This window comes from Puntigrus tetrazona, unplaced genomic scaffold, assembly GCF_018831695.1.
Source record: "Puntigrus tetrazona isolate hp1 unplaced genomic scaffold, ASM1883169v1 S000000905, whole genome shotgun sequence".
In the NCBI taxonomy this organism is placed as follows: Eukaryota; Metazoa; Chordata; class Actinopteri; order Cypriniformes; family Cyprinidae; genus Puntigrus; species Puntigrus tetrazona.
In genome coordinates this window covers 104,124-176,212 of record NW_025048505.1, presented here as the reverse complement: position 1 = coordinate 176,212, position 72,089 = coordinate 104,124, and the positions used below count along the sequence as shown (strand labels likewise).

General features: G+C 39.6%; 1 protein-coding gene and 1 pseudogene across 1 annotated transcript in view; both read right to left on the bottom strand.

The window, feature by feature from the left end:
• LOC122335880 overlaps positions 1-3,291 on the bottom strand; it is a 6,721-nt gene extending 3,430 nt beyond the window's left edge. Inside the window, exons 1-6 of the mRNA XM_043233648.1 lie at positions 3,132-3,291; positions 2,870-2,980; positions 2,624-2,778; positions 2,105-2,261; positions 1,565-1,681; positions 1,287-1,358 (exon numbers count right to left, since the gene is read on the bottom strand). Of these exons, the coding sequence (XP_043089583.1) occupies positions 1,287-1,358; positions 1,565-1,681; positions 2,105-2,261; positions 2,624-2,778; positions 2,870-2,980; positions 3,132-3,287 (768 nt within the window). The 5' untranslated portion in view covers positions 3,288-3,291. The remainder of the gene's footprint in view (positions 1-1,286; positions 1,359-1,564; positions 1,682-2,104; positions 2,262-2,623; positions 2,779-2,869; positions 2,981-3,131) is intronic.
• A 38,954-nt stretch (positions 3,292-42,245) lies between these two features.
• LOC122335879 lies at positions 42,246-59,292 on the bottom strand (annotated as a pseudogene).
• Between the last annotated feature and the right edge of the window lie 12,797 nt (positions 59,293-72,089).

Sequence of the window (72,089 nt, the reverse complement as noted above, 5' to 3'; positions counted from 1 at the left end):
CTTGGTCCTGTCACATTAACACCCTGGTGAAGAAGGCCCGGCAGCGTCTATACCATCTGAGGCGCTTTAAGGGACTTCAGACTCCCATCTCAGGTGCTCAGGAACTTTTACACCTGCACCATCGAGAGTGTCCTGACGGGAAACATCACCTCCTGGTTTGGAAACAGCACCATGCAGGACAGGCGAGCCCTTCAGAAGGTGGTGCGGTCAGCTGAGCGCACCATCCGCACTGAGCTCCCTGTGCTGCAGCACATCTACAACAAGCGGTGCTGTACCAGAGCCAGGAAGATCGTGGAAGACCTCAGCCATCCCAACAATGGACTCTTTTTTCTGCTGCGTTCAGGAAAGCGCTTTGTTCCCTGAAGGCAAACACAGAGAGAATGAGGAGGAGCTTCTTCCCGCAGGCCATTCGGAGTCTGAACCAGAGAACACCCAGCACCTAATTACCGGGATTCCCATGTTCACCCCTCTTTCCCAGATACTCGCCACTTACTTTGGACAATTGCACTAGCCACTTTGCACTGGACACTTGCACAGCCACTTACATTTTACACTTATTTTTTTTTTTTTTTTTACACTACACTTATTTACATTTTATTTTTAAACTTTGCACACTTTTTATACATATTTTTATACATTATTTTATATTTATATATATTTAAATTCTGTTTTTCTGTTTTCTATTTTGATGCTGGACAGTTGTAAAAAGCATTTCACTGCATGTCGTACCATGTATGTATGTGTATGTGACAAATAAAATTTGAATTTGAATTTGAATTTGATTTTGAAGTCTCCCAGTCATTGACTAAAGCGGCGTAATAAACAATCCTGTTGTTAGATCTTCTTTAGATAAAACCAGATCAAAACACAAGGTATTTATAACCTATAAGCTCCACGTGGGATATAATCATGAAATCAAAACAAACTGTATTTATTTGATTTGCTCACGTTGAAATTTTGGGGTGAGAAATCTTCAAAATATTACTTTGCCTTCGTAAAGCTTTCATCCAAATCTGAAAATGCTCCTCTCCTCTGAAACATGATCTTTACTTAATATTGGGCTGATTTTGAGCTGATTTCTGACAATCCTAGGTTATTTCCCGATCATCTCGTGGTTGTGAGGATTATCTGGTCAGATTTTCCTGCGGTGTGTTAAGAGTGACTGAATCTGCTCAGAAGAACATCAGAGGAACCTCGAAAGTGAATAATGCTTTCTAAAATTCAAGTCATGCTTTTTTTGATTTCAATTAAAAGTCTAATTAAAGCGGTGCTCCAGCGTCTCTTACCTCAGATCTGTTCAGATCCTGGAAACGAACCACATCAGACGACTGTGGAGGTAAAACCTGAGCAAACTGCACCTTTGGAAGAAATACAGTAGTGTTTTATGCCTTTTACTGTGAGATGCCATACACTGCTTTCAGTAGTTCAGCTTTAGAAAGCTCACTGTAGCAGAAGACTCGCTTTTAGGAGGAATTTAAGGAAGGAAAAGCAAGATTGTAAATACTGTATTGTAACGTAGCGTTTGAGCTGGAGAGGGGAAGTCCTGATTTGACTCACGACTCACCTGAGGAGGACAGCAGCAGGCGTCGGCTTTACAGGCGAACGCTGACAGACAGATGGAGATGATGAACTCAAGCACGGAGAATATCAGCAACACACCTCTGATTCCCTTTAAGAGAGTCTGAGAGGAAAATCAACATTAAACCCTCTTAAATATAGCTAAATATGGTAAATTACCATTTTTAACATCCATGATCTTCATAAAACTTTGCATGCTTGTTAACAAATCATCAAATGTGATATCCTAGTAGGACCTATAAGGGCCAGATTTAGAGTTCGAATGAACATATACGGCCCTATTTTAATCTAAATGAGATTAATCTAAACCACTTTTGCTCTTTGAACAGCAGGAAAGCAGCCCTGGCACGTAGTCGAGATGTGATGTCCCTATTCTCTTAAATAATAGGGGATTTTGGATATAAAGTGCAATAAACCAATCAGATTCTCCTCTCCCATTCCCTTCAAGACTTTATTTTCAGCTCCTCAAAATAGCGACGCACTTTAACATTAAATGTAAAACAATTAATGTAAGTTGATGACATACCTCATACTTGATGTTCAAATAACAGTCATAATCACCGCAGTAATTCAACGCTGCTATAACCAAATCTATTAAAAGTAAAATGATGGCAATGCCGGTTATAGCGCTGAAGATGTTCATTCCAAGGAAGCCCTCACCTACAGGCGTAAAAACAACAGAACTTTAAAACAGCGTGATAACCAGGTAATGCACATACAAAAGTATAAGAAGTTCGATTAAATACACACTTAATAATTAGTAGAGGTCGACCGATTTGACCGATTATCGTCAATTTGATTACGGAAACCGTCTGCATTTAATAAAAAAATAAGTGTTTAATCTCGTCGTTATACACCACCATCACTCCATTCTCTTATTTTATTCTGTATGGTTAAAAACGATATATAAATAAAAGTGATTTCATCCACAGAGCTCAGCTTCTCCAGCAATGGATGCAGCACAGAACACTATAGATAACCAATAGTTTAACAATCAGCTATCGGTGCGATTAATCAGCAAAACCCTACATTAATTTTTCTAAACGCTTCCAGAAGAGCCGTTAAACCTCTTTCTGTACTTCCCGCACGGTTCTTCGTACCCTTAAAAGTAAAGTGTTGTGCAGCACATACCAAACACAAACCGGAGCGGGAATTCATTTTGTTTTCGGCGGCGATGCAGAGCGAACCCGCGCTGATGTACTGAGAAGAGAAAGGTTCAGAAAGCTCGGGTTGGAACATGTAACTTTATTTCGTGAAAGACAGAACACTTAATGGTGTAGTAGTTTCTTACGATGAGAGATCCCCAGTACGAAAGACCACTGTAGATAAAGATGGGTTCTGCGTGAACTGAAGACACGATGCCAAACAGAAAAGTCATCACGCCGATCATTACCTGGACCGTCTGTGAGGGACACGGACGACAGAAGAGTCTCTCGCGAAGCGAACAATAGAAAACATACAGATTTACCACAACTGTAGACTTGATCGTGCTGGAAAAACATCTAAAAAAACAAAAGAATCATTGCATGAATGTCACTGTGCTTGCAGATCACCCCGAGGGCTTTGGGTTGTCCTTTCAGAAACGCTTGAAGGCCCTGAAGAGGAGCAGCAGGAGCGGCGGTGAGCGTCGGGACAGCGGTGGTGTGCGTCGCCGGCTGCAGCTGGATGACGAGGGTTGAAGACGCCACGGGTATGACCGTCTGAGACATCCTCCTACGGACTTGAACAGAACCAAAAACATGGAGGCGGTCACCCCCGAGGAGATACTGAAGCCCGGGTTCATGTGGTAGCGGCCTCAACGTTCGGGTCGCTATTAAAAACATAACAGTTCATAAATAAAAGGAGAAGGAATATCACAAGAGTTTTTATTTTTAAGATTTATTTTGACAATATTAATGCGACCTGCTGAGGAAATGGGCAAATGATCCGATTTTTGTCTGATAATGAGGTTTTACTTCTATCATTTCTAGTTTTAATGAATATAATAATAATAATAATAATAATAATAATAATAATAATAATAATAAATATTTTTCATTTAATCAAAGAATCCTGAAAAAACGTATATTAAACGCATTCCTGTAGGACAGTGTAAAGAAGCTTTTCCAAATAATAATTTTGTCTTTATTTTGATCATAAACTCAACGTAAATGCTTCCAAATGTCCTTCGTTTTTAAGATGGCAGACTTTTAAAAGCCTACAAACGATTTAACAGATGTAAGACGCTTTTAAACGAGAAGAAATCTCTCAAACTGGTTGTTCATGAATACTTTTAACATAACCTACTTACAAATGTTGTTAAATGATGGTCACGATGGACATATGATTCATTTATTAGGCTTTCTGTTCTACTGAAAAACTAAAACTGTTTGGAAAATGCGTCTGCCTACTTGTGAAAAATGGGCTTCACAGGTCTTTTTGTTTATGATTAAAACCATATATTAATAAAATAATATGACAAACACCAGTGTAAAAGGAACCGTTTTGTATAGCGTTACTAGAAAAAGAAGCCGCCCAGTCTAACGGGAAAAACAAGACCGCGTTCACTTCAGGAAATATCATAATAACGCTAATTGTTTGAGAATTGAGCTTCATCTCATTTTTAAGCGTCTAATTTTTAATTCATAATGGATTCGAATTCGCAGAAATTTAATAGGAATATATTTTATTAAAAACCCGTTAGCTATTTATTAGCGAACCCTCGTAATAAACTTGATTAAAGTTGCAAAACACACACACACACACACACACACACACTCCATCCCGACCCTAATCGACTGTGATTGGTCCAACCCGACCCTAATAGACTGGGATTAGATATTTGCATGCACCTTTAGGAGAAAAACAACAGAAAACAGATTAAAACATTTGCAAGAACTTTGTGTTAACATTAATGTAGAAAAGTATGATAAAACTACACATAAATGCATAAAACATCTCATTAAGCATCGTGGGATATTTTCTATCCTTTATGAATTATTATTATTGATGTTTTATTTTTACAATTATACAAACGGTTTGCATTAATTCACAGTTTATTATGAGCATTATAATCAGCTATGGCATTTAAATACAAAGTAGCAAATATATTTTTAAGCAGCATGGTGTTTGTGCAAGCAATATATTGTTAGTTCAACAGGGAACTGTCAGCTAACGTCCCTTGCCTATGTCTGAGTGCAGAGGAGTGATAAGCAAGCTGCATGCTTGAGAGTTGAGAGGGTCAGGGTCATGTATGTCTCTCTTCAGGTTCTATAGGTCACAGATGGAATGAGGAGGTCAGCTTTCCTGAAAAGAGGATACAACACCGAATGAGGCGATGGAGTCAGATAACTATAGGGGGTGTGAACTGAAGAGAGACGACGATAAATATTGAGAACTGCTGGAGTGTGAGCGCACTTTTCCTGTGTGAATGAACTCAGCAGCTGATGTTTGTATCATATGCATCTGTTGAATAAATGATAAGGAATATAAATTTGTGTCTCCTCTTCGATAAAAGAATGCGCATGGACTGCAGAAAATAGTAAGTCCAACAGCATCAATCATCAGGGTCCAAGCACCAGTGGCTCGTTTTAAAAGGAAACAATTCAAATTTGTCCAGTCAATCTTCTCAGATTTCGTTTAGCTTACAGCAAATACACTGGTGTAAATGTCATTTTAATGGCACTAAACCTAATCAAAAGAGATATTAATCATTTTGCAAAACATAGTTTTAAGCTTAGATAGGGAGGATGTAATTGTACCTAAGGAGCTCTTCAGAGAAGTTGAGATGGTGTTTCCTATCTGTCAGTCACTACGAGTTACGTATGTTGTGACGATAGACTGGGGTCTTGCTTTAAGCCCTGATTTGCTCTGAGAGAAGTGTTAACTCATCCTTGGGGGCCAAGCGTCTGCATGTTTCCCACTCAAAGCTTATTTCTGCACAGAAACGAAGAGGAGAAGCTGGAAACTGAAGCTTGCTCTGGATGGCGTCAAGAAACAGCCGGTCGCTTCCTATCCTCTGTTGACAGCCACGTTCTGGTCTGGTCTGGGCTGAAGCTGTGTTTGTGGATGGTTTATGCATCTGTTGATGAATGAGCATGTCGCCATAGCAGCGCCTCTCTCTCCTCCTCACGGGGATGGGAGGAGCTCCCTTTGTCACTAACCAGGCTGGCTTTTTCTGCTAGTCCCTGCAGATCTTTGAGTCCTCCTGCAGCTCCTGTTTTGTCTGGCTCGCGGTGATTTTGCTGTGTCATCTTTCCACTGCTCTTAGTCCCAGTCCTGAGCCCTTGCAGTGAGATGATTGGTTCCTCTGCGTGGGCTGTGGTTCACGACCATGCCTGCCCTGGTTCTTTCCTGTTCCCCGGAGCTGATCAGCTTGACCTGAAGGACTCTGTACTTCCATGTCTCGATTCTTCCTTGACACAGACCTTTTCTTCAATTTGCGTTTAAGGGTCGAGCATGGCAGCATGAAGTCCTCCTCTTTGTGCACCCCTGTGTCTTTACAATGGTTGTAGAGGACGCCCTTGCCCTGTTAAAGGAAGTGTAAGTCAACTATCTTGATGCCCAGTCGCTCCAGAACCTAATCACAGATTATAAACTACGCCCTGGACTATATGACCCAATTTTCTCTGGATATTGTCATCTGAACAAGCATATATCGAAAGCATAGAAAAACTAAAATCGCTGCATTGTGTTTGCAGATGTGCAAGATTGGATTTCTTCATGCTTTTGATGGTTTTTAACTCCTACAACATTCTTCTGTGTGACTGATTTACTGTAAAGTTTACTATTTATTCTTTAAATGATAAACCTGATCTCATACCGATGCGTTTCCTGCATCTTCACGAAAAAAAAAATTACATTCTTCAAATAAAATCGTGTAAGCTTCATCAATGCGCGCCGTTCCTCGTTTATTCCACCATTTATTTGCTTATCCTCAGCGATATACACACAGAAAAGTGTTTATGAGACAATCAGCATCTCAAGGGCTTTGGGTTGTCCTTTCAGAAATGCCTGAAGTCCTTGAAGAGGTGATGCAGGAGCAAAACAAACAAAAACTGAAATATTTAAAGAGAATCCGTGTGTCATTCGTTCTTTTCATATTAAGGACTCAATAAAGGCCTCCTGTAGCGAATCCATCTATTTCCGTAAGATAAAATACATATTTCAAACATTTCTTTCACTTCTGCTGACTGTGGAATCCAGAAACCGATGTGGCGGATGACATACCACGTATAGGTCAGGCGCATGCTTGAAAACCAGCCTCCTCTTGGCTTATATCAGAATCATTTGAGATTTTCCCTTAGAAATGTTTTGTGCTTTTAATTATTGAACAGAGCTGAGCGTCTCTCTAAGTCGTGCCATGCGGACGTGGTACATCATCTTCCAGATTCCACAGTCAGTAGTTATTAAATCATCCACAACGCTCATCTTTGAAACTTTAATATTTTTAGGGTTTTTTAAAAACTGATCGAGTTCACACGCTTGGAGTGTCTAACCTAAAATGTTAGCTCCAGGAGAAAAGAGAGGCAATGAATCCAAAACAGCAGGCAGGAGAAAGGTCTAGTGAAGAGCAGACAGGGCTGAGTGGAAAAACAAGACAAAGTTCAGATCCAGAGAGACCATCCAAGGTGAGCGAGCACTGAAGGCGAACCGAGCAAAATACGGTTTCTAAGACTAAACAGGAGAAGCTGGAACGAACAAAAGCTGGGATCGCCAGTTCAAAAACACACTGACAACAAAAACAACCAGAAAGACATAGGAGAGGAATGATTGGACAGCAGGATACAGGTGCGCCAAACAAGCAGATGAAGAGAAAGCCAGAAAAAATGAATTAATAATTAAGAGTGAGAATATAAAAACTAGAAATATAAATTAGCAACTGTGTATAACTCTGACTTTATAACTCACAATTCTGAGAAAACACGTCCAAACAGCAACAGTAATAATTATAATGTGTTTTATTTAAAGGTGCCTTTCATCAGCACCAGAGGGCACTTTTGCCTGAGTATGCTGACTACATTTCCCACGAGTCCTAGGACTAATTACTGCCCAGGTGTCCCTCATCATCTCCCCTATTTAACTGAGATCACAGCTCCACTACAGCATTTATATCTGAAACACAAGATGAGGGATTTGTACATGAAGAAATGCAGAAACACAGATTCACGTTGTGCAGCGATATTAACCGGATGATTCAGACTCATACTAGTATACTCCTGTATCGTGTGTTCTGTGTCTCTGATGGTACATGAAGATCCTGTGATCCCCACACTGATCAATCTTCCAGCCCTTTGTCTGTGTGTCGCCAAAGGGGTGTTTTATGAAGAGCTACAACGCAATATGTTCTACATATCCTGCCATCAGTTGTGATTCTGTGAACTTTTAAACCATTAAATCTACATCTAGGGCAGGGATGTCAAACTCAATAAACATTTATTTAACAACTAAATGTTTTGGAACATGAATATGAATAAAAACAGAAAGGAATATTACAAGGCGGGCTATGAGTTTGACACATGTGTCCTAATGCAATAAAAAGAGTTCAGGCATACAATTAAAGAAGAATATGCAAGGATGGATATGAATAAACGAGAGCAGAAGTGCAGCACGTATCTCTCGCCACGAGCTGGCGCATGAAATCAAATAAAATATATTTATATATTTACTTTGCATGCCTGAGTCTTACTATACATTAGAAAAAATACATATTCAGTAATATATATAAAGAAATTATGGTAACTTTCTATGAAGCCTGTATTTATAATGCATTATAAGGGCATTCTTAATGCATTATAATACATGCATAATGTCTTTTAAACAACATTATAATGTGTCGTATCATCTGATAAATAATCATAAAAACAGTTACAATGCATCATAATACTTACCTATTTGTGCCTATAAATATTTAGTGTAACGAAAGAGTGTGATGACTTATAACACACAATGAACATATTATGAGTGGTCTTTAACTGCTTAAAGTAAAGGGATGAAAACAAAGTCTTCTTTTAAACATCTAAAAGGCTTTATAACGTGGTATTAATATTTATAAGAGGTCCTTGTCTGCTTTAAGTAAAGTGAGAAATGTTTTTCTGACTCTCTGATTTGTCTTATGAGAATATGCAAAGTCACAAAATGCTTAGCTAAGCAAAAGACATGAGTGAAGCCAAACAAATGAACAGGCCACTCTAAGGACATAACCCAGGCAGCCCTGTTCACATCTCCTAAAGGAACAGGACAGTTTAAGTTTACAAATATCTCCATCTGCTTTCATTTGAGTCCTTTTTCTTTCATTTCAGTGGTCAGTGCAGAATGACATTTCCCAATAAATGTGCTCAGTGTCTCTGTTTTGTCGTTCCACTGGCCCATGGTCTTCAAAACATCAGGTGCAGCCAGATGCAGTTCTTGCAATTGTGTTTCTGTCCACTCCAATAGCATCAAATGCAGCTTTCATGGATTTCACCTTCTTGAAGGCTTCTAGAGCGTCAAGGTATCTGCGAATGATGCCTCTGGTGTTCCTCACTGAATAAAGAGAAATATTATTATATATTGTTACGCTACCAGTTACTTGTCAAAGGCAATTTCCTATCATTCTCAAATTCTCTGCAATATTGGTTAATCTTTATCACAAAACCTAATCTTTTTAGGTATAAGTTTAATCTTCAACAGCTCTTTTCGCTGCATTTTATTTATTACTTGATTATATGGTACTGTATCCATATAATATATATATATATAAAGTCCCAAAATGTGCACACAAACACACACACACACACACACACACAAAAACCATCATATAATGTAAATAAGTTGTCACAGAATAAGTTTATGTGAATAATGTAATTTTGACGAAAATGTCAGATAGAACCTTATAATTGCAAATGATTGGTTAATGAATGGTCATTTATCCACAATGTAACTTACTGCGACACGGTTGTGTCCAATAGCATCAGCTAGAGGTAGTGCTATTTTTTTGTGCTTGTGTTTTCTCTTCTTCACCTTGACCTCTTCAAGGGAGGAGTCTGAAAGGCTTGAAGACTCGTCAGAATCAATGACCTCCTCTGAACTAGAAATGGCAATCCGTGGAGATTTCTTTGATGCTTTTAGGCCTGTGTAAAATAAGTTACGTGTTACATTATATTTGCATCCATGCATGTATATATTTCCCTGCTTAGCCAGCTACTATTCAAATTTTAAGTCATTTCAACTCAAATAATTTTGTCTGATTCACTAATAATTGAGAACTTCTCATGAAAAATCTCACAACATGTCACAACAACAACAACAAAAACGTATGTATATCCATGCCTAAATCTATATGGATAAAAACCTTTTAGCTATTTTACAAACATTATTTGGATTACTCCCACTTTATATGGGCCTAGTGAGCGATTTCTACAAATACTAACATTTAACCTTTACTTGTATTATGGTGCTTATCTATTGTGTTTAAAGAAACTCACTTAATCAGTCACGATGTTGGATGATTGTCCAGATTTGTCTCGTAAGTATGACGGGTAATGCGCTGCGCGCGTGATTGTGACGTGCCTGCGTCATTCTTCCGGGTTTTGGAGTCTTCAATTTCCAATCGACTCTGATTCTTTCATGTTTTCAAGGAGCCGATTCAGGTTTAATTTTCTCAATTCTTCAGAAACAACGAGACGCAAGTTAATAGTGTAACTATTGGAAGTGTCAATTATTGAAAGTATGCATGAAAACACATCATTGTCATGCATGCCAATGGAATGAATTGCCATCATCTTTGGAGTGGTCTTGTGATTCCAAGCGGAAAGCCGATTCTTTTTGAACGGATTTGGAGTGAGCCTGCACCCATGAGTTTCTGGTTGAATTCAAATGTCCAGATTAGTGCAGGAACTTTTGTGTTTAATTGAAAACCTAACACCCTTTCGCACAAACGAAAGATTGTGTTGTGGATGCAGAAGAAGGGTCTTTTGCACGGAGAATGCGATGCAAATGCAAAAAAAATGAAACTTGAAAAACAGCCACGTCGAGATGGATATCATTGGTAAGTTACATGTTTTTCAAATTGCTAAAATATGTATGCAGACTAGTACTTTTTGGGATTTGTTAGTATGATTCTGATTTTCACCAGGGTTTGCAGAAGATGCCGAGGAGTTACGACAGTTCGTAAGAATACAATTTTCTACCAGTCCCGCAGATCATTGCAGAACCATCTAGAATTCATCTACAGGTGCGTAACTTTCTGCAGTGTGAATTTGCTTTTAAATTGTAAGCGTATTTCGATATCACGTTAGCATGTGCAGGGTTACGATGCATTAGCCAACATGTTAATACTGGAAATGAATAGAAATATTTGATCATTTAGTTGTTATAGCATAAAATGACAAATATTGGGGTAAGATGGCCCTTATTGGGGTATGTTAGCCCCCTACTTGGGACAAGAAACTAAATGACTTTTGATTTGATTTTTAATTATTATTAATATTTATGTATTTAAAAGGTGTCTTTTAATGTTAAAACAAACAGTCATCGGAAAGGTCAAATTATTATGCACTATGCTAGGTTTCTTTTCATTTCTTTTTAACAGATAGTAGTACAAATGACTTTTTTCCACCTAGAGGTAAAACATACTATACATACTATATGTAATTAAAATGTCTAAAATCTAAAATCTGTAGTACATACATACTCAGAATATATCTGATTTAGTTGACAGATAAACAAGAGGAAAAAAAAAGTAACATAAGTAGCCTATATATGCTGAGTTTCAGTTAAGGGGTCATATGATGCAGTTTACAATTTTTCTTTTCCAATCAGAGGACACCTCGCATTTTTAGAAAGATGAGCTTCGTAAAAATCTACCCGTTTCTGAAAGGTGGGGCTTAGTATGAGGAAACTAATTTATTTGTTTTTTGAACCTTAAACCACATAAGCACATTGCATTACACCAAATACACAAAATAATGTTCTATTTAGCAATGTCATATGACACCTTACATTTTGTGACATACTTAATTTGTTCACAGAAAGGACACTCAAATGTCTAAATTTCTCTGTCAAAAAATAACCAGCAAATATGGAATCTTGAGATTCAGACCTTTCTGACAATATGTATTTTGTCAACATTCTGAAGACATTTTGATTCTAAAAGACTGTAATACATTTTGCTGGGGGGTGTTCAGGGCCCCCTTTCCCTTGTTGGGCCCTTAGAATCGTCCTAACCTTCCCCCCGTTACTGTGCTCCTTGGGTACGAATATATGCATCCTTACACTCCTTACACTCCCTATATATATATTTACCTTTTTTACATTTATTTTCCTCAGTTGTGTAGTTTTCACATTGAAAAACTTACATCAGCAAAACATAATTTTAACATTTCTTTTGGTTTTCCTCAGGTTTTCCCAAGGTCTAAGAATGAGACAGATAGACCTGATGGAGGATGGTGTGGCTTCAAGCAGCAGAACTCTATCTCCAATGACTGCAGTAGTAAGAAAGGTACTGTATAAAGGAATAATGAATTGGTCTTGAATTATGATGGTAACAATTAAAATGAAATGCTAGTTTGCCACAAATACCTAGGTTTGTTGAAGGCTTTAAATAGAAAGTATGGTCTATCCCAAAACCTAGTGAGCTGCACTGCTTCCACCTACCAACATGCTTTATGACACCGTGTCTACACCAGACGCCATCGTTGTCTCATAGCATCACACTGCACCGCAACAGATAAAATAGATAAACAGTCCAGTGTAGACAATATTACAGATTAGAATGGGTCCTATTGTCTTTTGAAGTGTTATTAAAGGTCCAGAGGACCTCTTTTTTAAATGAAAGGTTTAAATCATAAAGGAATAACACTAAAAATATAGTATACCAGATAAAAATATCACTTTATTTACTCATTTATTTACTTATATACTGAACTGAAAATAGCAAAACTAATATGGAAATATGCTTTTGCAAACATAACTTGTATCTCAGTAACTACCCTTATTTGATTCTCTACATACTGTGTGCATGTTGCTAGATGTCAGTTTATGTCCAGCTCAAAATCACTGACTATAAAGTTATATAAAGTTTTGTTCACAGTGCATTCTGGGATTGCCTACCTTTTTACTAAGGTCTGCATACGGGCAGTAAAGAAACTTGGGCACCTAGGACAAATGAAAGTTGGAGGTCATCACTGCTTTGTCCTCATAGATGAGAGCAAATTTTCACATAAGAAAGGTGCTGCAAATTCATCAGCAATCAATAAGTCTGTTGTAGTGGCAATTTGCAAGAATATTTAGAGGATTTAGGTTGCAGCAATTTCACAGTTGTACATTTGGACAATGTGTTAAACAATTAGTGTGATCTGACTCAATGAAGATTAGATGTATGTGTGATAAAACTGTGTAGTACTGATTTCTACCATTTGTTTTACAGTACAACCGTGGCAGATTTGGTTCTGCTTGGCGACGCAACAAAAAATGGGTTTTAGGCATACTAGAAGTTGAGCAGACAAGAAGAAAACCCATTCTCAAAGTGGTAAGAAGACGGTCAAAAATGAACTCTTGTCAAATATTTTGAAGCATGTCGGAGGCTCCAGTATAATTACTGATGAATGGCAGAGCTTATCGCAGGGCTTTGACACAGGCAGGCTATGACCATCACACAGTGTGCCACAAGAGGAATTTTGTTGATCCAGTAACAAGAGCACATACACAACATTTGGAGCGTGCCTGGAAGGCGTACAAAATGGATATATGGCGCCACCGTGGCAACAGGACAACTAAACTTTTGAAAAGAGCACCTCAAGGTCATTGAATGGGAATACTGGCTTGCAGGAACCATCCCTCACACATTCTTGGCCGCCTTATACATGACATTAGAAAATACAACTTACATGAATGTAGTTAACCAGCCTGTAAAGAAACAGAATTTTGTGCACCGCCAACTGTTTATAACTCTTTATATTAGTTAATTAAATGTATGTGGTAAAACTTAGTAATTTTACAGTTTTAATGAATAAAACATGATTTGCATTGAAATATATTGTTTCTTTGTACTTTTCACATTACTTTGACGTTACCTTCTTATAATGACTTCATGATATCTCATGGATGTTTATAAGAATACCCAACTTTTCTCACTTTACTTAAAGCAGACAAGGACCTCTTATAAATATTAATACCACATTATAAAGCTTTTTAGATGTTTAAAAGAAGACTTTGTTTTCATCCCTTTACTTTAAGCAGTTAAAGACCACTCATAATATGTTCATTGTGTGTTATAAGTCATCACACTCTTCGTTACACTAAATATTTATAGGCACAAATAGGTAAGTATTATAATGTATTGTAACTGTTTTTATGATTATTTATCAGATGATACGACACATTATAATGTTGTTTATAAGGCATTATGCATGTATTATAATGCATTAAGAATGCCCTTATAATGCATTATAAATACAGGCTTCATAGAAAGTGTGGGCAGGTTTTTGACAGATATTCGACTTAACTCTGCCAAAATCTGAAAGAAAAAGAAAAGATAAGTGACATTAAGCAGTCACTTTTCACTGAAATTAACATGCACAAACTAAATGACCTGAAAAGTAGTTTAAGTAAATGTTAAGTAACGAAATTGAAAATCACGTTTTTCAGCTCCTCCACCATCTCTATCTGTCACGAATGAAGGGTCTGAGGCGTGCGGATCCATATGCAGGCTTTTATTAAATGAAGGCATGGTCAAAACAGGCAGGCGTCAAACAGGGCAAACAGATATATAGGAGGCGAGGCAATAACAAAATCCAGAAACAGGCGAAGGTCAGGTCAGGCAGCAAACAATCACAGTATCCAAAGACAGGCAGGGTCAAAACCAGGGAAACAAGAACTCCAGAAAATACAAGGAAACTCAGAAACAACGAAACAGGCGAACAATGCAACCTGCAGGTGAGGGCCTACAACAGTCTTTATAGTCCTGGGACAGGAAGTAGCAGCAGAGGAAGTGATTACCGATCACCCAGGGTAAGAGCTCCCTCTGCTGGCTTGGTGACACTATCCTTTTGGACTCCATGCAGTGACTAAAAAAAAGAAGTTACAAATAATCTGATCACATTATTTCAATTTCAGTTTTTATACACAATAAACGACGACGTACGGGTGAGAATGTGCTTCAAGTAACGTTAGTCCACCAACACCTTACCTGTGCATCCAGAAAACGGGATTTTCACTACAGAAACTCAGACCAAAAAACATTTAGAAATGACCTAAAAACTATTGTGAAGCATGTGCTGAATTGTTGTTTTTAACATCTTTTAGGCAATGACGCTTCGGTACTGAAACTACGTCTGACTTTAGTGTATGCTCAATATAGCAACGACAGTGTTCACGGAAAAGTAGGCTTATAAAATAATCCTCAACATACCTATTTGTGCTGCCACATCTCAAACACTGCCGCTCTTCTTCAAACAGGTCTGCATTGAGCATGTGCCAGACCAAAATAATCCCTTGAAGAAATTATTATTATTAGTCTTTTGTAACTTAATTCTCTTTTTCCCTATATCCTCCTGACTCATAGAAAAATAATAACTTTTATTAAGTATTTTTTCATGTCATTATTTAAGGCATAAGAAAGAAAAAATTAAATTAACATTTTATTCATATTTTATGTCCTCTGTAGAGGACACCAGGACTATCTTTATAAAAAATTAAAATGGCATGAATAGACATCAAGAAGGCAAAATCAATGTGATTTTTATTTATTTATTTTTTTAGATGTTTTATGCCAAACTATTATATTAAGGCTGATTTTCAACTATGTTATGTTTAACAACATTTTTTGATTCACGTTTTTTGTTTAATGCAATATGTATCCACAAATTTCCCTGAACTTTATTTTATATATATTTCTATAAATTATATGTATTGTATATTATATCTTCATATAGTAGGCTATTACCAGCTTTTTCTAATCACATTAACTATGAAAGTGTCTTTGCGTCAGATATTTGTATGAACAGACGTTTAGTCAGTAGGCTACACTACATTCTGTTAAGTAGAGTGTACTGAAGACGTTTAGTTTAACAACTGGCTCCACTTGAAAGTTCACGTAACATAGCCTAACCAAGAAAAATGAACAAACTTGCCTAAATCAGTCCAGTTTACTAACATTTCTTTAGTAGATTCAATGATTACTTTTACGGTGTACAGCATTTGTCACAGTATTTTCACGAGATTCTTTATGAGTTTGATAACATAAATCTGATCTACAATATCTCAAACAATCGGCACATTGTTGTAATGTGAGTTCTGCTCTTTAAATCCATGATAACAGTATTCAAAAACATAGTAATGATCCTCGTGTAGGTATAAATAGATCGTTTTGTAATGTGTTTCCTCCAATTTATCTCAACAGCTTCTGTGAAACACCACTATTTTTTACGTCTAACGCGATTCAGATCTAGAAATCTGATGTAATGCAATTTTGTCTTGAGGGTCATACCCCGTATCTCTATGTGTGCTTGCTGCTATTTTGACCAATTCCTGGTCAGGCTTTTGTGGGTTTAAAAAATGATGCATCTTCTTTTTTTAATAACTTCGCTGTGTTTCTACATACAGCACCCTGTCTGTCTCGTGCTACAGACACACAGAGGTGAAGATCAGAATCTACGGCAGATCTATATTACTTTGAACAGCTCGTTCATGTGATCAGTTAGGTGTAGCGACACTGTGATTATTATCAGGCGTTAGCATGACGTTAATAGATGTGGGAAGACCCTCACCATGTAGAGAGATGTTACCCCCATCAATCGAGAAAATGACACAATCTCGTCAGTTAATAAAGGATATTATCTGTAGATATCTTTCTGAAGAAAGTGGTAACCTAATATCTGGGCCGATGTTAAACTCTAAAGAGTGTTAATGTGCGATAGGCGCTTTTTTTCTGTCGGTTCACAGTTCAGTTTTAACATTACCTTTTAATTTAGCTGTTTATGTAATTTCGTAGAATGTAACATTATTGTCGTTGACAGCTTTTAAAACAAACCAAGAAATATCTTTATTTGTGTTTTTCATGATGAACTGTCTTATGGGTTTTAGGGTAAATAATGAAGAGTTGATGAAGCAGTCATAACCAATTTGTACATTACTTTCTCTGTGTCAGACTATTTGTTTAACATAATTGATAGTTATTTAATGAGTGATGTCTTGAATGTGTTCTGTTGTTAGGACTCTGCTGATGATCACTTGTTCCACCACCTTGATCTTTTAATTCTCCTTGTTGAGCATGAAGGTGCTGTGACTCCTTCTTCTCTGAATCTCTGTCCAGCCTCATTTAAGATTGTCATTGAGGTAGAAGTTGTGATGGAAAGCATTAAAGACTTGCCAAAAGCTATCTAAAACTTCTCATGTTGGGCCACACTGACTTAAAGCCCAAGTTACAAACATTAAAAACCAGCTTGCAATTTAATTTTGACAGGAATGGCTGTTGTTCTTGTATTGTTCTTGAGTTGCTCAATTAATCTCTGAAGAGATTGTCTTGTTCAAAATGTCCTGTGATTGCAGTAAGTGATGTAAAGTTTAACAGTGTTTTGTGGTAAAAGTGTTTAAAATTCACAGTGGTCATCTTTAAGTTTTAGAGACTTGACTCGAGTTTTAATGCATATCCAGTCTAGTCACTCAGAAGGATATGACATATTGTTGAATACTATGTGTTCCTGTTCCTGTAAGCAATTTGCACAGGTGTTAAGAAACAAACAAAAAGATTTGCATGTAAACAAAAGTTCATTCATTGATGAATACATTGTGCGGTAACACTTTAAAATACTGATCCTTCATTAATCAATAACTACATAGGAACAAATCAGGTGCTTTAACATTTTAACTAATTCACAAGACTGTTCCATTATCAGTAACCTAATAAAAGACTTGTACCTGATGTCCTATTTCTGTTTATATGGGACACGCGATATAAAATCTGAAAATATTTTCTGTGTGCATATGACAAGCATTTTTGTGTATATCAGTTGGTGGGTCAGTATCTTGCTCAAGGATCTCACCTCAGTTGTATCGAGAGATGAAACAGAATGTTGGTCATTCATTCATCCTCGTAAAATACTGCTTGTACCGAGACTAGAACCTGGAGCTTTGGGTTACAAGTCCATATCTAACCATTAGACTGTGACTTCCCCTATATATGTGTGTGTGTATCTTGTGAAGGGTTAGAAGATTCTAGGATTACCTTTTCATTAATAACTACTATAAGACTAACCTGCTAATAATTACTCAAGCGTTACTACATCCTTCTGAAGGAGTTATCTAAAATATTATAGAATTCAGCAAAAACATCAAAAGCTTTAAATCATTTTAGTGTTTGGTTTCACATGATATTTATTCATCATAACTAGAAAACAGCTAAAGTAAACAGTGTGTATAGACACACGGCCATATTTATGATGACTGAATGTAAACAAGATGTATGGAAGAAGTAAAAGTTAGAGTGGTTGTGTGTGTAGTTACACACACTAGAGCATGCATTGGAATGGTGTTTATCATACAAAAGAACACACACACACACACACACACACACACATATACGCAGGTTCTATGGGTTACTTTTTGTCTCTCGCAAAGTCAATAAGCATGCCAGCTTTCTTTTTCTTCAATGGTGCTTTGCCGTGGCTCCTGTCTGCATAACTCTCTGCACCGCTCTGCAAAATCAGAGAGTTTCTGTCCTCTTTGTAATGTGGCAGGCAGATGTTTGTGTGCCTCATTGTCACATGCTTCGAGCTCTGAGACTGCAGCAGTATCCACAATTGTCTTTCTATCCACACCGCATTTGAAGTACGCCTTTCAAATAGCCCAAGACCTTCTTGTATCTGTTCATGGCTTGCTCTGGAAAAAGACTAACAAAGAACAGACAATAAAAGATTAGTATGTTATAAATAAATTGAAGTCTGATGTAGTATTATACCCTTTTATTAATTATGATAATTATGAATTATCACTTGAATTAGCTCTTAATTCAAGTTTGGGGAATTGAATCTTAAAAGATTCACGTTAGTATGCAATTCCAATATACCTTTAAATCACCTAATACGTCCAGCGTTTTAGGGCAATTTAAATTTATGTTACCAATATGAATTTACTCTGTGATCAGCAAAATAAATCAATTGGACTTCACTCATTTATCTGATTTTAGCTTTACCTCGAGCAGGTAGCAAGCGGATCTGGGCATGAGTTTAACTTTCCAGTCACATAACACACAAACGAGAATTCATAATAATGAAACAAATTTTATTAAACAGTACCTAATAATTGACAAGACTACACTGAGAAGACTAACAACATACACACACACACACACACACACACACACACATACACATACATTCATACACACATTCACGGGATGGAAGGGAAGATGGATAATTTTCTGTCCAAAGTCTGTTAGCTAGTTCTGAGATCGCACTAAGAGCACCAACAAAGAAAAGTTAGGGTTCAGCTTTGCTTATATGTGTCTGCGCCGATTCAGTAAAGAGATGAAAAGGTAGTTTTACCACACGGCTTGTCTGGGAAATCCGGCTTGCTGATTGGTCAGGCTCGTCCGTGGGATGATGCGATCGGGCTTTCCGGGCCGTTTGAATGGAGTCTCTCTAGCTTGGTGGTTCGCTTTGGATGAACCGAGTTAGTTCTGGAAAGGTAAGTGAATGTCCGTGGAGTGATGTAACGGAGCGGACGGAGTCGAGGGTATCGGGTCGTTCGTTCAGAGTCTTCTAACTTCTCCAAGTTCGAAGTTCCTCCATTTCCTTGGCAATTCCTGCAGCGACCGAATTCCCCTGCAACTCCTGGTGGTTCCGAAAACTTTCGACTCTATGAGGGAGTTCTGTTCCTGCGTTTTGAGGTGCAAGTTTTGGGGACGTGCCCTGGGCAGTTGTCCAATCCGAGGTCGAAGGGGCGTGTCCACGCCTGCTTTCGACTCCGGTTTCGTGCATTCTTTATCCCAGTTAGAACTGACATTCTGCACTTCTGTTTCTTATCGAAAGTTTATAAATAGAATACACTGTTGTGCATTTTAACAAACACACCTATTCATTCACCACGATATTGGAAACATCATCAGCTTCAACTTGACACCAAACATGCATTATCTAGCGCTTATGGAGGCGCTATCTGTTAGCGGATTATTTGAAGATTATATAGCGGTTCCTACATACATCCCAAAACATTTATTAAACAAATGAACCTATATTTGTTTGAAAGGAAGGCATTTAGATTGTTCGTTTAGTAGTTTTATGTGTGTCCTGGCAGTTCCTTTGTTGTAGCGAAAAGGAAAAGGCGCTTTTAAGGAATGTATGTTGGGACAGAGCGAACCTCCTGGGGTTGAAAGTGTAAGGTTGTCCTGAACACACGTTTATTCATGGCGGGAGTCTCATCACCTTTTGACTTGGTGGCTTGGTAGAACTGGTCCCAGGTCAGTGCGCCGAACGGGTTATCGGGCTGTCGACCAGATGTTGCATTTCAATCATCCCAATCTTGACGTGGGTACGTTCGGATTGGCCGAGCTCACTGCAGCGACAGTCTCTGGAAAACGTTTGGCAGACTTTGTGGCGCTCTGCATTGCTCTGCGGACCAAATTGATTGCCTTTATGGTCCGGGGTGCGGAGGATGCGCGGTTTTACGACCTGGTTCTAGAGCGATTCCCCCTTATGGTTCGTGTCTGTTCATCAAGGCCTCACAGATCCCCCTTTTGCGCGATGAGGTTCCCGTTGCGAACGTCATCAGGCACTGGAACAGTGGACAGAGAGAACAGACATCCACAAACAACATTTCCATCGCTAACTGAACTGTGGTGCAGAGATTTGGAATTTAGACAGATCGGGTGAGAAACTTGATACGACATTTGTGCTCAATCTATAGACTTGGTGCGGGGAGTCAATCTCATTGTCAGGATCTGATGTGAGGGAATGCTTAAGGGTGTTCCTGTAAAAGGGCCTAGAGGGGAAAAGGGAAACAGAGAGAGAAAGAGAAGGGAAAAACAACACAGAAGGGACACAAAGACATTGAGTGAGGTTAGGACAACAAACAATGGTCACATGTGTGGGGAAACTCCTTGTTACTAGAGTGTTGGTTCTAGCAGTGTGGTGAAGGAGCGTGTAGGTGTTGTGTTTGAAAACCTGGCTATGTGTTTCCCTACTGTGTGAGGAATTGCATCAGTGAGGTGCAATAGTCGGTCGGTGTCAGTGGGCTTGGTCTTCCCCCCTTTTCTTGTCTCTTGGAGCCCTGGTGCCTCTTTATCTGGTTCCGGTGTACCCATCGCAGGGCTGGCTCACTGCGCCCTGTCGAATCTTGATTCGGTAGGCAACAGGTGACAGTTTATCTATGATTTCGTGGGGTCCCGTCCAGTGAGGTAGGAACTTTGACAATCGATGAGGGGTGTTCGGCCGTGGTTGGGCGAAACTGTAATACCACACTTTGTCTCCGACCTCAAGTTCCTGATATGAGGCCTTCCTGTCGTAGTAAGCCTTACGACCTTCCGTGCGCTTCCGACATTAGTGTGATGTCAGCTCCTGTGTCCAGAAGGGCTTCGACCTGATGTGGCGTTCGATGATGACGAACAGGTAAAACTTTGTTGCTATACCTCTCTCCATGAGATCACCCAGGAGTTGAGGGACTGGAGTTTGGGATGAGATGGGGAGGATATCAGGGCTGATCTGCAGTTCTTCGGACGAGTGGCAGACGACCAGGATAGCACTTTCAGGAACCAGAGTGGTTTCAGCGGCAGGTGTTTGTTGGATGATGCCGTGGTTTGAAGCATCATGTGGTGAGTTAGGGGCTAACTCGATTGCTGGGGTTTCAGGTAGGATTTCTTGTCCATCTGAAGTTATGGTTGTTATGGTTCTCTATGTGTGCGGGGTGGAAGTGCTATTCTCTGTGTCTGGTTGGGTCGGGTGGTCACTGCCGTCTCGTCCGGCTGCCAGTCAGGCTGAATCCGGCTTCTCTTTCTTTTCCCACTTTCAATCTTCCTTCATTTGCTGGAAAAACTCTTTCATCATACTCTTCATCAGTTCTTGGGAGTTAAAAGACGGTGATGTATTTTGCTCTTGTGTGGATTCAGTTTGAGCTCTGTCAGTTTGGAATCTTTGAGAGTTCTTTCGTTGATTCCTCTGGCTGGTTGCTCCAGGGTGTGTTTGTGCTCTTCCCGTGGAGGTTCCATTGCCATCCCAGGAGCTCTTCCCCTTTGGTTTCTAAAGGAGGTTGACTGATTCCACGATCTCTCCCGCTGAGCTTCCTGCGGTCTTGAACTGTCCCATGACTTTTCCCAGTGGCGTCTAGGCGAGCACTGTCGTTCACGTGATCCATCCCAGCAGCCGTTTCTCTGCTTGGGTCTGGAAGTCTTGCTCTCGGTTGGACACGTTCCACTCTTTTCTTGACGGCTTGAAGCTGTCTTGATGTTGGGCGCCCTCTAGAGGCAGTCCGTGACTTTGTGTGTTGAAGTCGAGGACCGTCGGAGCTTTAGCGCCTTTCTCTGCAGCCATCTTCTGTTTGCTGTAGTGCTTTGCAGCTGCTGAATGGTCATTGTGCGTGGACATGCAAGCACGCCTAGATGGTGGCTTACCCCAGGATGTAGGTTCCTGAGGAAGAGAGTCTTAAAGTTCATGTCTTGTTCCATTTCGGGCTCGTTGCGAGTTCCGAAGTATGCTCTCCTGAGTTGGCTGTAGTAGGCTTGTGGAGATTCATGACGGCCTTGTCTGATCTCCAGGGCGGCTACTATTCCTTGTTCTGACTCGGGGTCAGAAAATTCCTTGATGACAGCCTCTCGGAGCAGGTGGTAATCAGCCTTTGTCTGGGCTGGTTGCGGTCCAGGAAGCTGCGTACATCAGGGCTTGAAGAACTAATAATAATAATAATAATAATAATAATAATAATAATTTTAACGTGCCTCTATTATGCTATTTCAATAGCTATTCATTTGTTTTGGGGTTAGATTTACATGCAGTTGAGGTTAAGGTCACTCTTTTCATTGCAGGATCATTCGTCTTCTCTCAGAAGATTCTGACCAGACCTCCTTTCTGAATTTCAAAAAATAATGACTTGCACAAATTGTAAATAAGATCTATAAACAGTGTTTGCATTTTAATGCATTCTATTTTCAGTGCTTGCATTTTAGGGTTTGAAGCTCAATGTGGCTGTTTATTGAAAGGGTTCATTTGATGCAGTTTCAGTCTTTCTTTTCTCTTTGGAGTGTTACAAGCTCTTGGTGCATAATGATTTCATCTAGATATGTATATCTGAGACGTCTTATAATCAAATAAATGTTACATTTTTAAACATTTTAATGAATACATTTTAGACTTTAGGATCCATGGGAACCCAGTTAGTTTGTTGTCTGGTATTGTCTAAGTGAAGTGGTTGTATTCTCATGTGATCTCCTTTGTTTTCTTTAGGAGTATTTAATGAAGACTGTTGTGCACTTCATCACTTCATCATTTGTGACAATTCTTAACTAAAAAAGTTTGTTTAGTCAAACATCAAAATGTTTCCACATTTTTCTTATTTATCTACTTTTTATTTTAAAAGTTTATTTCAAAAAAAGTATCAGCCTCTCCCATTTCATTCCAATGCGTTCTTCAATAAAGAAAGAAATAAAATGAAACATAAATGTATGGACTTTTAAAGGACATACCTCTTGTGCATTTTTCCTTTTGTTCACTTTCCTTTTCTTGTCTTTATCCTTATGTTTGCTGGATTTTCGGGGTGCAGGGGATGAAGAGGACTGAGTTGAGAGATTGATTCAGATGAGGATGATGAGTCAACTTTGTGATGTTTCTTTTTCCTCTCAATTTGTCGTCTACTCATTGTCTTCTTTTTATGTTCTGTATGACATTCGTCTTCTGTACTGGAAGACTTTGACTCAGCATGAAGCTCCCATGTCTTTCTTTGCTGAAAGGGCTGATAAGGAATACAAACCAAATCATATTTACAGCACATTTAATTTCTTCCATTTTTGCCAACTTCCCATCTAAAGTTATTGTTAAATGTTAACACTTTATTACCTTTGTTAAGGAACACCACAAAATATAATTTAAAACAACGACAGACTCAGACTGGAGTACACTGCTCCATTATATACCAGGGTATGTTATAATGTGGACTATGTCCATTTCCTGAAGTAAAACATTCATTTATAACTATTTGTACTGTAGGACACATGATAAGCATACCATATAACTGCTTGTAAAGTATAGTTGATTTTAGAGATAAAACAGCTTACCGTTAGTCAGGCTCCTACGCAGAAAATCTCTCTCGCTTTCGATGTCCTTGGATTTATCTTCTAAGAATTTAATTTTAGCTTTTATAAAAGCATTTTCCTCCTTCAGTTTCTGAACAGACACCCGTTGAGTCGGTGCTGTTGCTGATCCTGATGGAATCTAAAAAACACTGTAAACACTGTTGTACTGTAACTCTCCATCTATCTAAATATCTATACTGAAACAACAATACAGTCCTCAATAGCTTCAACTTTGTCACAGATCAAGTATATTTCAATATTTCATCAATTTTATTAAATCAACCAAGTTTTTTTTGGTCCTTACAATGTAGGTTAAACCAAAGCACGCACACAATGTGTGTGTCAAAACACTAACAACACTAACATTAACAAAAATAATTCAATATTTAATGACTGTGTTTTGGTGCTGGTTTAGGTTAGTCATAGGTACATAAACATGACACTAAAACAACCAGTAGATGGCAGCACGTGTCTGTTCAAATGAATCAAACTATTATTTCAAAATGGCTGATTCATTTAGGATCAAATCAATAAATCACAAACGGCTCACTAGGTTCGATCAAAAACGGATTGATTCAAAAAACAAAACACAGAAGTGTTGCTCCGAGATGCTCATCAGCTCTGCTCTGGCTTTGTTTTAATCCATTTCATTAGTAAACCAGAAAAAAAGACCATGTAACTCACTCAATAAACTTGTGTTGAACTGCTATATAAAATGAACATTTACGATCACGCGCACGTTTGATTCAACTAGATACAAAAATAAATAAAACATGGGACTTCATCGTTTGTTATTTGAATTATTGTATTCTAACAGGGTTCATGCAATTTATGCAACGAATGCTTTTGGACTCAAGACGTGTAAAGCTCTAATACTGAGCTCTGATTGGCCATCATTGTTATTTGGTTTAAAAACTATTATATGTACAGAATATTACTATTTAATTTGCAATAAAGGTTTCTGCGACACACAACATTATTCATGTAAAAGGGGCGGGAAGAGGGATGGTGGTTTTACTGAGGGGATATGTTGTTGTTGTTGTTGTTTTATTATAAAGGTACATTTTATAACAAATCATGTGAGAAAAGACGTCTTCTGAAGGGTTCGTTGGTTTCTTCTGAGTCGTAATGCGTTTTAGGAGAAACAGTCCAACAATGACACTTACAAGCTATTTTGCGCTTTGTCAGAACGAGGACGTAAAAGAAACAGAAAAAAACAGGCTAATATTCAACAAAGAAATGCGGAATATGTGAGGAGGAAGGCGCAAAGCAAAGATGGATACCAATGATAAATATACACACCCTTAAGACACCCTTTTTTAAATCAAACTGGAAGCCTGATTCAAATCAAAATGATATGTGTTGCTGTACTTTTTATTTAAGTCATTAATTTATTTATTTGTTTTTGGTACTTTGGTAGGATATGTCAGCAAAGAGCACACAATGAAAAAGTGACAAGATCATGCAGGTCAGGATCAATATTTTACAAGACCAAGACACATTTACAAAATCGGATGACTTTTATATACAGGTAGGTGTAATAAAACACAATTCATGTCATTTCAAATCATTTTAAAATGTTTTCACATAAATCTTTCAATATCGCAGATTCAGTCAAGGATTACGTTTACGTCAAGTGGACATGGTCCAGGATGGCATTGCTGGAAGCTCTGGCCAGGAAACTGAGATTTGTCTGCAGGAAAGCCTTGAAGATGTTCAAAAGCAAGACAGGACAACGGATTGGTGGAAGAAGGGAATTCATTGTGAAAGATGAAAGCAACATCCGCCATAAAAGGAAGGTGGGATATCCTTTCTGTAACTGTTTTATAAGTGAAAACCACTGAAATGCAGTATCCATATGAATTATTCTTTTAAATTGGTTCATTTTATAGGAGAAGCAGTTGATCGGCATTAGTCTGCAGGAACGTCGCCAGGTAAAAACATTTAAGCAGAACTCTTAGTCCATTCGGCAGGAGAAGCAGTTGATCGGCATTAGTCTGCAGGAGCGTGTAAAGTGTATTTGTTTGTAGTCTAGTCTTATTGTAGCGCCAGCCTCGTTGCTAGATTTCGCTGTATTGTTTACCTCGTGTCACGTGATTATTGTCGTGTCACGTGATTATTGCCGTGAAGTGTCGTGCGAGTTTCGGACCTTTTGTTGGTGCTAATTGAGAGGCGTGTCCAGCGCCAGGTAAAAACATTTAAGCAGAACTCTTAGTCCATTCGGCGGGAGAAGCAGTTGATCGGCATTAGTCTGCAGGAACGTGTAAGTGTATTTGTTTGTAGTCTAGTCTTATTGTAGCGCAGCCTCGTTGCTAGATTTCGCTGTATTGTTTACCTGCGTGTCACGTGATTATTGCCGTGTCACGTGATTATTGCCGTGAAGTGTCGTATGCGTGCGTTTCGGACCTTTTGTTGGTGCTAATTGAGAGGCGTGTCCTGCTTTACTCAGCCACGCAATTCAGATAGTTTAAAAGTAGTGTGCACACGCGCAGCGTGGCTCGCGCAATTCCCGCGGTCAGACCTCATCGCGTGAAGACCGACGAGTGTAAAGACCAGCGACTCTACCTGTGCGACTCCACCGAGCAAAGACACGGCTTAACACTTATGTATACCTAGTATTTATTTTTCGTTTCTATCTTATATTTTCCACCCTTCTCATACAATGTCTTTCAACATCCCTAGCCTCATTACCACTGCGCACTTCTTGTATCCGGCGTCATCGGAGGCGCAACTACAATAATATGCATACTATTCCCACATCGGTCACCACATCACACTTTCTCCATCGGCCTTTGGAATTGCCAGTCTGCTGTAAAAAGACTGACTTCATCACAGCCATCACAGAACATTCCAATCTAAGTATTCTAGCACTTACGAAACCTGGATTAAACCAGAGGACACTGTTACTCCAGCTGCCCTCGCTGCCAACCATACTTTCACTCATTCCCCCGCACTTCTGGGAGGGGTGGAGTACTGGCCTGCTCATATCAAAGACTTGGAAGCACAGCCAAATACAGACCCTCAATACAAACTCCTCTTTTGAATCACACGCCATTACTGTCACCCACCCTTTTAAAATTCACCTGATTGTTCTGTATCGCCCCAGGGCACCTCAGTAACCGTTAATGACTTGGATGTGCTGCTCTCTGCTTTTCCAGAGGATGGCACTCCTCTGGTACTGCTAGGTGATTTCAACATCCATGTAGATAAGAGTCTGGCCTGCGACTTCCACAGCCTATTGGCGTCTTTTGATCTCAGCCGTGTATCCACCACTGCCACGCACAAATCAGGTAATCAGTTGGACCTCATCTACACTCGAAACTGCTCTACTCATCATGCCCAGGTAACACCACTGCACACATCTGACCACTTCCTGATTACATTCAACACCACCTAACCTCTTCCAACATAACACCAAACCCTCCTCTGGTCACTTTTCGCGTCACTTACGCACTCTCGTCAACCTGTCTTTCCTCTGCGGTGTCACTGTCACTCCCTCCTCCTAACCGGTTCTCTTTACTAGATGTTAACACTGCTACCAATACCCTCTGCTCCACGCTAACATCCTGCCTGGACTCTTTCTGTCCTCTAACAACCAAACCTGCCCGGCCAACTCCTCTGCCCCTGGTTATCTGAAGTTCTCCATGAACATCGCTCCAAACTCAGAGCTGCGGAAAGAAAATGGCGTAAAACCAAGGATCCATCGGATCTCTGTTTTATCAGTCTCTTCTCTCCTCATTTTCTAATAATGTCTCCACTGCTAAACGTAACTATTACCAAACAAAGATTAACAACTCCTCTGACTCACGAAGCCTCTTTAAAACATTCTCTGCTCTTTCTGCCCACCTGTCCCCACACCATCGTCATCCTTAACCTCTGATGATTTTGCTTGTTTTTCATTAACAAAACCACTAAGATCAGCAATCAATTTCCCGCTGCTCCTCGCTTTACGCACATCAACCCACAGCACCCGACACATTCTCCACTTTTCCCTCCTCTGAAACGGAGGTTTCAAAAATCGTCCTTGCCACGAATGCCACAACCTGCCCTTTAGATCCCATCCCTACTAACATCTTTCAGGCTATCGCTCCATCCGTCCTCCCTGCACTCACCCACATTATCAACAACTCTATCTCCACTGGTACATTTCCCTCAGCTTTTAAGGAGGCTCGTGTTGCCCTCTCCTTAAAAACCCACACTTGACCCTGAGCTCATTAGAAATTACAGACCTGTATCTCTCCTCCCATTCATGGCTAAGACACTAGAGCGTGTTGTCTTTAACCAAATCTCCTCCCATCTCTCACAAAACAATCTCCTGGACAGCAACCAATCAGGTTTCAAGCGGCCACTCCACAGAAACTGCACTTCTATCGGTCATTGAGGCACTGAGACGGTCAAGAGCACAATCAAAATCTTCAGTGCTTATCCTGTTGGACCTGTCTGCTGCTTTTGACACTGTAAACCATAACATTCTTCTATCAACCCTCAGACAGATGGGTGTCTCTGGAACAGCCCTTCAGTGGTTTGAGTCCTACCTCTCTGGTAGGTCTTTCAGGGTATCATGGAGGGTGATGTCTCAGAGTCTCATCACCTCAATACTGGAGTGCCTCAGGGCTCAGTACTTGGGCCACTGCTTTTTCCATCTACATGACATCACTGGGTTCTGTCATTTCTGAAGCATGGCTTCTCATATCACTGCTATGCTGACGACACTCAACTCCATCTCTCCTTTCAACCAGGCAGACGATCCCACTGTTTCTGCGTATTTCTGCGTGCCTAAATGACATCTCAGTCTGGATGAAGGATCATCACCTGCAGTTAAACCTCACAAAAACAGAGCTCCTCGTTTTTCCGCCAATCCCAACATACAGCACAAACTATCTTTTCAGCTAGGCTCAAGCTACTGTATCATCGTCTAGGTCAGCTAGGAACCTTGGAGTGACCATTGACGACCAGCTAACTTTCACTGAACACATTTCAAAACTGCTCGATCTTGTAGGTTTTGTGCTGTACAACATCAGGAAAATCAGACCATACTTATCAGAACACGCTACACAGATCCTCGTCCAGGCACTAGTCCTGAGCAGACTGGATTACTGCAACGCCCTCCTTGCTGGCCTCCCAGCCTCTACAACCAGACCTCTTCAGATGGTCCAGAATGCAGCGGCTAGGGTGGTCTTCAACGAACCAAGGAGGGCCCACGTCCACCACCCCTCTTCATTAGTTTACACTGGCTTCCTATAGATGCCCGCATCAAATTCAAATCCCTGATGCTGGCCTACAGGACAATCACAGGCTCCGCTCCTCGTACTTACACTCACTAATTGAATCATATGTTCCCTCCAGGTGCCTACGCTCTCTGCAAGCGAAAGGCGTCTTGCAGTGCCTTCACAAAAAAGGTGCAAAATCACTCTTGCGCACCTTCACCTGGTCTGTTCTCGCTGGTGGGGCGATCTGCCCATTGCCACTAGGGCAGCAGAGTCACTAGCAGTCTTCAAAACCAACTCAAAACTCATCTTTTCGTTTGCACTTGACCCAACATTGATAGCACTCTCTTCTTCTTCTTCTTCTTCTCTTCTTCTTCTTCTCCTGCTCCTTCCTATCCTTTTCTTGTTTTAAAAAAAAAAAAAAAAAAAAGCCTTGTGTCTGCATGTTAGGTAAGACAAGACCCCACTCAAGAGCACTTATGCACTACTGCCCTTTTGCTGATATTAATTTGCTTCTATATGCCTACCTCATTTGTCATGTCGCTTTGGATAAAGGCGTCTGCTAAATGACTAAATGTAAATGTAAATGTAAATGTATTAAAACGGATGAACCCGTGCACTAAACTGCATCGTCTGAAAATGTTTGCATCTCATGTAAACACTATTCCACTATTGGCTTTTCAACCAAAACTCACTTTTTGTGACGTGACAGTGATTCCAACTCAAAATCAAATCTCTCATAGTCTGTGATTCCAAGCCTGGGTCTCTTCTAGCAGGACTCCAGTTACTATGATAGTTCATACTTCATATTAGAATACATTTAGGCTGTGCTTTACTTTAAAATTCATATTTAAAACTAATATGAAACATATTATATTGATACATTAGTGAATTTATAAATAATTGACAAAACTTTTAAATAATTAATGTAGCCCACATTAAATTAGCCATGGGATGATTTTTTAGTAACTACACAAAAGGAAAACAAGTTTATTATATTTTACCCAGTTGGCATAAAAATGCAAAATAAAAATAGTAATAATAAAATAAAGAGCAGGTGTTTTCTTGTTTAGTTGATTGTTTCTGTTTTCAAGTGCGCTACTCGAGTGTGTCTAACTCGTTCAGATCCAGCATTTAGCTGACAGTGTTGTTTAGAGCTAACTGTCCTTTTCTTGGGGAAAAGAGAACAGGTTAGTAGGTCAATGACGACACACACTTCTCTCGTAGTTATTCACTGTTAGACACACCAGGTAAGGAGTGACAGCCTTTTTGTACTTTAGTTTTTGTCCTAGTGAGAGTAGGCTAGTTCTGGCTGTACCTTACGAGATGAAAGCGTTCGGTTTGTTTTCTCATTTTTCTTTGGTTAGTTTACAGGGTTATTGGGTTATTAACTTAGTTTGGGGATTTGTTATATTTATTTCTTTACTTTGGCGCTTCTCTCAGTTCTTTTTTCCCCTTCTTTTTTCTACATTTGTAAATAGTTCACACTGTTTATTAGTGGCTTATAATAAACCACTAAAACAGACTTTGTCTTTGTTCCTGGTCATTCTTACAATCCACCCCAGCATTAATTTTAATAAAACTCTAGACCTTTTAAAGTTGGTAACAGACATTAAGATATTGTTTCCGTGTAAAACTCTTTCCACACTGAGGGCATATTGAAGGTTTGTATTGTGTTTCTACACTTTGTCCTGTTTAAGATAGAATTAATAAATATAAGCAAGAATTAACAGAAAGAAAAACTACAAACCTTTAGAAGGTAAATGTAAAGAATATAAAGTATGTGATGAACCACAGAGCAACTAAAAGACTAAAATATTAATAGAGATGAGCTTTATATCTAGTCTGTGAAGAGAACTGTGTTTTCATTTCATGATAAACTTGTGATATTTGTCATATTTTCAATCAGAGACAAACTCAGGTATGATGATTCTTGAAATGACAGAATTATAAAGATTTTTCAAACTCATAAAGAATTTGTAGATCGAATCAAAATGGTTTAAATTTAACAATTTGATTTATTCAATTGAATCCTATTTTAGTTCATCTCAGTTTCTTCTATGAATATAAAGATAATAAACATATTTCAGCTTCATTTGTTCAGATTTTTACTTTGACTGTAAGTTTAAGATAATAATTCAATAATATGTGATTGTCACCAAGCCAGCAGAGGGAGCCCTAACAAGATTGATAGCCACAGCAGAAATCACGCCAAACCTGTGTAAATCTATCATAAAACTATCAATCCGCTTAATAGAGTACCTGCAGAGCTCCATGATCGATTGACGCTGCTCAATAATTAAAACAATATTTAGAATTTCAACAGCTGGAAACGCGTCATTGGCTTTAAAGGTAAAAGGTACAAGAAAATATAGGTGAAGCAATTCAATTCAATTCAATTCAAGTTTATTTGTATAGCGCTTTTTACAATGGCTATTGTTCCAAAGCAGCTTCACAAAAGCAAATTATTACAAGACAAAAGCAAATCATTCAACAGACATAAGCAAGTCACCACACAACAGGATGCGTTACAAAACAGCTGGATGAATTACAATGTAGAAAGTCCAAGATAGATTTAGTCCAGACAGAAGGTTGAGTTTTCCTCGACGTCATCGCAGGAAGGTCATCTCCTCACTGGGTCCACTGAGAGGCTCGGTAACTAGATGCCTCGGGATGTACATCCCGAGGTGGAGACAAAAGGATAATTAGAGTAGCGGCCATTCATACTATTGGGAATCACGATGTACTGTAGCATAGGTTTCTGTTAATCTTTACGAGTATGCTTTGCTAAAAAGATATGTCTTTAGCCTAGACTTAAACTGAGAGTGTGTCTGATCCCCGAACATTAGCAGGAAGGTTATTCCAAAGTTTAGGTGCCAAATGTGAAAACGCTCGACCACCTTTAGTAGACTTTTGCTACTGTCGAGGAACTACCAGGAGCCCTGAGTTTTGAGATCTTAGAGAGCGTGACGGGTTGTAGCGAGACAGAAGGCTGGTCAGATAAATGGGGGCTAAACCATTTAGAGCCTTGTAGGTCAGTAACAGTACTTTGTAATCAATCCGGAAATGAACAGGCAGCCAGTGCAGGGAGGATAAAACTGGGGTTATGTGATCATATTTCCTTGTCCTGGTAAGAACTCGAGCGGCTGCGTTCTGCACTAACTGAAGCTTGTTTATTGAAGATGCTGGACAACCAGCGAGCAGGGCATTACAGTAATCCAGTCTAGATGTCATGAACGCATGAACTAGCTTTTCTGCATCTGAGAGAGAGCATGTCTGAGTTTAGCAATATTTCTAAGATGAAAGTAGGCAGATTTTGTAACATGAGTGATATGGTGTTGAAGGACAGGTTGCTGTCCAATATCACACCAAGTCTTTAACTGTCGGAGTAACGTTTATATCACATCCATCTAATTGTAGTTTGAGCTCAGAAATTTGCTGTAAACATGAATTCGGTCCGATAAGAAGCACCTCTGTTTTATTAGAGTTTAATAGAAGAAAATTTCTAGTCATCCAGTCTTTGATGTCTTTAACACACTCTGTTAATTTAGACATTTCTGATAACTCATCAGGCTTAGATGAAATGTATAGCTGTGTGTCATCTGCATAACAGTGAAATTAACCCTGTGCTTTCTAATAATGTTCCCCAGGGGCAGCATGTATATCGAGAACAGTAAGGGGCCTAGAACTGATCCTTGAGGCACACCACACTTTACGGGCATTGTAGTAGAGCGGTCTACGTTTATATCTACAAATTGATAACGGTCTGATAGGTATGATTTAAACCAATTTAGCGCCTGTCCCTGTACACCAGCGGTGTTTAAACGCCCAGGAGAATATTATGATCTATGGTGTCAAATGCAGCAGTGAGATCCAATAAAACGAGTAGCGAGGCGCGCAGCCTCCGTCGGAGGATAAGAGCAGGTCATTAGTGATTTTAACTAATGCGGTTTCTGTGCTATGGTGCGGTCTAAAACCTGACTGAAACTCCTCATAGACATCATTCATCTTTAAGAAGGAGCATAGCTGCGCTGACACAACTTTTTCTAATATTTTTGATATAAATGGGAGATTTGATATCGGTCTGTAATTAGATAGTTCATTAGGATCAAGTTGTGGTTTTTGATCATAGGCTTAATAATTGCTAATTTGAATGGGTTGGAGTACGTGACCTAACGATAGGGAGGAGTTAATAATATTTAGAAGAGGTTCACCAGCTGCTGGTAATATATCTTTTAGAAATTTAGTTGGAATAGGATCTAATACACATGTGGCAGATTTAGACTTAGTGATTAGTTTATTTAACTCTTCCTGTCCTATGGTTGCAAAACACACTGTAACTGAATTTGCTGGGTACTGAGTGAGGCTGGACTAAAGGACGAAGTTAAGGGTTGATTTTCTGTTATTTTAAGTCTGATATTATCTATTTTATTAGTGAAGAATTGTATGGAAGTCATTGCTACTTAACTGAGAGGTGTGCAGCGTTCTGTTGCTGACCGGTCATTTGTTAATCTAGCCACTGTGCTAAATAAAATCTCGGATTGTTTTGGTTGCTTTCAATGAGTTTACGGAGGTGCTCGGCTCTGGCTGCTTTTAGTGACTGTCTATAAGTGCACATAATGTCCTTGTAGGCAATTCTAAAAACCTCTAGCTTAGTCTTTCTCCACTTACGTTCTAGTGATGAGCAGTAGCTGTTTTTAGAGAGTGTGTATGACTATTGTACCATGGTACACTTTTATTCTCTCTAATCTGTTTTAACTTGATGGGAGCGACAGTATCTAATGTGCGAGTGAAGATACTGCACATACTGCTGGTCATTTGCTCAAGATCATCTGCATTCTCAGGTTTATGGAGCAGGTCAGATAGATCTGGTAGGTTATTTGTGAATTTATCTACAGTGGTTGGGATAATGGTTCTACCCAGTTGGTAATGAGGTGCGGCTCGGTTAATCTCACTTACAGAGAGTTTATAGGATATGAGGAAATGATCAGTGATATCGTCACTTAGAGGTAAGATATCTAGGTCTAAAACATCGATGCCATGCGAAATAATTAAATCTAATGTATGCTTACAGCAGTGAGTTGGGCGATTACATTTTGCTTTAGCCCAAAAGATGTTAATAAATTTGTGAAAGTAGCTCCTACTGTATTATTTGGGTCGTCAACATGAATGTTGAAATCACCGATAATAAGTGCTCTGTCTTTATTAATTATTAAGTCTGAAATAAAAACAGCAAATTCCTTAAGAAAATCTACATAAGGTCCTGGTGGTCTATACACAGAGATAAGAGAAAGAGATAACAGAGATTTCTTTGTAGCATCCATAAGCGTAACATTAAGATCAAGCAGTTCAAAAGAGTTATAGCTAATTCCAGTTCTCTGAGTAACATTTAGCTCCTGACGATATATAGCTCCAACACCTCCACCTCGACCTGACCGGCGGGCTCGTGCTTATATAAGTACCTGATGGAGTTGACTCATTTAAACTGATGTAATCATTAGGTTTCAGCCATGTTTCAGTCAGGCAGAGCGCGTCAAAACTTTTGTCTGTAATTAATTCATGTACTATGAGAGATTTCGGTGCCAGTGATCGGATGTTTAGGAGACCAAACTTTAAATATTGCTTCTGTTGACCGGTTTAACTGTTGTTTTGATCGTGACTAGGTTATTTCTAAGGCCTGTGCAGCGGGATTTCCTGATATATCTGATTTTTCGCAGGACAGACACAGTTTCTATGTGGGTAATCATACTCTCGGGTCTAACATTTACATTACATGTCATATTGTCAAAGCTGCTGTTGTGTGATTCGTTACTTACTAGTCAAATGGAGTGTAGTGGTGGAGATGTTGTCCGAGAGACGCTTTGCTCCGCACGGTTGGGATGCAGACCATCCGCACGGAAGAACCTAGGGCGCTTCCCAGAAAGAATCCCAATTATCAACAAAGAGCAGTTTCTGTTCTTTACAATATGAAGACAGCCATTCATTGAAACCAAAAGTCTACTGAACCTTTCTATTCCATGACGGAGCGTAGAAGCGGTCCGACATGATGATCTGCGCCTCGGCGCGGCGCTGCGGATTCCCTCCACCAGGCTCCTCACGTCCCCTCTTCAGAACCTCAGACTGCCGCTGCCGGATGTCGTTCACCCTCGCGTGCACGCACCACAGCGCCGTGAGCTCGGTCACGATCTCCGGCACCTGTGCAGACATCCTTAACACGAGCGCCTGGAAAACAGTGTGTTCGAACCTTATACTTAACCGCGGTGGCGCGGCGGACGTGTCGGACGATGGAGTCACCGATGATGACAGCCTCAGGATCCTTCTCGCAGAGGGTGGCGGCGGTTCTCGCGCCGAGATCTCGAAGGCAGGCGGAGGAGGCTCTGGCTCGGGCTCGGGCTCGCGCGGTCGCCGCGGCTGCAACCAGGAGGATCCGGTGCCCGGGCATCGGGTGAACGACACCCGAGCGTCCGGGACCTGGTTGCAGTGAGCCTGGACAGAGAAGCACACGGAGTCGAGGTGATGGGGAGGTGTTAGTGTCGCGCCGCGGACTAACCTTGGGAGCACGGGCCTCAGAGCGGGAAGTTTCAAGCAAAGCTATCCGCTTCCTGAGCTGGGCCTGCTTCAGCTGGAGAACGCCGATCTGCCTCTATCTGTGATACGACTCCGTCTCCATCTTCACGAAGAATCTGGTACTCTGGGACATCTTCTTGTTCATCCTCTTGTAGATCGCCGTCTTCTTGTTCTGCAACGCATTCCAAGCGTTCAGCATCAATTTCAGGTGCAAAAGCACCCCAAGCATTCTCAGCTGGTCCTTCCCGCTGCAGCTGTTCACATGCTTCATCAAATTTTTTGCTGTGCTTTTCGAACTTTGTTTCTTGTGCTTTAACTATGCCACAGACAGGCATCAGGAGACCAGGATGTGCCGGGAGTTCCACATATGCACTTTTGTAAAACTCCTGATACGTTGGATAGCGCTGAGGTTTCAGTTTCGTGTTGATGTGGCACGTAAAGTTTTACCAAAGTTCCGTGAAACTTTTCTGGTTGCTTCTCCTTCGAAAAGCGAGCATACCTTATAATTGCAGCCTTACCAACAGTCCGGTTCTGAATGAATCCCATATTGTTGAGGAGTGGGTGGACATTCTTTCCTTTAGTTTGCTGACCATACACAACACGGTATTTTGACACGAAGTCTGCAAGGCACATCATTTCAAACTCCAGTGTTTGAGGCCTTGCTCTGTATTTATCTACTATACCCAACATCCAGACATCCTCTGAATCAGGATCTTTGTTGTGTAGGACACTAAGAGGCAAACTCATCTTCAGGGCATCGTCATCCGTCGGTATAAACACTTCCTCTGGCTTGAAACTCGACTCGATAAAAATAATCCTCGACTTCTCCGATGGGTTGAGCATGTGACAAAAGCAGATGGGTCATTAACGCATCCACTCATTTCTCAAACATCCGCATGGCGGTGACGGGGTTACTTTGAAGGATTTCACATTTTTCATCCAGTCAAGCTCTGAAAAGTCAACCTCTTCACCTTGCTGAGCCTTGATTGCCGTTATGACTTCTGGCCATCGATTTCGGCTGCACTGAATGTGCAAAAAGTAGGTGTCTCCAACTGTCTGATCATGGCCTGTAGATCTCTCAACGTTTTCTCCCAATAAGATGGAGAGCCTCTCTCAAGGTTGCATAATTGGAGATTCTCCATCCATCTTTTTGAAACAGGTTTGCCTTTTCACATCTGGATAGACATGCTGTTTCTAGCCATGTGCGTCTCAGTGACAAACTGTGCAAAGAAGCAAACTGTGCAAACTCTGGTCTTTGGCAAAATGAGTATCCACTCAGAACAATCTAGCATTAAAGTACATGCTTGGTGATAACGCAACTTTTGTGCCTCATCGATTGTGTTCTGTCCAGTGGAAAACTGTACAGGGAAAGCCATGGCTTCCAGTTTTGGAACCTTGAAAAATCCAACTGGCTTTTTCCCTTGAGCAGGTGCGATGCTGAAGATTCCCTCGCCGTATGATATTAAGTCCTGTCCAATGTCAAGTGGCTGCATGCACGTGTCCAGAGTGGGCCCAGGCCTGAGTTTATCCTTTTCTACTGTGCTAACACTCTGGTCACCTTGTTCAGAGACATTGACTTCCTGTTTCTCCTTTGTGTCATCCATCTGATCATCACGGAGAAATTCAAATGTGGCAGCGTCATTTATCACGATGTCCTTGTACTCGGAATGCGTCGCTTTCAGTTTTGCTAACGCCGCTAGCACATTGTGCATATTCACTGTGTGGAAGTGTTGGTATCCTCTGAACTTGATGTGCCTTTTCAGCTTCACCTGAAGTAGCTGTGACTCGCTATTAGGCCTTGGCAGACAGTTGACGGTGTTCTCCACCTCAGAGGGTACACACACAAGCAGCACCACGCACTGATCGTTGCTGTCCTTTGGGCAATAAGCGATAAGCTGTCGTTCAGGACATTCAATTCACGAAGTTCCGCAGGAATGGGAGGCGAATCAAGTTTGTTTGCCACTGCAATAGAGGGCATGGATCCTTGTTTCAGATGACTATCACATGTGTGGCAGATCCATTCCTGTCTTCTCTCTGCTGGAACTGTACAGGAAACTGAACAGGCACTGTCACAAGCATGAACATATTTCCCGGTTAAGCAAGAGGCTGTAACATGAACATTTTTGAAATATCGTGTTCTGTTGCACATCTTGACTTGATTTGGAAAAAGAGCCCTGTGACAGACAGTACAGATGTTAGATGGACCAAGCAGAGTTTGACACCGAAATGCAGATATGGCCTTTTGCATCAAGCTATTGGACACAGTCTGGTTTGTTGCATCTGAATTGGGTGTATCCTGGCTGAAACGAATGTATGGCTTGTATAATCGTGTCATCATTAATGCACATCTCAACTTTTGAAGTATGTGGAACCCAGCATCAGTGAGACACTCCGTTTCTTCTGAAGAGTGCAAAGCAGAATGTGATGAGATCTAAACTCTGTATCACATATCTTCTGGCCATGTAGTCCTTCTTTTTGCTCTGGAAAGTAGCATTAGTGTGGCACCTCCTGACCATATAATCCTTCATCTTCTTCTGGAAAGGTTCATCCGTCTTGTACCTCCTGACCATATAATCCTTCATCTTCTTCTGGAAAAGGTCATCAGTGCGGTACCTCCTGACCATATAATCCTTCATCTTCTGGAAAAGGTCATCTGTGTTGTACCTCCTGATCATATAATCCTTCATCTTCTTCTGGAAAACAGCATCAGTGTGGTACCTCCTAACCAAGTACTGCTTCTTTTTGTTTCTGACCAAAAAATCTTGATTACACTTCTTGGCGACTTCTTTCTTCATTTGAAACAGACTGGCATACCTCTTTTTGTCATATTCTCTTTTTTTTTGTTTTCGGATTTCAAAACATGGAGTATCCTTAGGTCCTGCACGCTGTTCAGCAATTTTACGCATTTCTTTTCTATTAGCTATGAATCAGTGAAAACCACTAGCCTATATATATATATATATATATATATATATATATATATATATATATATATATATATATATATATATATATATATATATACACATTTATGGAAGAGTAGAAAATAATTATCATTAGCCAAACACGCAGCATTAATTAGGTCTCGCAGATTTCTAATGTCTCGCAGTCAACGAAAGTATTTCGTAGACGGTTCGTATTACATATTACTGTCCTAAAAGCACATTCAAGCAGTAAAAGATTCCATCGATCTCCAGCAGCCTAACCTTAATGACAAATATCTGCTAAAAAAACTTTGAAAACACAATCTTGCTCATCCAATATTGCGCTAATATTTCGAAGCAGCTAATGCAAACGCAAACTTCACACAATAATAGTATACACCACTTATACGCAACATATTTCATTCATTAAAATTTGTTATTAAAATACAGAAGTTAGAATAAATAAAGCAGCTGTACTCACCTCAGGAAGATTCTGGAAGATTCTGCCGTTAGCCTCGAGATATTACTGTATTACTCAGCCAATCAGCACCACGAACTTCAGCTGCACAGCCAATAGTCATGCAGCGTTATCGTTATATCCATATATGGAAGAGATAGCCCATGGAGATGACTTTTTTTATTACAAACGCGTTTTGTTTTAATTACTGAAATATATATGAATTACTTAAAAGTTAAACAAGGTTAATAAAAGTATATCTGTCTTGTTTTTAAGATTGTCATAAGTCATAAAATAATGAGTACTTAACTTTAAAGGTAATACTTTCAAGTTGTTATAGTCACTAAAATGTAGACAAAAAGTAAACTGTTGGTAAAAGTGGCAAGGGCCATATGAGGTCAAAAGAAGATTGGGTCACACTACTTATGAAGTTGCCTTACCTGATAAAGATCGCTCAGTACGACGTCTGCATGTCAACTTGCTTAAGCAGTGGTTTCTCGCCCTGATGATTCTGTCCAGAGCCTGATGATTAGGGCGGGTGCAGGAGGAAGAGGAATCTGAGCAGTTCTTACCTCAACATGCTCTGGAAGGCGGGTCCCTAGACTTGAGTCACTTGTCCCACAACAACAACAACAGGAGGTGAGGGACATCTGTTCCACAGAAGTCTTTTCAGAATATCCTGGATACACTACCTTGATTGAGCATAACATTGTTTTGAAACCTGATGCTGTACCACGAAGAATGAGTTACAGGATTCCTGAACGCCTGCAAGACACACTGAAACAGGAAGTGGATCTGATGATGGAGCTGGGAGTTATAGAGCCCTCTAACAGTGAGTGGTGTCATCCGGTGGTTCTGGTTCCTAAGAAGGATGGTGGTATAAGATTCTGTATTGACTTTCGCTACCTCAATTCAGTCACCAAGTTTGATGCCTACCCTACTCCACGAATTGGTGATCTCACAGACCGATTGGGTACTTCCCAAGTTTCTTACCACCATTGATCTGTCTAAGGGCTATTGGCAAATTCCTTTAACCTTGCAATCCAGAGAGCTGACTGCCTTTAAAACTCCCTGGGGCTTATTCCATTTTAAGGTCTTGGCATTCGGACTGCATGGGGCACCTGCCAGTTTCCAAAGACTCATGGATACTGTACTAAGAGGTTGGACTTTACAGCCGCTTACTTGGATGACATTGTGATTTACAACCAGACATGGGAGACCCATATTCAGCATATTGATCAAGTCCTAAAACGTCTCAAGGTAGCAGGTCTGACTGTTAACCTCAGAAGTGTGCTATAGCGAAGGCTGAAACAAGTAGCTGGGGTTTGTCATTGGCAAGGGAGTCATCAGGCCCCAAGTGGAAAAGGTACGTGCCATTAAAGAATGTCCAAAGCCACAAACTCGCAAAGAGTTAAGATCGTTCTTGGGTATGACTGGATTCTACCATCGATTCATCCCTAATTTCTCTAGTAGAGCAGCAACATTGACTGATATGGTGGGCTCTATGAGTCCTAATCAGCTCCAGTGGACGGCAGAGACTGAGACCGCCTTCCAGGATCTTAGAACAGCCCTGAGTAAGGACACTGTATTGCATATGTGGCAGGAGGAGCCAAGTCTCTTTTTATAGTGCATTATTGTTGCGTCAGCGCCCATGTGCTATAAAAATGGGAACGATGCGCTTTTTGAGGTGTGTCGCGGACTAATCTTAGCGCCCGTTAACGCGCTTGCGTCATTTCCCGAACTAAATTGGAGCACGCGAGCTGGTGAGGAGCGCATACTGTTTGTTCCTATTTTAGTTTATTGTTTAGTTAAGAGATGTACTTTACGTGTTTTAGAGACGTGACTCAAGTACTGGTCTTGAACCAATGTTCCTTGCTGCCGGGCCACCTGAGGGGGGTTCGTAGAAGTACTTAAACACTGGAGAAGGTATAAGTATGGCGTAATTTTAGTATCTTAACACGCATCAAGGAAGTTGCCCGTCGCGTTAACCCATCTGTTTTTCTCAGCTGTGGTAAACGGACACGCTTGCATTTAATAATAGTTTTGTTCCTGCATTGACACATACTACTCGTGATCAGTGGTTGAAACCCAAATCCCTTTGGTCCGTAAGTAGTTTTTACATATAATATAGTTGGGTAAGGGAGTGTGTTTTAATAGTGTAACGCTCTCTTTCTTGCTTTTTAGGTTAAGTGAAGGTCCATAAACTGCACTACAGTCGCCTTTTTGCTTTACTTGGTTGCAGTGCTGTCCTGTTTCCAGACTTTTTGGTTTAATATTATTTTTTTTTGGTTTCCCATATGTCTTCCTCTTATGAAGTTGAACTTATTTCTTTTATTTGTTTTTGGTCTTGATTTTGTTTATTCGAACTGACTTCCTTTAGTACTCACGGAGCTAATTATGTGACTTATATGGTCAAGTTGTGTTTTCTTTGTTTTCTTTTGTGCTTTAATTCTCTGGATTGGTTGTGTTGATGATGCTATTTCATTCAAGTGACAAGTTACTGACCTGCCTTCTTTGTTGTGACAGGGCCTGAGCACCGGGCAGAGAATTTCTTTTAGGTGGTGGTGCACAGCGTGCAGTGATCACCTTCCCATGTGTGAATGTGTGAGTGTGCCCGTGTGTCTACACAGTGAAATGCAGTGAGTCACCAGCGAGTGGTGTGGTCTGTCCTCCCTAGTTTTGGTAAGCTCCAGCCCGGGGCCTTGACTTTTAGAAGTGTCTTGTGTAGATCCAACAACCTTCTAGACTATTTTAAATGCTATTTCATCCGAGATTTGTCAATAAAAATGTTTTGTGACCAACTTCTCTGACTCTTAATTGGTGGGACGAATCTGTGTTAGCCTGTTTAGGTGGTTTTTTCAATTCTTTGAGTGAAATTCCATAGTGGCGTAGTCAGAGTGCTAGTCCCCTTTCATACTGGGGAAGTTTGATATTTCCTGCCACCTGATCCCATCATCCCAACGCCACACATAACCCTGACTTCCAGCAGCCCCTTTGTCTTACAGACCGACTCTTCAGATCGAGGTCTGGGAGCAGTGTTGTTACAAGGTGGTCCTGATGCCCGGCGTCCTATTGCTTTCCTCAGCCGTAAACTCTTCCTAGAGAAGTCCGGTACTCTATTGTGGAAAAGGAATGCTTAGCCGTGAAGTGGGCTCTGGATACGTTAAAGTACTACCTTTTAGGTACAGAGTTTGTTCTGGAAACTGATCACAAGGCATTACAGTAGCTTCAAAGATGAAAGACACCAACAGTAGAATTACTCGCTGGTACCTGGCAATTCAACCCTTCAGATTCTCTATAAGACATGTCCCTGGCAAAGAGAACCTCACGCAGAGATTACCTTTCCCGTTGTGCCAGTGACATTCCTGAAGGGGGAGTATGTGACGTCCCATGCGGTGGCCGCACATTAAACGATCGGGTGAGAAATACACAGTACTCTAATGCACTAATCTATATTTATTCCTTTTGTTTAAATGGTTCATTATTATTATTATTTGAAATAAGACTCATACACAGTTTGTTAGTTTATTTATTTTAAAGCAGTTAACCGTTTGGGTGCACACAAGTTGGTTTACTGTGTTTTTTTTTTGTTTAATATATATTTCTTTGAGTTAAGTTACCATGTTGCGGGTGGTGTGAGAGTGGCGGAGGTACCGGCTGTTCCTTTGTGAGGTCTGGCAGTTTAAAGGGCGACCACGCCACCACAGCTGCTCTTTTAGTCCGCCCGGCATGTTCCATCCAGCGGGAACTTGTAGGGAGCGCTGATGTGGTCAACTGTCTTGAATTATTTGTTAATCTTATTTTTTTATTTTTGCTATATTTCTTTCTCCGTTTATGATTTATATAAGCAATTATGTTATGAAATGATTTGTTGTTGTTAGATTTATACAAGTATTTAAAATATTGATTTCCTGTGTTTCCCTCCTTGTTTCTAATGGATTAGTCCTTTTGTATATAAGTGCTCTGTCATTTTGGGGTGGTGTTGGCTTGAGTTGGTGTCGTCTTTGAGTTGCCAGTAGTTTTCTGTTCTCTGTACTTTTTGTTATTTTTGTTTTATAAGGCCTGCTTATTGATTTGATAATTTTTGTGTGTTAATATATATTTTTGGCTCTTTATTAAAAGCATTTTTTTCCCCTTTAAACTTTGTTTGTGCTGGTGTGAGCCCTTACAATTCTCAAACCTGGTGTGATCCTCACAAGTCAAATCAAAGCAAAAAGTATATTTTATTTTATATGACAAATTGATTTAAAGTACAATTTAAATGAATAAACTACACATGTAATATTTTTAATAAAAATGAGACATTTTATTTTATTTTAACTACTCACATACACACTCACACACACACACACAGATCTTTCTATTTCTGACACATTTCTTCTTTTATATCTATTTTTAGATGAATTATTAATTCTTATCTTTCTGTTTCTATAGAAGTTGAGCTGCAGTATTAATGTCTTGAAGAGACTCATAACATCTCACTGTTACTGATTCATCATGCAGCTCAAAGCATTCTGGGTAGAATCTCATCAGTCTCTTCTGATTCATCAACACAGTTTCACTGATGATCCAGAAGAATAATAAAAACCAAACCCAGGACAGAGTGTCTGAGTGAATGTGGTCTGGACTGTGTGGATGAGTCTCATTGAGTCAGAGACGCTGAAGAAGGACAGAGTTCCTGCGCTCTCATCCACATACACTCCTACTCTGTAGATATCTTCATACTCTCCTGTTCTTCTTCTTCTGATGATGGGCTTCACAGAGAGATCAGTCTCTATCTTATTGTGTATGAAGGAGTATCTGTGATGAGAGCAGATCAAACTCCAGGACTGATCATTAGATCCAAACCAACACTCTTCACCCGGTCCCTTCCTGCTGATGTTCTTATATGACACTGATATAAACACAGGTCCACTCCACTCAGTCTCCCAGTAACAGCGTCCACACACACTCTCTCTACACAACACCTGCTCATAAAAATCAAATCTGTCTGGATGATCAGGATACGACTGAGACTGAGACACACCTGTCACCTTTCTGTTCTCCTCAGACAGAATGAGATGAGTGTGTGCTGTGTTTGGATCCAGTGTGAAAAACACTCATCTGAACAGAAGAACAGAGACATTAATAACACAACAATCACTACAGTGTGTGTGTGTGTGTGTGTGTGTGTGTGTGTGTGTGTGTGTGTGTGTGTGTGTGTGTGTGTGTGTGTGTGTGTGTGTGTGTGTGTGTGTGAGTGAGTGTGTGTGTGACTGTGTGTGTGTGTGTGTGTGTGTGTGTGTGTGTGTCTCTGTGTGTGTGTGTGTGTGTCTGTGTGTGTGTGTGTGTGTGTGAGTGTGTGTGTGTGTGTGTGTGTGTGTGTGTGTGTGTGTGTGTGTGTGTGTGTGTGTTTGTGAGTGTCTCTGTGTGTGTGTGTGTGTGTGTGTGTGTGTGTGTGTGTGTGTGTGTGTGTGTGTGTGTGTGTGTGTGTGTGTGTGTGTGTGTGTGTGTGTGTGTGTGTGTGTGTGTGTGTGTGTGTGTGTCTCTGTGTGTGTGTGTGTGTGTGTCTCTCTGTGTGTGTGTGTGTGTGTGTGTGTGTGTGTGTGTGTGTGTGTGTGTGTGTGTGTGTGTGTGTGTGTGTGTGTGTGTGTGTGTGTGTGTGTGTGTGTGTGTGTGTGAGAAGTTTGTTCATATTTATAATAAGGTTTTTGTTCAGAAATAATAACAAATCAACTTGAGATCAAATTGAATTGAAGTTTGTATCATGAATAGAATCGATTCCTCACGAGACTGAAATTAGCTTCGACATAAAATATGTCATCACAGCATTTAATAAAATATATTGTAACGACAGTAAAGTTGTATAAAAAGAATCTCTTTCAGTAAGTGAGAGAAGCTGTCAGAATATATTTTAAATGTGTCACAGTACATTTATACACAAAATCCTACAATTGTTTCAATTTATTTGTCTTGATGTAAACAAGTTATTAATTTAGACATAATGCAAACATTACTTCAGCTTTTATTTCAATAATTGAAATACTAAAAGAAATAATACATCAATATTAAAATGTAGTATAATAACAATAATGTTAATATTTATGATAATAATAAAATGATTATGTATTTTAATGAAAACAAATTAATAAAAATATGTTTGTTTTGCTGGTTTATCTGAACATTATACCAAATAAAAATAAAAATAATAATATTACAATAATCATATAGCTTTTTTAAAAAGTCAGTATTTACTATTAATGTAAAATGATTATTTTGGCTATTAGCATAATGTCAACTTTATAATGTAAACAAATACATGGTTGCAGTAATCATTTATTATTTAAATTACAAAACTAAAACATATTGCAGTAGTATTGTTACAATATTTACTTAATAAAATGTAATAATAAATAAAAATGATAATGAAACAAAGCTTATATTATTATTTTTTAATTAATTTTAATTGTCATAATATTGAAGAAAAACAATTGTTATTTTAAATATTATTACAATCATACTAATTACTACAATAATAAAAATAATGACAAATTAAATAAAAACTACTAAATAATTGACAATATTTAATAATAAAAATAACAATAATAATAATAATAATAATAATAATCTAAATAAAAAGTATATATAAATTATTATTAATATTAATATATTAATATTATACAATATTATTCCATAAAAACAAATATTTATCTTATTTAATCAAATCAAAAATATGAATGATTATAATTCTGATCTTAATACAATCATAAATGTATTGTATAATTGTCCTACATTTCTTGAGTCCTGCTGTAATCCTGGATTCTCCTCCATGCTCAACACTAAAAAACACACACATAGTCAGTCAGTCAGTAGAAGACTATGCAGTTGATAACATTGAAACAATTATTATAATTATATAGATATTGTTTTTTGTCTTGTTTCCAGACAAACAACTTCCTTGCTGTCCACTTTTTATGGCACACAAGTTCATAGAGGTGTGTGTGTGTGTGTGTGTGTGTGTGTGTGTGTGTGTGTGTCTGTGTGTGTGTGTGTGTCTGTGTGTGTGTGAGTGTGTGTGTGTGTGTCTGTCTGTGTGTCTGTGTGTGTGTGTGTGTCTGTCTGTGTGTCTGTGTGTGTGTGTGTGTGTGTGTGTGTGTGTGTGTGTGTGTGTCTGTGTCTGTGTGTGTGTGTGTGTGTGTGTGAGTGTGTGTGTCTGTGTGTTCAAATTCAAATTCAAATTCAAATTTTATTTGTCACATACACATACATACATGGTATGACATGCAGTGAAATGTTGTTTACAACCGTCCAGCATCAAAATAGAAACAAAATTTAAATGTATATATAAAATATAAAATATAAGAAATATATATAAAAAAAGAAGTGTGCAAAGTAGAATATAAAAAATAAAATAAAATAGAATATAAATATAAGTATAAGATATAAAGTGTAGAGTGTAAGTGTAAAGTGGCTGTGCAATGTCCAGTGCAAAGTGGCTAGTGCAATTGTCCAAATGTAAGTGGCGAGTATCTGGGGAAGAGGGGTGCACATGGGAATTCCGGTGATTAGGTACTGGGTGTTCTCTGGTTCAGACTCCAATGGCCTCATGGAAGAAGCTCCTCCTCATTCTCTCTGTGTTTGCCTTCAGGGAACGAAAGCGCTTTCCTGAACGCAGCAGAGAAAAGAGTCCATTGTTGGGATGGCTGAGGTCTTCCACGATCTTCCTGGCCCTGGTACAGCACCGCTTGTTGTAGATGTGCTGCAGCACAGGGAGCTCAGTGTGGATGGTGCGCTCAGCTGACCGCACACACCTCTGAAGGGCTCGCCTGTCCTGCATGGTGCTGTTTCCAAACCAGGAGGTGATGTTTCCGTCAGGACACTCTCGATGGTGCAGGTGTAAAAGTTCCTGAGCACCTGAGATGGGAGTCTGAAGTCCCTTAAGCGCCTCAGATGGAATAGACGCTGCCGGGCCTTCTTCACCAGGGTGTTGATGTGACAGGACCAAGACAGGTCCTGCGTGATGTGAACACCCAGGTACCGAAACTGTCCACTCTCTCCACTGGGGTCCCGTCGATCTTGATGGGATGGTAAGAGCGCACCTGCTTTCGTGCTGAAGTCCACTATTAACTCCTTTGTTTTGCTGACGTTCAGAGAAGATTGTTCTCCTGACACCATCTCTCCAGGTTGTTGATCTCCTGAAGGTAGGCCATCTCATCGTTGTTGGAGATCAGGCCCACCACGACAGTGTCGCCAGCAAATTTAATGATGGTGGTGGAGTTTGTAGTGGCCACACAGTCATGTGTGTGTACAGCGAGTACAGCAGGGGGCTCAGAACACAACCCTGAGGGGCTCCAGTGCTGAGAGTGAGGGGATGAGGTGTGTTTTCCCATCCGTACGGCTTGTGGTCTGTCGGTCAGGAAGTTGGTGATCCAGTGACGCAGGGATGGGCTGAGTCCCAGGACCTCCAACTTCGAGGTGAGCGTGGAGGGAACTATGGTGTTGAACGCTGAACTATAGTCCACGAACAGCATTTTCACATAGTTCCCTTTCCTAAAATCCAGGTGGCTTGTGGTTGTGTGGAGGAGGTGTGTGATGGCATCCTCCGTGAGACCGGGTTTTGGCGGTAAGCAAACTGTAGTGGGTCGAGTGTGTCCGGTAGTGATGCGGTGATGAAGTCTCTGACGAGTCTCTCAAGCACTTCATCACTACAGACGCCAGAGCTACAGGCGGTAATCATTAAGGCAAGATGGTTGAGGTTTCTTCGCACAGGAACAATGATGGACTCTTTAAAACACGAGGGGACTACAGACTGTTTCAGGGAAAGATTAAATATCTCAGTGAACACCGGTGCTAGCTGGTCAGCACAGGCTCTCAGAACCCGACCTGTGATGCCGTCAGGTCCTGCTGCCTTCCTGGTGTTCACTCTCCTGAATGCCCTCCTTACGTCGTGCTTCGAAATGGTGAACGCGATTTCTCTCCGGCTCTCTCGGCGTGCGTGCTTTTCATCATGCGCTAGCGGCGCTTAGCGTGATTAGCTGCAGCCTCGAAACGAGCATAAAAGGTGTTTAGCTCGTCTGCCAGAGAAGCATCCGCGCTCCACTCTGGAGGTTGGCGTTTTATAGTCCGTGATGTTTCTCAGTCCCTGCCAAGGCTCCTAGAGTCACTGTGTTGAAACTGTGACTCAAGTTTCTCCCGTAGCGCCTCTTTGCCTCCTTTACCGCTCTGCGCCACGCTGTACGACGCAGCCTTGTATTCAGACATATCCCCGTTGACAATCCCCGTATTATAGGCTGCGGAGCGGATCTCAGAGAGTCGCGGATAGTTTTGTCTACCCACGGCTTCTGGTTGGGAAACGTCCTGATGACGGTTTTTCTACCGTGTCATCCGCTAGTTTCCGATGAATCCCACCACCGCCCGTGAACACGTTGACGTCCTCGAGCTACACCTGAACATGGCCCAGTCTGCGTCATCCAAAGCGTCCTGCAGAGCGCCACCGAATGGTCAGTCCAGCGTGACACCTCCTCTGTACCGGGCTTCTTGTTTCAGCCTCTGTTTGTAAACAGGTACGAGGAAAATGGCGGCATGGTCCGATTTACCAAACGGTGGGCATGATTTTGCCTTGTAGCTCTCTGAAGGGTGTGTAACAGTGATCCAGTGTCCTTTCGCCCCTGGTGGGTCAGGTGATGTGCTGGTGAAAGTTCGGCAGTGCGCGCTTGAGGTTTGCACTGTTAAAATCCCCAGCACAATGAGTGCGGCGTCCCGGTGCTGTGTCAGGTGTGTTGTGAGGTGGTCGTGTAAATCCCATATTGCAGCGCCCGTGTCCGCTTGAGGTGGAATATAAACGGCGCTGACTATGACCGAGCTGAATTCCCGTGGAAGATAGAAAGGGCGACATTTGATGGTCAGAAGTTCCAGGTTTGGTGTGCAGGAGCGTGAGAGAGGAACAACGCCGCGCTGTCGCACCAGCGGTTGTTCACCATCAGACACACTCCACCTCCCGTGTCTTCCCGACTCCATTGTTCTGTCCATGCGGTAAACGGAGAAAAACTCGGCCGGTTGTATGGCGTGGTCCGTACCGCTGGGTTCAGCCATGTCTCGGTGAAGCAGAGGAGGTTGCAGTCCCGAATGTCTCTCTGGAACTTGATCCTGCCCTGAGGTCATCGAGCTTGTTTTTCCAGAGACTGGACGTTGGCTAACAGGACACTAGGTAGGGAGCGCGGTGTGAGCGTGCCCTCAACCTGTTCCTGACGCCGGCTCGTTTCCTCGTGGACGCCGGTGTGGGTCGCGTCCTTTTGTCTTCGTCAGGATCTCGCCGCCAGCATGGGTCCGGGTTTAAAACGCGGCGAAAGTTGGGTGCATTGTACACCAATAGATATAAGAGTGGCTCGGTCGTATGTAATACTAGCCATCTTATATAAAGAAAACCGCGCAGACTGTCTAAAATATTAACAATTAAAAGAAAAACAAAAAGTTTTGCAGGAGCGGTCGTGACGGCAGCCGAACTCAACGGCGCCATCTTGCATAAGGTGTGAGTGTGTCTGTGTGTGTCTGTTTTGGCCCGCACTACAATTATATTTGTCCTCGAGATGATTTCAAATATGTATTACATCTGTCCTGCCTACACATTGAACGCGTCATTCATTGTGTGTAAAAGTCGTCAGCGACAGAGCGGAAGTCCTTTAAAAATTAAAACATTTTTAATTCGAGGCGTCAAAACGCTGTGGCGACATCTCCACGTGGCCAATAGAGAGCAGCCGGTGCCGGGGCGGAGTTCCGATGTGGAGCAGGAAGCTGTTTAGCTGCTGCTAAAGAGATAGAAGAGGCACTTCCGTCCGAGACACTTTTCGTTCGTGTCTTAAAAACACGAACGGAAGGGGAAATGGAGCAGGCTCGATGTGTCTCAATCGTCCTGCAATTGCGGCAGCATTTTTCCACGAGTGCGGATCTGTCTGTTTTGATTGTTGAAAATGCCGCGGCATTGGATACTCGGGGCTCGAAGTGTCGGCATTTTATGTGGCCGTTTTTAATTTTTATTATTTAAAATGGATAAATATTATTTTATTTACTGATGGCATGGTCTGTTCAAAGTTGAAAGAGATATTTTTTTAGGTGTTGGCCTTGATGGTCTGTGATGAAAAGATTTAGGTTACAATTAAAATGAATAAAGTTAAAGATATAGAAGCCTGATATTTTTTTCAGTTTTTGTTTTTATTATTTTCTTAAACCTGTTCTGGTTTCAGTATTTAAGCAAAAATCAATTGTAATATATGAGGATGGTTAATACAGCAGTTTAGTGTATCTTAAAGATAATAAAAACAAATAAATTAATTTAAAAAAATTGGTCTGGCCTCGACAATGTTCTTTTTTTAATTTTGGCCCTCTGTGAATTTGAGTTTGACACCCTGTTTTAGAGGTTCACCCTTCATCATTATTATTATTATTATTATTATTATTATTATTATTATTAGTTAAATCTGTAACCAGCATAAACTTCTCACGTCTTCTCAAGTCATATAATAACACAACAAATTTCTTTTTTTTTTCATGCAGCTATTTTTTCTTTCTTTCTTTCATTCTCTTTTTTTTTAATTGTTCTTTGTGTGTAATTTTAAGTTGCTATGTAGTATGAGATGAATAAAACCAAGGGCCTTTTATAGGTTACTCCACCCCAAAATAAAAATGTTGTTGTTAAGCACTTACCCCCATGTCTTTCCAAACCCGTAAAAGCTTCAGTCGTCTTGCTGAACACAATTTAAAATATTTTGGATGAAAACGGTAGCTTTTTGACTCTCCTATTAACTGCCAAGTAAATAAGTCAAGGCCCAGAAATGTTTGAAAGTCATTAAGTCTTTCTTTTGTTTCTTTACATTCAAAAAGTATTCTTGTAGCTTCGGAAAACTATGGTTGAACCACTGATGGCAGACTCATCTGACAACGTCTTTCATACGTTTCTTGGCCTTGATAGTGTTATTTACTTTGGACAGCCACAAAGCTACTGGTTTTTATCCAAAATATCTTAAATTGTGTTCCAATGACCAACAAAGCTTTTAAGGTTTTGGAATGACATGGGGGTACTCGAGACATTTTCATTTTGGGGTGGAGTATCCCTTTAATAATCAAAATCAGTGTAAAACAGCTGCTTGTAAACATGTCTGTAAATCTTGAGGGGGAAGCACTTTTAAAGAAACTTACATTATGTAATGGAACAACAATCGTTGTCATTTTAAGCAGAAACAGAAGTTTAAAGTTAAAATGTAGTGCTTTGTTTAATTAACCTACGGATTACCTTTTATGCTTTCTACATTACATTTTTGGATAATCAAAATGTTGGTATACCCACTCAGCTGTAACAGATCTTGGACCGCTTTCTTAAAAAAACACAACTCAAAGTGATATGCAGAAGAAGTATTTTTTCATATTAAGCAAAAATTGTATCAATAAAACACTTCATTAGACAATTGTATTTGTTTAATAACAATGAATGAGTCCTGTTGAACCTCTGCTTTCTCATCCAGAACAACCTCCTGGACCCTAACTAGTCTGGTTTTAAAAGTGGACACTCAACTGAGACTGCCCTGCTTTTGGTCGTTAAAAGTCTGTGAGTGGCAAGATCAGCTTCTAAGTCATCTGTTCTCATTTTGCTGGATCTCTCTGTGGCTTTTGGCACAGTTATCCACCTGATTGTCCTGTCAACCCTTTTGACAAAAGGTGTCTTAGGAACCTGTGGTTCCAGTCTTAACTCTCAGGTAGGTCCTTTGGGGTGTCTTGGAGGGGGAGGTTTCTAAGATGCAACATCTAGCTACTGCTTGGAGCACTTCTCCTCTCCATGTACATACAGTGGAATGCAACATTTTGGTAATCACTTGCAGAATCTGAAAATGTGAATCATTTGAGGAAAATAAGAGAGATCATACAAAACTCATGTTATTTGTATGTTTAGTACTGTCCTGAGTAAGATATTTTACATAAAAGATGTTTACATATGAATAAGACAAGACAAAAAATAGCTGAAATGATTCAAATGACCCCCTTCAAAAGCTTGGGAATCCTTGGTTCTTAATACTGTATGTTACCTGGGTGATCTATGACTTTTTTTGTTGTTGTTGTTGTTGTTGTTGTGTGATAATTGTTCATGAGTCCCTTGTTTGTTCTAAACAGTTAAACTGAGCACTGTTCTTTAGAAAAGCCTCCAGCTCCTGCAGATTCTTCAGTTTTCCAGCATCTTTTCTATATGTGAACCCTTTCCAGCAGTGACTGTGATTTTTATTTTTTTTGAGATCCATCTTTTCACACTGACTTTCACAATTGAGGGACTCAAACTCAACTATTAAAGTTTCAAGCATTCATTTATGCTCCTGAAGGAAACATGGTGCATTAAAGCGGCAGTCCGTAACTTTCTGAGTTAAAAATTTACACAAAATACATTTTTGATAATGTACATAATCAGCCAGTGTTCAAAACTATCGCCTTTAGCCCGATTCACAATGTTTAGCTTATAATAATGTTTTTAAATTGAGTGGTTCGGGTAGGTTTTCACGGGAAATTTAAGCATGCCTCTGTGTCATTACGCCACGTCTATAAACACAAAGAAGGCATCCGGCCATAGCGTTATCGCTTGTGAGAATGCTGCAGATGCATATTATGCATAATATTTTATAGCCTTTTCTCACAGCGGCTGAAATAATTACACTTATTTTGTTGGTTGCGGATTGTGGTCCAGACAGTTAATGTGTTTATGAAACACAAGTGACTGAAATTAGATTAGCCTACAACAGTTTTAAATGTGCATCTGTTTGCAGATGTACATGTGGGATTACACCAGTTTTGTATTTTAAAGAACACTGGTCCTAAGGAAGAATGATCCAAAATATCTCAAATATACTGAAGAATCTGCAGGAGCTGGAGGATTTTTCTGAAGAACAGTACTCAGTTTAACTGTTCAGAACTAACAAGGGACTCGTGAATAACTCATGACAAAACAAAACAAAAAAACATTCATAGATCATCCAGGTAGCCATTCACACACAGTATTAAGAACCAACTGTTCCCAAACCTTTGAAAGGTTATTTAAATCATTTCTGCTCATTTTTGTCTTGTGGACTATATGTAAACACATTTTATGTAAAATATCCTACTCAGGACAGTACTTCATTAAAAAATAACATGCATTGTATATGATCATAGATTCTGTAAAGGGTTACCAAACTTTTGCATGCCACTGTATCATGACAATGGGTCAATGATTCATAAACATGAGTTTTTAATATTACTGCTATTGTAATGACACACATCTCTTTCTTTGATTTCAGCTTGGCATCCTAACAGTTGCTCCTCACATCTCTGCTTCCTGGACCCAAATGTCATGCTGAATGTTGAATGACCATCAGTTTTGCCAAGACAGAACCGCTTATGATTTCAGCTGACCCAACTTTGGCGTTCTAGTTGACACACAAACTTTTCTGACCATACGGCACTGACCTGATCCTGCTGATTTGCCCAGTACAACATTAGGAAGATCAGACCCTTTCTTATGGTGCATGCTACAAAACTCCTTGTCCAAGCTCTTGTTCTCTCCAGACTGGACTGTTGTACTACTCTGTTAGCAGACCTTCCAGCATGTACTACCAAGACTCTGCAGCTAATCCAGCTTTGACTCGTACTCAAACCATCCAAGGTGTATATGTCTTTCTTTTATCAGATAAGCACAATCAGACGTATATCAGGGTGAGTAAATCATGGGGCCATTTTAGTTTTTGGTGAACTATCCCTTTAATACTGACCTTTTTTTAAAAAACTGCTATGTCTACTGTGTTAGACTAACTGGGACTTTGTATTTTAACTTACACTGTATGTTTTATTTGCTGTTGCAAATGTATAAATGAGTATATATCAAATGCATTTAATGTACAAATTTTGCATGTTCTGTATATAACATGCATTTCCTATAATTGTATTATTCTTTTAAATTGACATCCAATGCTTTAGTATAATAACTAATACGGTGAATGTGCAGGTTCATTTAATTATTATGCATTGAATTGAATTGTTAATTTTACAGAAAATTGCAGAAAATGTAGCTTTTTTTTTTTACTATTTGAAGTGTAAAGTGTTTCAAGAATGATTAAAATGTATATCTACACACATTTGTGTTTATGTTATGAATTTACTATATTTTTATAAAAATTTTGTTTAATGTTTTACAAACGTATTCTAGGTAGACATAAAATAACTTTTAAATGCCTTTTAAATTACAGATTTATTCCGAAAAAGGAGGATTAATCATGTAAATATACAACATTTTGTAAAAAAAGTGTGCTTACTGCATTTTTAAACATTATTTCTTAGTTATTTCACATAGAAAAATTGTACTTTAAAAAATAAATGACTTTAAATGGACATAGCAACTATATAAAATAACTAATTAAAACCTTAAATTTACAGTGATAAACCTGAAAGTTGGTGGGTTTTATATGTAATTTCACGTAATTTGTCAGTTTTTTAATAGTCTAAAAACATATTATCAACGGTAATAAACTGTAATTGAATTACTTTTTACTGTAAATTCAATTCTGTATTTTTACAGTTTTTGCTTGTAATTTTGTGAAATGGTTATTTTCTGCAATTTAACGGAATATATCTGGAAGCCCTGCTGCCAGTCTTTTTACCGTTTTTTTACAGATTTTTTTTTTTACAGTGTACCATTCGGGTGAAGCTATAATTTAAAAAATATTCTCTGGTCAGAAATGGACAAAAAAAATGCATAAGGGTTAAACAATAAACCCCAAAAACCTCTCCTGCATAACATACTTGAGTTTATTTAGTGAGCAGTTTGGATCCTCCAGTTTTTTAGAGAGCAGCTTCACTCCTGAATCTCCAGGATGATTGTAGCTTAGATCCAGCTCTCTCAGGTGTGAGGGGTTTGAAGTCAGAGCTGAAGACACATAACCACAGCCTTCCTCTGTCACCATGCAGCCAGACAACCTACAAAAACATACAACAGCAATCCACATTGAATTAGATTGTTTTTTGTTCCTTTTTATATTTAACTGATCAATAAAATGGTTGGTCACAAAAAGGATTTTGTGCTCATTTATCATTATCAATAAGAAACAAATATTGGACATATATTTTTAAATGCAAATGTAAAGCATGAAATCTCTCACAAATAATAGTGGCACAATACTGCTGCAAAATCTTACGTAAAAGTAGTGAATGAAAAAAAACATAAGATAGGAAAAAGGCCCCTAGTGGCCAATGTAATGGCTTCTTTCTGCGTTTTGTGTAATACTTGCCACAACCAACATTCTGTTAAAACATATTCAACTCAATATTACAGGTGAAGCGAGGGGTGGAGATGTCAACTGATCACCCTCTGAAAAACTGGAGGATCCAAACTGCTCAATAAAGAGTCCCACAAGCCAACCAGGCCTGATAGGACTACTCCTTCAGCTTGACACCATTCCTTACTTCCGGTGTCCACCACCGGATTCAGGGGTTGCCCAACAGACCTTCACAGCACGCTTGGGCCTGCCGAGTGTCCGGCTTCCTCCTCCGCCAACAGATCCAACAGAACCACTCTTTGTCTAGCTTGTCAACTAGGACCTGTTTGCTTTAGGATACCCTACCAGGCCATATAGCTCCTAGGGCCACTGAGGCACTCAAACCCCTCCACCACATTAAGGTTGTGGTCCTAGGAGAGACATTCTGTCTTCACTCCATTTGTTTCTACAAACTCTTTGCCATCTTTCTTCATATATATATATTGCCAAATTTAAGTGAAGGTGGGAATCTGCTGACTTCGACTGGGGATATTGTCGGATGGTGGAAGGAATACTTCAATACTGGAGAAGGATCTCCTCAATTCCACAAATTTTCTTCTTCCAGCATGTTCCACTGAGGAAGCAGAGGCCAGTGGCTCAGATAAGCAAACACACTAAAAAAACTATGTCTTGAAGATATAAATGCAGACGTCTATTTGACGTCTCTGAGAGATGTGCGTTTGCTAACAGGGAACCTGCTGTCAATGAATCTATCCTGTTCATGCCAAGTCTATTCCAAGTCAAGTCTATTCATTGTTCAGTCAAGTGTGTTTCAAGTCAAGTATTCGTTTGTTTAGATTATGGATTATGTCTCTGTAAATAAAACTGCACATGAGTTCTCACTATGCTCGTCTTCAGTGAACTAAATTGTTACATCATGGTAATTAACTATTTGAAATATTCTGCCTGCATGTCTTTAATTTGTGATCATTCTAAATGTATTTTATTAAATAGAATCAAGCAGTAAAGAAAATCTCTCTAAATGTGCACACTCACTAGACTAGACTTCACAATCTGAGGGTGTGTTTTGCAAAACTACTAGATCATTTCAAATCTCACATCAATAAAACAACAATTATGATATTATATCTTCTGTGATATTGCACACAGTGCAGTGAGATTACATGTAGAAAATCTATACAAGATTAATACGATAATGGCATACATGGTTTTTGCATGCATTCTAAACATAAGGATTGTTTAATGAGTAAATAACAAAGTATTTCAAACTCAAACCTCAGTATCTTCAGTCTACAGTGTGAACTCTTCAGTCCATCAGAAAGCAGCTTAACTCCTGAATCCTGCAGATCATTGTTACTCAAGTCCAGCTCTGTCAGATGGTTTGATGATTGTAGAGCAGAAGACAGAGTTTCACAGCATGTTTCATCAAAACCACAACTTTCAAATCTGCCAAAATAGAATGTTTTAGCCTGATTATCTACTGATGTTCGGTTTTTTTATGCAGTAACTTATTTTTCTCTTCATAATCAGGGGAAAAATTTCACTTCACATTTACATTTCATTGTTTAGTGACGTAGAAAAAATCATTTCATTAAACAGCAGTCAGTGAAATACTCACAGAGTTTTTCTACAGCATCTCACAGCTGGAATGAGTCTCTTGTAGTCTGATTGTTCTGATGTGAACCTCTTTGGGTTGAACTCATCTAGCACCTTCTCTGACATCAGTAGTATGTAGGTCAACAATGTGCACATTGAAGATGAGAGATCTCTTCCTGGATGTTCATTTGAACTGAGGTAACTCTGGATTTCCTCATATAATGAATTATCCTTGAGTTCAAGTAAGCAGTAGAATAAGTTGACTAGAGCTTCATCTGAGATATAGTACGTGTTTTGTTTTTGTTTAATACATTTAGTTACTTTTTTGATGCTCTCTGTGGTGTCTTCAGTGTGTGTGATCAGGCCTTTGAGCAGATTTTGACTGGATTCCAGTGAAATTCCCATCAGAAACCGCAGGAACAGGTCCAGATGCCCTCTCTTACTCTGCATTGCTTTTTCAATGGCTCTCTCTGTTAAGTCATGCCATTTGACCTTTCTAAAAGGAAATGTAAGATTTTGTATGACTTTAGTTTGTGAATCATCAAAGAAAAACTTAAACTCTTGCTTGTTTTTCAGGTAACAGGTGAACACATGCACTGCAGCGAGGAACTCTTGAACGCTCAGATGCACAAAGCAGAAGACCTTTGTCTTATAAAGTCCAACTTCCTCTTAAAGATCTCAGCGATCATTCCTGTGAACTCAGCATCTTTACTCACATCAATACCACATGCTTTCAGATCTTTCTCATAGAACACAATGTTTTCCTGCTTCAGCTGTTTAAACGCTAGCTTGGCTAACTTCAGAATCATCTCTCTTTAAAAGTAAGTGCTCTGAACATTCTCCTTCTTGTTGTTCGCCATATTTCTGACTCTTCATGTTCATCTGTATCCTCAGGAAGTGAATGTACATTTCAGTGAGTGTTGTGCTGATGTTCTCTTCATTATTCTCAGTGAGAATATCCTGAAGTACTGTGGCTGTGATCCAGCAGAACACAGGAATGTGGCACATGATGTAGAGACTACGAGACGTCTTAATGTGTGAGATGATTCTGGAGGACAGACTCTCATCTGTGAATCTCTTTCTGAAGTACTCCTCCTTCTGTTGGTCAGTGAATCCTCGCACTCGGTGAACAAAACCACATACTGAGGAGGAATCTGATTGGCTGCTGCTGGTCGTGATGTGACCCAGACAAGAGCTGATGGAAGCAGAGTCCCTTTGACCAGACTTGTAAAGAGCACATCCACAGATGCTTTTTTCTCAACAGTGTTTAGTGATCTACTTTTAAAATTTAGAGACAGGCGACTCTCATCAAGTCCATCAAATATAAATGCTAGCCTACATCCCTTATATAGCTTTGATTTCTCCAGGTCCTTCAGTTCAGGATAAAATTCCAGCAGAAGCTCATGGAGACTGAAATCTTCATTTGTCATTAAGTTAATCTCTCTGAATGGAAGCAGGAACACACAGTGTATATCTTGATTGGCTTTTCCTTCTGCCCAGTCCAGGATGAACTTGTGCACAGAGACAGTTTTTCCAATGCCAGCGATGCCCTTAGTGAGAACAATTTTTTTCTCACTGTTTTTCCTCAGTCCAGTAAATATATCATTGCATTTGATCGGTTTGTCCTGTGTTTTTTTGCTCTTGAAAGCATCATCAATCTTCAGAATCTCATGTTCATGATTGACATCTTCATATATCCCTCTGTGATGAACAGTTCGGTGTAAACAGCCTTAAGTTTTGCTTCATTTTCTATGTTGCCCTCAAAAATATATTCTACGTTCTTCTTCATGTTTGCTTTGTGAGTTTTAAAAAAGTTTTTCAGCTCTGTAAAACATAAATAAGATAAACGGGGAGGGTATTTGAGAAATATTTGCATGCCAGCATGATAATTCTTATTAATAACCAATGCAGACAGATTAGAAATCATACTTCTAAAAGCATCACACTTCATAATTAACAACTTGGTTTAAAATACTACAATTTTAAAATGTCTGAATATGTTTGTCTTGTGTTTTGTATCTCTGTTTTAGACTATTGTGAACTAAAACCATTGTGAAATATTCTGTTTCTTCTTTATATTTGTATAAAATCTATTGCTAAATTGCTGCTTGCCTTATGTTTTCTTGTTTTTGTTTGCAAACAGTGATTGATATTTACTTGAGATATGTTGTGAATTACCTCCAGATGTCTTTATATCGCCCTCAGTCTGAGCTGTGAGAGATATAGAGAGAATTACTCACTGGGAAACATATATCTCACAAGCATAACAGTAGAGCAAAGAGGGCAAATATACTTTAAAATATTTAAACATGTTGTTGTGATTTAAAAATTTTACCTCGCTTGTGTTCAATCTCCAACCATTCAGCCAGATTATTCTTGCTCATCTTTCTCAGGATGTCTATCATGACCTTCACAGCTTTGTCTGGTCCAAAACATTTGACCATTTTGTCCACTGTGTCGAATATATCTGCCTCTTTTCCAATTCAGACCTTGAAAGATGCTCAAGACGTAAATTCACTAAGTTCCACTGAAACTCCTTCAGTTCAGCTTCTACCAGATCCTTCAGTGAGTCCACGAGCAGCTTGTCAACAGACGCCATCGTCCTTCACCAACTCACGACTGCAGGTCAAGAATAAGAAAAGATCTGAATACTTCCACTCTTAACATGTGAACCTAAGTGCTCAAATCTCATTATGATTATGAAGCTGTAAATAGACACTTACGAATCTAAAAACTAAACCTGATGTAAACAGATCTGTTTATCTAATGCTTTTATGACACTTGGTATGTGAACACAAAAACATTTCAGGGCAAGATTCAAAAAGCTAAATGGTCGTAAAAATGCTTTTGGTTTTATAGTTTACTGTAGTAATAATTTACATTTACATACATGCATTTAGCAGATTTTAGAAGATTTTTACGTTTTGTATTTTAGTGTTATTTTAGTGTTATTTTAGTGTTATTTACTAACCATGTATAATGATGATGCAGATGTTTATTGCCACACACAGCATATCTGACAAACCATTTGGTGGCATAATTACTGATAAAAGACAAAACATCCTTCAAAAACAGCAAAAATTCAAATCATGACTTCTCATGGCTGGTTCTGCTATTTCAAAGCAATTGGGCCAATTCAGATACTCATTTCCAATTTTAAGCACACATTAAAACAATTTGTTTGTTGTTATGGTAAATTTTGCAACATGTGACCAATTGGACTCACAACTATATAACTAATAATGTCATCACCCAATTAAAAGGCTGCTAATCGTGCTTTTCCACTACATGGTACGGTTCGGTATGAATTGCTTTTGAGGGTTTTTCCACCTAAAACACACTGGTACTGCTTTTAGTCCCACCTTGGCTGAGGTTCTAAGCCGGGCGGTCACACCACATGATGTTTTGACACTTTGAATAACAGAATACTTTTTAAATATTTATAGAGTTTTTTTATGCATATACATTTGCCATTTATAAATTGCAATTAGCCAGAAAATGTAGCTGTCACGTCATTGACCTGTTAATGAAACGCAGCTCCATTCATTTAATTGTTCAATCATACAATGATGCAATATTACATCAAAACTGTCTGCAGACAGCCTGAAGCTACTGATTGATAGTTTCTCACTTTAAGAGTTAAGAGCACATGATAAGAAATGACACTCATTTATACTCAAAAGCACACGTGTGAGAACAATATGAGAATGAGCACCTTTCTGTGATTTCCTTACACAGAAACACCTGAACATCTGTTGATAACTGAAATATGTTTAAATAAATAAAATCATCAAACTTGCTTCACCACAGCATCAAAGTCTCAAAAAAACTAAGAAAGATGAAGCACCCACTTCAGATAATGTGTGTAGATCTTCTCCGTCTTCTGAACTGTAATGCTGTGCAGCTCTGAAACTTTTCACATTTACATAAGTCAAAACTAGTTTTTAAGACACAGACATAAGAGGCAGAAGTATGACAACCAGACATGTCATAACACGTGCATTCACTCTGCTCTGGTTTGTTATTGACTCTCTTTCCCGTCACAATGAGATATCTTGACATTTAGGTTACAAGGCTTCCCTCCAAACACAAGGTTTTACATCAATTCCTGTTCTAGGTGTATTATGGTAGGGAAGGTCCTAGTTCATGTCCTGATTGAGTTACTGAAAAACAATGATCGTCATAAATGGAAGGATCAGACACAATATAGAGTATAATATAGATCATATATGTAGATCGTGCATGGACCATTTTGGATCTGATTGGGATGAAGTAGGCTAGTCAGTGATGGAGATGTCTTTAGAGATACAGAAACATCTCTAGTCATGTAGTGGATAGACTGATAACCCAGCAACATGAATATGTATGTATGTGCGTGTGTGCAAATTTTAATACTATGATTCCGATTTTTACTATTGCTATTCACCTAAAGTCGTTTGCTTTGTCTAAACTGTAAATCTATTGCAGACAGAATAGCTACGCGCCACGCATGCGATTTAGTTGCTGTTGTTTTTTTTGGTAAAAACATTTTTCAATTACGTTGTGCTGTGTGTGCTCTTGGATTACACGCATTTCTTTTGTTTGCGTTTTATTTTCTTTTTTTGACATATTGGATTGGACATGTAGAGTGAAGCGTGTGAGGGATGTTAGTTACTTCCAAAGCAGACCTCTGTAAAGGCCACAAAGAAACACGATTTGTAGCATTTTGGAAAAAGAGAACACTTTGAATTTATAATCGACAATATCGTTGTTTTATTTAACAATCATTATCTAACATGTTCAGAACATGTTCTGAATAAACACTATTTTAATGGGATAAACTGAATATTAACCAAATGTATGGGTCTATAATTATAATTAATATGTTTTTACTTTTACTTATCTTTTTACTTGTTGCAAACAGGGTTTGACCCATGATCCATTTAAATTTATTTCAAAACTATTTCAAATTTTGAAATGGATGGTGGATGGAAAAGGAGAAATATCAATCAATATGTATTCTTGGTATATATTTTTTTTAATGAGCTGCATTATGTTTAAGAGCATCAGAAAATGCTGGATAACAATTGTTTTACACTGGCTTGTTTTATCAGAACTTCGATAAAATGAGCCATCTATACTGAGAATGGATATTTCTGAGGATCCCATACAGCTAAGATGCAGTCAAAATATCTTCAGTCACTTATCATCTTCTCAGGTGATTTTAATCAAGCTTCTCTATATAACACTCTTTCTACATTTACACAGTATGTGGACGTGATACCAGAGACGGTAGAACTTTGGACTTGTTATATGCAATGTGAAAATGCTTTTTCGCTTCCTCCTTTGGGTCGATCGACCCATAATCTCATCGTATTAAATCTGTTTATGTTTTAGCTGTGAGGAGCAACCTCCAACCCCAATACAGGGCTGCTTGATCCTGTGATGGCTAGGTCTTCTGTTTTATTAGTACAGAATAGTAGACAAACGGGTCTATTGACAGTGTCTAGAACAGCAGAGACCTAAACGTTTACTCAGGCAATTTGCGGGGCAGGTAGTAATCAAGTGCAATGAGGTCAGAAACGAGGTCAATGGCGGCAGAATCAAACACGGGTAAACGCTCAAGAAATGGCTAAACAAGACTTGATCAATACAGGAAGTGTGGACACTGCTAATGAAGCCCACCTGGCGGTAATTAGTCCCAGGTAGGGGATTCTAGGTAATGGAGTCAAATGGTGTTTTTTTAGGTGATGGTGCCCTCCTTTAATCTTTGTGATTAAAGTTGTGTTTTTATGGGTAGACTTTCTTATCAGACTCAATATTGACCAATCACCAATATTGACCAGGACAATTAAATGTAATGACTTTAGCTGGATGCAAAACAAAGGGAAGATTGAGGCAGCTTCATAAGGAGCTTAACCTATCATCTTCTTGTGATGTTGGGTGCCAGAATCGAAGTAACACAGCCTCAACTTACAAATACGATCGCATACCCGATGTTACTGCCTGACGAAAAAAATTACGATAGATGTGGTAAAAGAACATAAAACCAGCGAATTGACCACACTATGTACTTTTAAAGACCAGGTATAATGACCTTTGAAGTTTGTTTTATTTTGTTTTGCGTTATTTTCGTACTGCTGATCAGTTGTGCAAAAGTCTATGAATTATACCAATTTGATAACTGTTCTTGCCTGGCAAAATAAATGTTAATCTTGGTTAACTTATAATATTGTCTGAAACAACTTTTCTAGTGGGTTAGTGACTTCTGAGGTTTTCTGCATTGTTGGCGTGCTAGGGTGAGTCAGATCAACGGTCGATGGATGGAGCCATCTTGAGATCTTGACTCTGGCCACCAAACTGGCTTAGCATGCTATTACTTAGGAAACACATAAAAATTACTCGTTTTGAGTCTATCGAGGAGATGGCTGCATTAAGGTAAGCGATCTCACGGGTAGCCTCTGACTAAGACCTGGACTAGCCCAGATGTGTTGTGAGTCTGTTCTGGCCAAACAAGGTCTCTAAGCGACCCAGGCTCCTAACGAACGATAAGTCAAAACTAGGAAATATTATAGTTAATTAACGATCGAAATTTAATCACAACTAGAGGGATCAGCAGTTACATTTGAATAAATATAACTAAAATCACGAAAGATTGGAGTCAGATGAAATTATGTATAAGGTCAGTACTACAATTGGGAACACAAAAGATTAATAAATATTAGTGATTTTTAATGAGACGCAAAGAAAAGACCGAACACGCATTGACCTTCGACCAGGGCATCTGGATTCCGTTCTGCAGGAAAAGGGGGACCTTTACAAAGCAAATAAAAATTGTATCAGTGAATAAAGAGGATGGTATTAAAGAGTAATAAAGAGGAGCTCACAAAAAGGCCTATTCATAACCACAACCCCAAGTTTAGTTTTTTAATTTTATCTTTATACTTTTTTTACTTTTTTCCCACTACGTTGTTAATAAAAGATTACATGAGCAGTACCACTATTGTTTGTGTAAGAGATCAAATGTTGTACTTTTGCATTTAAATGTAAGAAGCACTAAATTGCCCTTTTCCTGTTTTTATTGCTCAGTTCAATATAAAACAGGAAAAACAAATGAATTAACATCATATTGTGTTTTGTAGGTTGTCTGACTGTATGGTGACAGAGAAAGGCTGTGGTTATGTGTCTTCAGCTCTGACTTCAAACCCCTCACACCTGAGAGAGCTGGATCTGAGCTACAATCATCCTGGAGATTCAGGAGTGAAGCTGCTCTCTGAAAAACTGGAGGATCCAAACTGCTCACTGAACAAACTCAAGTATGTTGAGCAAGAGGAATTTTTGGTTTCAGTATCTCTGTATATTTGTATGAGTCTATGAGTTTAAGTTTTATAAACTTTTAATATATGCAGGAAGTGTGCAGTTTACCATGGATAGACTGTTTTGAAATTTATATGCTACTTACAAAATCGCTAGACCTTTTTCAGAATTGACAACTTCAATGTTTTTACTGCACAATCCTCTTCCAAGTTCTCTGTGTGTTTTCTCTGTAGTCATTTATGGTCATGTTATTAAATTTAGTAAATTTAGTAAACTCAATTAGCCTACAGGTTGCAATGAAAGTCGAGATGTCTGAAATGTACAATTTATTTGTGGAACTTTGAGATAATAACTCCAGTAATTACAACAAGGATGTAACAATTACTTGTTTAATGATAAATCATAATAAATAAATTCCCAAAGTTAGAATTACAGTTAAAAAATTTGAATTATAATCAAATCCATATTAGATTACAGTGACTTGAACGACTTACTATAAATAAATATTGTCCAGCTTAAAGCACAGTAACAGATCCAGTAATACGTTTACCTTTACTCAAGATTTATTTTAACATTTGGATTATATTTTTAAACATTAAACTTGAAAAAGTGAAGTAATCATTTAAAATCCGAACAGCATTGGTAATTTCATTGTTTTAGTGATTTAAACAAACAAAAGTAATTTTATTTATTGTTTGTTGGTTTTTAAATATGAAACTTAAAGTTATTTATGTGTCAGTACTTTTTGAAAATCTTAAACACATTTTAACAATACATTGTTAATACTGATAACTGTGATCATTTTGGTCACACTAGTTGTAAAAAATGACATTACATTTAAAAAAAACTAAACACTAGAATCACTGTGCTAATTCCGGTGTCCCAAAGGTTTAATTTTAATTGTACAAGTTTTTAACATTTCATTAACAAATCATAGAAAGCTTTAATTTTCAACATGATTATTCCACTTCTCTGGTTCCATGGCAACCAATCTGATAGCACTAGTTTATTGCTGAAAGCAATGTGGGCAGAGCAACCCTAACTCCATTTCCCCTTTGGAAAGGCATTTAAAAGTAAAAAAAAAAAAGGATGTTTTGTTACAGTTTTTTGACCGATTTTGAGACAGGGTTGATTGTTAGAGCACATACTTGGACAATGGACAAAGATAAATTTGAAAGGACTGTTGAACCCATAATACGACAAAGGGAATGTACACTACCGTAACATGTGGAAGAAATCACAAACCTGCTGGTTCAGAGTAAAAGCTCTTTGGAAATCATATGTCTTTAACATGTCGTTAATGAATAACTACACAGAAACAAATGACTAATGCACTATTAACACTGTAATAACTACTATTATCTAAAAAGAAACTTAACAATTTAGTAAGTAATAGCACTCAGTTGAAACTACTGTTTTGATATATCCAAGTCAACTTTATTGTCAAATATGCTCTATGTACAACATACAGCACAGATGAAATTCCTTCCCTTCTGACCTTGCAATCATGCAGAATAAAAGAATAAAGATAAAAGAAAAAAAAAAAAAAAAAAAAAAACTAAAGTATAATAAAATAATGGTAAAATATCTAAAATATCTAAAATATAAATAGTGCAACATTAAACAGACAGACATTAAACATACAGACAAGGCACTTGTTGGAAAATTAAATTAAGTTAAAGTGAGGTAGTGCGTTGAGGTGCAAAAGTGTAGACCCTGAGATTATGAGTTTATGTGGGGCGGGATCACAGTCTGAGGTCTGAGGGCCTGAGGCAGGGGCCAGAGGTAGAGGTGAGTGAAGGCAGAACAGGTAGGGAGTTGAGTCTCCTGACCGCCTGGTGGATGAAACTGTCCCTGAGCCTGCTGGTTCTGGCTCGGAGACTCCGCAGTCTCTTCCCCGACGGCAGCAGGTTGAAGAGGCAGTGGGATGGGTGGGTGGGGTCTCCTGCTATCCTGGTGGCTTTTCGTGTGAGACGAACGTTGAAAATGTCCAAGAGAGGGGGGAGAGAGACACCAATGATTTTCAGCAGCTCTCACGATGCGCTGCAGTGTGTTACGGCAGGACACGGTGCAGGCTCCGTGCCACACCGTGATGCAGCTGGACAGGATGCTCTCGATGGTGCCTCTGTAGAAGTTCTGCATGATGGGGTGGGGCTTTTGCTCTTTTCAGTTTACGGAGAAAGTACAGGCGCTGATGGGCTTTTTTGGCCAGTGATGCGGTGTTGTGACTCCATGATAGGTCTTCAGATATGTGCACACCCAGGAACTTGGTGCTGTTCACCCTCTCCACTACAGCACCGTCGATGATCAGCGGAGCATGCTGGGTGTGCGCTCTCTTGAAGTCCACAACAATCTCCTTTGTCTTCTCCACATTCAGGTGGAGATTGTTATCTTTGCACCACATGGCCAGCCTGCTCACTTCACTCCTGTAGGGTGTCTCATTGTTGTTGTTGATAAGACCCACCACAGTCGTGTCATCCGCAAACTTGATGAAGAGGTTAGAGCTGGATGATGGAGTACAGTCATGGGTCAGCAGAGTGAAAAGAAGGGGGCTCAGCACACATCCTTGGGGGGCCCCTGTGTTCATGATGATGGAGCTGGAGGAGTTGCTGCCAGCCCGAACTGCCTGAGGTCTCCCTGTCAGGAAGTCCAGCAGCCAGTTGCACAGGAGGAGTTGAGCCCCAGCTGGCCCAGTTTATGGATGAGTTGCTGCGGGATTATGGTGTTGAATGCTGAACTGAAGTCGATGAACAGCATTCTGACATGTGAGTCTTTGGTTTCCAGGTGGGTGAGTGCTGAGTGGAGGGCAGTGGAGACGGCATCTTCTGTTGATCGGTTAGACCGATATGCAAACTGGTAGGGGTCCAGGGCAGGGGGGAGGACAGACTTGATGTGGTGCATGACTAGCCGCTCAAAGCACTTCATGAGGATGGGAGTGAGTGCGACCGGGCGGAAGTCATTGTAACAGGAGGGAGATGACTTTTTCGGCACCGGGATGATTGTGGTGGATTTAAGGCACGTGGGGACAACAGCCTGGCTCAGTGAGATGTTGAAGATGTCCGTGAGGACATCTGTGAGCTCAGCAGCACAGTCTCTCAGAACACGACCAGGGGATGTTATCCGGGCCTGGGGCTTTGCGAGCATTTGTCCCTCTGAGACAGCGCCTCACACTATCAGGGGACAGTATCAACACCTGGTCACCAAGAGAAGGTGGTAGCTTCTGTGCTGGAGTGTTGTTGTCTGACTCAAAGCGGGCGAAGAAGTTGTTCAGATGGTTCAGCAGAGAGGTGGAGCTATCACAGGTCCGTGGAGAGGGCTTGTAGTCCGTGATGGTTTGGATTCCTCGCCACAGGTTCCTGCTGTCTCTGCTGTCACTGAAACAGTCTGCAATCCTCCTGGAGTACTGTCTCTTGGCCAGTCTGATGCCCCGAGACAAGTTGGCCCTGGCAGTCCTTAGGCCCACCTCGTCCCTAGCTCTGAAGGCAGTGTTCCTGGCCCTCAGGAGCCTTTTGACATCTCCTGTTAGCCAAGGTTTCTGATTGGCCCGTATGGTGATGGTTCTGGTGACAGTGACATCATCCATGCACTTCCTCATGTAGGACGTGGACGGTCTCCGTGTACTCCTGGAGGTCAGTGATGTTGTTGTAGGTGGCTGCTTGCTTGAAGACACTCCAGTCTGTGGTGGAGAAGCAGTCCTGGAGTGCCTCTGTAGATCCCACAGGCCACACACGTACCTGCTTTGTAGCTGGTTTGGCCACTTTAATCAGTGGCCTGTATGCTGGCATTAGCATAACAGTGGTGTGGTCTGAGGCTCCAAGGTGGGGAGGGAGAGGGCTTTGTAGGCTCCTCTACGAGCAGTGTAAACATTGTCTCAAAGTGTTGGTACCTCTTGTGGGAAAGTTGATGTGACCATGGAGTTGTGGAAGCACGCTCTTGGGGTTTGCGTGGTTGAAATCCCCAGCCAGGATGAGAAAGGCATCAGGGTGGGCTGTGTTCTGCTCGCTGATGAGCTGATAGAGTTCGTTCAGTGCCTCACTCCTGTTGTTGCTGGAGCCAGGAGGGATGTAGACTGCCACCAACAATATGGCACTAAATTCCTCGGCAGGTAGAATGGCCGGCACTTGATGATCATAAGCTCCACCAATGGAGAGCAGTGTTTACAGACCACAACCGCATTACGGCACCAGGCATCACTGATGTAAACACAGAGTCCCCGCCGCGAGTCTTCCCCTCGACGAGCGCTCTGTCTGCCCGGTAGCACGTTAGTTGGCCGGGCTAGCTGAATTGCACAGTCCGGCGCTGTCATTGAGCCATGTCTCCACAAACACAAAGACACAACACTCACTCGCCGCCTTGGAAGCTGTGCGGAGTAGCCGAATGTAGTCCAGTTTATTGTCCAGTGACCGTCGTTGGCCAGTATGATGGTAGGGATAGCCGGCCGTGAGAGCTAGCCGTTAGCCTAGCCCGGATGCCTCGCGCCCCTCTTCTGCTTCCTCATGTTCCGCCTGTGGCGCCCACTGCGGCTTGGTTGCAGGCGTGGGGGTCGATGATCGAATGGGTCTCCGGGGCTGACCACTGACATGCAGCTCTTCCATGATCGCTGGATCAATGTCCGCGCTTTATGTCCGCATTTATCGTTTTACCGATGGCGAGCAGGAATTACGGGAGTATGTGCGCCTTTGTGATCAATGGACGCAACAAAAGACGGACAAATGCACAAAGGTGCACAACAAAAAGACACAAAAACGCCGATTTGCAGGGGAGAGAGAGGAGCCGCTGCGTGTGCACGCGCGCCGCCATCTTTATATAAAGACTCCAGTAAATCCTGGAGAACTCCTAAGAACTACTGTATACAGGTTCATATTTAATGTAGATTATGTATCATAAATAATCAGTTTCAAAATGAGGATGATGGTAGAATACTAGTAATGACTCAAGTATTACCAAATCCTTCTAAAGGGGTCAATATCCTGAAGTAAAAATCCTCATAACTCCCTGACGTATTTGTAAGCTTTTGAGATGTATGTAAGGTATTGGATAGTAATACCTTAAGTGTAGCTGCATATTTACTAATCATTAGTAACTCCTCTGAAGTGTTTGGTAATACTTAAGACATTATCAGTGGGTTACCATGACCTTCGGTTTAGAATTAATTTTACATCATGTAATCTTATTAATTGTGAACTTGTATACTGTATTTCTTAGTTGTTCTTATGGAGGTTTTTATGGTGCTCAAATCTCCTGCACCTTCTACCTTATTTTGTTTATCCTCAGGTAAGGTAAAGTAAGTCGAGTCTGCTATAAAATAGAAGTAAAAACAAAGTTGTGTAATCTGTCACTGAGGTGCAGCTTTAACTTCTGGCTCACTTCTAAATGCTATGGACTACAGGTGCAAGTTGACACTTTTTGGGAAAGTCCCATACAGCTGGAGACCTCCTTTCAAGAAGCTCACTATAAAAACACAGCCATCTTATCAGTCTGCTCTTCTGTGAAGATCTTTCTAAGATGTCCTCCTCTCCACGTTGGGAACTCAGCACTCAACGGTAACATTCCTATTCTTCAAAGTTCTTACTAATACATATTTTATCTCTGACTATACTTTAACTAAATGCTACATATATCATACCTAATGTTTTTTCTCAATAAACTACTTTTAAACATGATGCTGTGGTGGTCTTTCTTTCTACTATTCAATAAAGTGAATACAATACCATGTGTTCTGTGTATCTTATAAATACTTATCAAATAAAAGAATACAATATTAAATATTAAATCAGTAACACATCACAATATGTTCACAATAGAAGGTATCACTCAAATAAACAAGGCAAACTTACAAAATTGGGAAAACTTCTGTCTCTCAACAATATATATATATATATATATATATATATATATATATATATATATATATATATATATATATATATATATATACACACACACACATGTTTCAAAAATGTTTACAGCACATTAGAGTGAATCCTGTTTGTTCATATTTGATCATGTTTCATGAGTGTTTCATGATTAAGACAGTATTTAATCTTTACTTACATGAATAAGGAAGTGTCTTTCTGCTCCACAGCTGAAGACTTGCTTTGATCAAAACGTTCAGTTTCTAGACAACTTCTCAAAATGTCTTGCTACATGAGCAAATGAAAAGATTCATGATCTTCTTTTCAAAAGTGAGAAAAGTATTCTTACGATCAAGTGTAAACATCACAAACTTTCTTTCACTTGCATTTTGTCAGCAAAGTAGTAAAACCTGTTTGGAGCACCGCAAGGCTACGGTATCCACCCACTTTCAGATGCGACCCAATGAGAAGTTAGTCATTTTCCAAATGAATTCAATTAAACAGTCATAATTATACATGACTTATCTCACTAGAGCTTAATTTATTTATTTCAAATATATATTTAACGCTTGTTTTTATGGTCAATTACGGGTATTTTAAAAATTTTCCCTCTTTCTATTGGTGCAAATCACACGCTGTAAAATTTTTTGCTCGGTCATTCAATGTTAAGTTTAGGACCTTCGTGAAAATAGTTATAGAACATCAGTAAGTCTTTAAAAAGTATATATCGGATGACTCAAATTAACCTTAATCCATAACAACTACAAATGAAGCCTGACACTAATGTTGTACTTCTGCTTGCTTTAGATGTGATCATTGAACTAGAGGTTCCAAACACATCTTTCCAGAGAAACACTCATGCAGTAGATTTCTACCGTGTCTGACACAGTAGATGCACAAAGTGTTGATTATGCAACCAGGCATTCAAACTTTAAAAACTGGAAACCTGACAGACCGGATAGACAAGAACTTTCCCATCAGTAAGTTCAGGGAAATAAAAGGAGAAGACTGAGTAATTCATTCAGTAAACAAAACCAGGTCATTCCACATCAGTCTGTGTGACTGGTGGGCTCTGCAGTGCTTGAATATCAAATTGTAATTTCAGAGCCTCCAAGCATTACTTTTGTCTCTGGGCCTGTTTAAAATTAAGCATTTCCTAAGATGGCAGGTCCTTTTTATCATACCCATCTCGTACAGGTTCATGCTCCAAAAGGCCCATCTTTCAGAAGGCACTGTGAAAATGTAAGATTTAATCTTTTTCTCTGTGCTGTTTAACAGGATTTTCACCATTTTTGTTCCTTGTCACAAACACAGAAATACCATGTTCCCTCTTGAAATGTTCAGTTAGACTTTGTTATCTTTTAAAAGGTGGGTGGATTACAAATGTAAAGTTGCATTTAAAGTGTGTACATAATTGTATAATACAGAATAAATGTTTCAGGATAAGAACTTTTAAAGTTTTTACACCAAATTTTAAAACAGAATGCCAGGGCTATCATCTTTTTATCAAGCAACATTAAAAGAAACAACCTGAACACTCTTCTAAACTTGGTTGAATTAACAGATGAGGAAAAAGATGTTTACTGTCAGGACACTAGTACCCAAAAAAAGAAATAATTTTTTCTTCATCCATGAAAACGTCTAGGCTACGTACGGTCACCCTCGTTCCATGATGAAGGAAACTTGAGCACTCGAGAGGAGACCGGCACCATTTAGATATTGTAAAATCTAGTGAATGTATTAGGTGTACTATCTGCTAGAAGCGCCCCATTCACCAAGGCTGCCATGGCAGCCATGCCCCTGGTGGAATGAGCTCACTCCCGGCAGGCATGGACAGCCTATGGCCCAATAGGCCATGAGAATCAAGAAGGCCACCTGAAATATGCCACAGCTCCATAGGTCTTATTAACTTCCATCAGAGAATGTAATTCCCCACGGTCTTCCTTTCCAGCCTGCAAGTGTTGAACCTCTCAGGAACGTTACCTTACCAAGTTGCATATACTCTTCAAACAATTTGATGACTTCTTCTCTGAGGCTTTCAGACAGTAGTTTATCCTATATATCTTTGGTTAAGTTTCCACATCCTGAAATGCCTTTCATACAAAGATAGTCCTTT